This window comes from Bubalus bubalis, chromosome 24, assembly GCF_019923935.1.
Source record: "Bubalus bubalis isolate 160015118507 breed Murrah chromosome 24, NDDB_SH_1, whole genome shotgun sequence".
Taxonomy (NCBI): domain Eukaryota; kingdom Metazoa; phylum Chordata; class Mammalia; order Artiodactyla; family Bovidae; genus Bubalus; species Bubalus bubalis.
Window position 1 is genome coordinate 9,832,583 of NC_059180.1, and position 72,089 is coordinate 9,904,671.

Here is a 72,089-nt window from a genome sequence, read left to right on the forward strand (position 1 = left end):
CCTCAGAAGCGTGCCAGATCCGTTTTCTATCTGTTTTGTAGATGAGGGCACAGAAACACAGAGTGGTTAAGGAGCTCGCTCAAGGTCACACAGCTTGTGGGTGGCCTGGTTGGGGTCGAGGCCAAAGCGCTGGCTCCACGGTCCATACTCGCTTGGGGGCTCCATCCTCTTCTGCTCTCCCTCCCCTCCCCCTTCCCTTCTTCTCGCTTCTCTTGTTTCTCTTTCTACCTCTCCTTTCATTGTGTATGTTTTAATATTGTCAAAGTAGTATCACTATAAAACCACGATGGAGAATTAAGGAAACGAACAAAAGGAAAAAAGTCCACGTTTAGAATCCCACACCTTAATGCACTCTTAAAATTTGTGTCTTTTTTTCATCTCATGCACATTTTTTATGCATTAATGACTCTTTTTTAAAAAGCGGATTTTTAATTGGAGGATAATTGCTTTACAATATTGTGTTAGTTTCTGCTGTACAATGTGAACCGGCTAATATGTGTGTGTATATATGCTTAGTCGCTTCAGTTGTGTCCGACTCTCTGCGACCCTATGGACCGTGGCCCGCCAGGCTCCTCTGTCCATGGGATTCTCCAGGCAAGAATACTGGAGTGGGTTACCATTTCCTTCTCCAGTGTGTATATACACACATATATATACATCCCCTCCCTCTTGGACCTTCCTCCCAACCCCCAGCCCCTCCCACCCCTCCAGGCCACCAGCCGGGCACTGAGCCGAGCTCCCTGTGCTGTACAGCCGCTCCCCACTAACTATTTTACACATGGCAGTGTGTATGACTGAGCCTTCAACATCAAATGTATAGTTCGATATATGATCAATGATTGTAATAGTGTAACTCTAGAAGGCAATGGCAACCCACTCCAGTACTCTTGCCTGGAAAATCCCTTGGATGGAGGAGCCTGGTAGGCTGCAGTCCATGGGGTTGCGAAGAGTCGGACACGACTTCACTTTCCCTTTCATGCATTGGAGAAGGAAATGACAACCCACTCCAGTGTTCTTGCCTGGAGAATCCTGGGGACAGGAGAGCCTCGTGGGCTTCTGTCTATGGGGCTGCACAGAGTCGGACACAACTGAAGCGACTTAGCAGCAACTTAGTGGCAGTGTGTATATATACATATATATATATATATATATATATACATCCCCTCCCTCTTGGACCTTCCTCCCAACCCCCAGCCCCTCCCGCTCCTCCAGGCCACCCACCGAGCCTGAGCTGAGCTCCCTGTGCTGTACAGCCGCTCCCCACTAGCTGTCTCACGCATGGCAGTGTGTATACGCCAGTACTTCTCTCCCAACTCATCCTCCCTCCTTCCCCCAGCCCCATGTCCACCCGTGCACATTTTTAATGATTGCAATTCTAACTTAGATACCGTATTTATGTATCTTGATTTTTTTTCTCACTTCACATTGTGTTGTCATAGTCTTCCGTGTTTTCTCACTCTACTTTAGGTCTGCCCCACCATGTACTAGTTACTAGGAATACCAAAGGGAACAGGAGAGTGAGGCCCCAGTCCTCATGGAGCTTTCTGGCTGGTGGAAAATTGCACGCATTTATAGCACAGAGACCTCATGAGAATTTGCCTTCCCTCGGTTTTTCCATTACTACCCCTGATGCAATCACAAAGCTGCATTCTATACCATGTAATGTTTTGGATCACGTTCTATTCTTACTTGTTTTCCATTATGTCTGCCAGTTCTTGAGTCATCTTTGTTGCCTTTCTTGAACACTCCAGTCTCAATACATCTCTCAAACTTGCTTGCTTTTTTCCTTATATCATCCTATGTCTTTGGAAAAAACTATATTTTACATTACTTCATCACCCGTGTCTTTTGGCTTCCTTTGTCCACTGTTAATCCATGTCTGTTTTATAACTGCCATATAATAATTATTTTATAATGGTCATTATATAATACTAGGAAGGAAAGTCGGAGAAGGCAATGGCACTCCACTCCAGTACTCTTGCCTGGAAAATCCCATGGACGGAGGAGCCTGGTTGGCTGCAGTCCATGGGGTTGCTAAGAGTCGGGCACAACTGAGCGACTTCACTTTGACTTTTCCCTTTCATGCATTGGAGAAGGAAATGGCAACCCACTCCAGTGTTCTTGCCTGGAGAATCCCAGGGACGGGGGAGCCTGGTGGGCTGCTGTCTATGGGGTCCGCACAGAGTCGGACACGACTGAAGTGACTTAGCAGCAGCAGGAAGGAAAGTACAGAACAGTTGTACCATGATATACACAATCCCCTATTGCTGGGCACTTAGGTTGTGCCCCCTTTTCTCCATGACATATAATGTGGTAATGAACGTCTTCCCAAGTGATGCTAATGGTAAAGAACCTGCCTGCCAATGCAGGAGACATAAGAGATATTGGTTCGATCCCTGGGTTGGGAAGATCCCCTGGAGGAGGGCATGGCAACCCACCGCAGTATTCTTGCCTGGAGAATCCCATGGACAGAGGAGCCTGGCAGGCTATGGTCCATAGGGTCGCAGAGAGTCGGGACTGAAGCAACTTGGCATGCATGCAATGAACATCTTCCATCTTGTACTTACCATTCATGAAACCTCACCTACGCCACTGGAAAGATCCTGCCCAGTGAGCTCTTGGTGGCTAAATCCAACAGACCCTGATCCATCTTTTAGTTACTTGATCATCAGCTGCACGGGGTAACGTCTTCTCAGTATGCTTCTCCTACTTGGCTCCTGTGACACATTCTCTCCTGGTTCGACTGGAGCTGCCCTTTCTCTCTCTCATTCCCCACAGATCCCACCAAGCAGGCGCTTGGCATCGGTGCTGCCAGCGTTGGTGTCCTGGTCCTCTGTCTCCTTACTGCGCACATTTGCCTTGGGCGGTTCTGTCCTTTCCTGTGGCTTCACCTCCCGTCTACGTGGTGATTCCTGCCTCTAGATGCTTGGCCTTGACCTGCAGGCTTAGAAAATAATGATCTTGTTTTTTAAAGTGTTTAATTAGAGGATAATTGCTTTACAAAGTTGTATTGGTTTCTGCTGTACAACAATGCAAATCAGCCATAAATATATATATATATATATATGTACCGCCTTCCTCATAAGCCTCCCTCCCCACCATGATCTTGTTATAAGTCATACTTGTTGTAGAACCTAATCTTTTTTTTTTTAATTGAAGTATGGTTGATTTACAGTAATATGTTAATTTCTGGTGTACAGCAAAGTGATTCGGTTATACATATATATGCATATATCTAGATATTTTTTGCAGAGAAGGCGATGGTACCCCACTCCAGTACTCTTGCCTGGAAAATCCCATGGACGGAGGAGCTTGGTAGGCTGCAGCCCATGGGGTCACGAAGAGTCGGACACGACTGAGAGACTTCACTTTCACTTTTCACTTTCATGCATTGGAGAAGGAAATGGCAACCCACTCCAGTGTTCTTGCTTGGAGAATCCCAGGGATGGGGGAGCCTGGTGGGCTGCCGTCTCTGGGGTCGCACAGAGTCAGACACGACTGAAGCGACTTAGCAGCAGCAGCAGCAGCAGTATCCCATTATATATATATATATATCCCATATCTTCTTTATCTATTCATCTATCGAAGGGCACGAAGATGGAAGGTTGCTCCCATCTCTTGGTGACAGTGAACAGTTTCTTAGAACCTCATCTTTAATGAGTTAGAAAAGTCAGACACTTTTCCTCTTCTTTTGTAATATTTATTTTATTTGGTGGCGTTGGGTCTTGGCTGCAGCACGCGGGATCTTCACAGCCGTGCAGAGGCTCTCTAGCTGTGGTTCGTCGGCTTAGTTGCCCCATAACATGTGCCGTCTTAGTTCCTGACCAGGGATCAAACCTGGATCCCCTGTGTTGGAAGGCGGATTCTTAACCACTGGGCCACCAGGGAAGTCCTGCAGACTCTTTTCTAAGCACTTGGCGCAGGTCATTTTACTTGCTCCACAAACTCCCTCAGCAACAGGCCCTGTGATGGTCACTGTCAGCTGAGGAAATTGGAATCCGTTAGCTGTCCGCAGTGGAATGTCCGTAGTCTTCAGATTCTATCAGTTCTGCCCTTGTGATATCTCCTGAGCTCTTCTTCCCTCCACCTCCTCACTTGTCCCTCATGTGTCCTCAGCATCCCTCTCCTTGACAGTTGCAGCATCTTCCTAACGTCCTGCAGCCTCAAGGTCTTGCCTGCTATGAGTCTTCTCAATGCAGAGAGTGATCTTCCTAAAATGAAACACTGTTATGTCTGTCTGGCTTGGACCGAAGTTCGTGATGAAGACACTTTACCTTGCCTTTGGCCTTTTATCCTGAACACAGCCATGTTCCTCCGTCCCCACCAGTAATACGTTGCCTTCTTCCACTTAGTTGTGCCATTGTCTACCAGCCACCCGCTCTGGGGTTACCCCTAAAAAATGGTGGGTGTTCCTGTCCCGAGAAGGTCTGGCTCCTCCCCAAGCCAGCGCTTTCTGCTGATGGCTGAGCCCTGGCTCAGTGTCCGAACATGCCTGGAGCCCTTCTCTCCAGGTCTGCAGCAGACTCTTCTGCAGTGATTTGTACTTGCTTAGGATTAAAATCATCCTACCTCTTCCCTCCCAGGCCCCCCCATTAAGCAGCGAGTCTAATTTTGAGAAAGACATTCCATATATCACGAAGAAGGGACTGGAGAGGGCTGGCGTGTCTACAGCCAGCTGAAACTCATGCAGCCCTTGGACAGGGGTCCACGGTCTGGGCCAAGGCATGCTCTTCACGCTCCTTTGATACCAGTTGGGTAGCATGCTGCATGGTCCTTGCACAGGGCTTGGGAGAGCCTTGTGGGGGAGGTGGCCAGGAACTTGGCTGGCTGGTCATTGTATTTCAGGAAAGACAGGCCCAGATCATAAGCTGGCTGGGCCCTGGGCCTGACGGGAAAGTTCTGGGGAGCAGGCCTTCACAAAAGCATTCTCAGGCGTTATTAAAGCATCATGTTCCTTTGGAAGCAGGAGAGACTAGCCACTGTTCCCTGGTGTTTGCTCAGAGGCCCAAGGACCCTAGAGGTTTTGTTCCATTTGGTTGACAGCGTTGGTGCAGCTGAGCCGGCTCAGGCTGGTTATAAATCACAGGGTATGGGAAGGAAAAAGGTTCAAATTTCCCCCAAGAAAGCGTCAGTAAATGTCTTCCAGAAACTTGAGGCTCCAAAAAAATGTGGCCATGTGTATTCCTTCACAGTCAGCAAGAGGACCCGACAAAACTCTCTCGGGAAACTTTGTCTTGAGCACCAAGCATCTTGGACGTATTGGAATCTTTTAATCCTTGGATCATTTCAGAAATTTGTCTTAAAGAAATAATTAGAAAAGAACACCCAAGATTTATACCCAAGCATGTTTGACACAAGGTTTTTATCATAGCAGAAACAAAACCAAATAGAAAACAAAACCCACACGCATGAAAATGGCTTAAATGTCTAATGGTAGGGATTAATTTAATTTAGGTACACCCACGTTGGGCTCTCTTCAGCCATTTAACAAAGCATATTTTCCAGGAAATATGAGAGACCTAGACGAATGCTTAGGCTACAAATTAATCAGATAAAGCAAATATGTATAAATAGAAGAAACATTGAACAGGAATATCCCCAAATATCAATAATCTCTCTGAGAAATGGGGTTATGGGTGATTTATGTATTATTCTCTGTACTTTTATGGGTACTTGATACGTTGATGTTGTAATTCTTAAAAAAGATACTTATAGAAAAAAACCTTAACAGGGTTCGTCTTTTCTTTCGTTTTTTAAAAGCAATTTTATTTATTTACTTTTGGCTGTGCTGGGTCTTTGCAGCTGCACGGCTTTTCTCTGCTTGCTGGGATCGGGGGCTGCTCTCCAGGTGCGGGGCACAGGCCTCTTGTGGAGGTGGTTTCTCTTGTTTCGGAGCGCGGGCTCCAGGGCACTCCGGCCCCAGTAGTCGCAGTGTGAGGGCTCCGTAGTTGGGCTCCCGGGCTCCAGAGCACAGTCATTGTAGTGCAAGGAATTGGTTGCCCTGCAGCATGTGGGATCTTCCTGGATCAGGGATCGAACCTGTGTCTCCTGCATTGGCAGGAGGATTCTTCACCACTGAGTCACCAGGGAAGCCCTGGGTTTGTCTTTTCTTGGTGTGGGGTTTAGGAGAGCAGCCTCTCCCCATTGGGCAGATGTACATTCTGGTCCTATTGGAAATGGGGAAACCAGAGGATCATGGGAATGGAGAGATTCAAGCATTTGATATGGAAGCAGGCCTTGGGATGTCCCAAGAGCCAGGTGTGAGTTGCCTAAAAAGAACCAGAGGGGACTTTTGTCTGCCCCTCCGTCAGGCCTTCTCCTGCTGCCATTGGCTGTCAGTTGAATGGACCCTCTCCAGCCAACAGTCTGGGATCATCCCTGACTGGCTTCTCTGCCCCACCCAGTTGGTCTTCAAATGGGCTTTGTAACTTTCTCCAAAGAAATGTCTTCCACATCTCCACTGCCCTATTTCAGGATGCCCTCATTTCCCGACCAGGCTACTGGAAAGGCTCCCAGTTTGCCCTCTTTCAATATGCTCCTGTCACTACAGCCAGACTGTTCTTGTTGTTGAGTTGCTGAGTTGTGTCTGACTCTTTGTGACTCTATGGACTATATAGCCCATGGCTTATCTGTCCATGGGATTTTCCTGGCATGAATACTAGGAGTGGGTTGCCATTTCCTTCTCCAGGGGATCTTCCCAGCTCAGAGATTGAACCTGTGTCTCCTGCTTGGCAGAAGGATGCTTTACCGCTGAGTCATCTGGGAAACCCAGAAATGCAAGTCTGCTTCTGCTATGCCTTTGCCAAAAACCCCGCTGTAGTTTTTTCTGGTGTTCAAGGAAAACCCCAAACTCTTCTTTTACAAAATCCTTCTCAATCTAACTCCAGCCTAGTTTCACAGCCTCATCGTTTTGCTCCATGCCTTTTGCTGCTCCCATCACATCAGCCTCCTAACTGACCCTGAAAGTGCCTGGTCCTTTCATGGACCTTCTATCTACCTCATTATCCTTCGTTTCTCCCTGTGGGAAATCCTTTTCATCCCTCTGGAGTCAGCTCGCCATCATCCCCCACCAGGCAGAACACATTTCTTTCTTCTCTGAGTTTTCTTAGAACTGCATGATACGTCTTTTCTCATCTGAAATGTTGCCTCGTTTGGGAGGGTTCAGATCTTCTCCTTCTCCACTAGAGCATGAAGCCCTTGAGACAATGACTGGTCCATTTTTCTCTTCCATAGTCTTGAGCATAGTTCCTGGTGGGTGTTGGTAGGTACTATAGGTGTTTGTTGAATGGATGAATGAAGTTAAGGAAGGCAAGGCTGTGCCTCGTTGTAAGGAAGAATCTTTTAACCAACTCTCGGATTATAGTGTTTAATTCCCAGCACCAACTCAGATCAACTGGAAGTGGCTCCCTTATAAGCTTATTCTGAAGGAGTTTAAGGGTGGTTCTCAGATAAAAAGGATAAGATGTTTCAGTTCTTTCAGGATGTTTCAGCTGTTTATTGCAGTTTAACTGATCACCCCTGGATTTAGAACCTGTGAACAATGATGATTATTCATTTGGCTCATGAATTTGAAATTTGATTGGGACTTGATGGAGATGGGTATGTCTGCTTCATGTGGCATCAGCTGCGTGGATGGACTGCATGGGGCAGCTAAAGATTCACTTCCAAGATGGAGCCCTCACACGGCTGGGAAGCTGGTGCTGGCTTCCAGCTAGAGTTCATTTGCTACTGTTGATCATGGGCCTCAGTTCTCCTCCACTGGGGCATCTCCAGGTGGCCACTTGGGCTTTCTCACAAGGTGATGGCTGGGTTCAAGAGACCTAAGTGGAAGTCACTTCTGTGATATTTTACTGATCAAGCCCGTTATTAAGCCTAGCCTAGATCCAAATGAGGGTGGGTGGACTTAGAGTCCACCTCTCAATGAGAAGAATATCAAAAAGTTTGCCCTGGCATAAAAAAGGATCGAGGTGGGACAAATAATGGCCTGTTTTCTAGTTTTATTCTAACTGACAAAAGTAATTCCACAGTGGTATTGCGTGGATGTTCTTAGACCCACAGAAATGTTAAAGCCCTAGAGTCAAGTTGTTGGATCTCGCAGCTGGATGAACTTCTGGGAAGTCAGTCAGTTCTCCACTAGGGGAGGAATTCAAACATGGATTAGCAATTGCTTTGGAGAGATGTTACAGAAGGCAGTCAAGCTGCCAATGAGGAGTGGGATTGGATTGAGGTGAAGGAAATATATTTAGTTATATTTATCAGTTCAGTGTGATCAGCTGTTGCCATACTGTTAGCCTGGTGTTCCCGGCCCCCTCATCAGGCTCTGGGATTGAGCAGACTTGATGGCGATGATAGCACTGCTGATGATGCTGGTGCTCATGATGGTGATGGTGACGATGGAGATGGTGTGGAGGTGATGGTGGTGCTGATGCTGATGGTCATGGTGGTGATGATGGTGATGGTCATGGTGATGCTGATGATGATGATGGTGATGGTGCTGATGCTGATGGTCATGGTGGTGATGATGGTGATGATGGTGATGGTCATGGTGGTGATGATGGTGATGATGGTGATGGTCATGGTGATGATGATGGTGATGATGGTGATGGTGCTGATGCTGATGGTCATGGTGGTGATGGTGGTGATGATGGTGATGGTCATGGTGATGCTGATGGTGTGGTGGTGATGATGGTGATGGTGATAATAGCTAACACATGTACAACGTTTACTATCTTCAGGCACTGTCTTATGTACTTTATATATATTAAAATATAATTTAATCCCCCTAATAATCCCTACAAATTAGAGATTATTGTTATGCCCATTTTACAGATGAAGAAACTGAGGTAGAGAGAGGTTACATAATGGACTCAAAGCTGACCAGTGGAGCTGACGGTGGAGCTGGCTGGCCATCGAGTGGGTATTCAAGGAAGACTTCCAGACCAGTATGGCATGTGACAGTGTGGTCTTGGCTTTTCCTTCTTTCCCTTGTGAGAGCACTCCTGTCTCCCATGAGTGGTCCTGCTCAGCATGCGTCTGGGCTTCTGAAATCAGAAGTGCTGAGCCTGCAGGTGGCAGAGGACTAGCAGGAATATTACAGAAGCAAATGCAAGTATCTGATGAGGAAGCGACTCTTTAAATTCCTTCCTGGGCAGAAGACAGTAGGATTATAGCTGGTCTGAGCCCTCATTCCGGGGAATGATTCTGAACACCCTGAAACCTCTCTTCCACATAAACTTACACCCTTTGCTGGGCCTGGAGGGTCATTTTAAAGCAACTGAACCTACCACATACTTCTCAGTGCTCCCTGGGGCCATCAGGTCCTTTTTTTTGCTTCTCAGTTTTCCTTGCTTAACAGGTAATTCTCACTTCTTCCTCGACAACTCCTGCTCTTTCAAGGCTGAGTTCAAGGGTTTTCTCCCCTGTGGATACTTCTTGTGTTGCCCTAGCCAGAGCCAGACCTCCATTTCTGCTGCTCCATGGTTCTACCCACATCTCTTAACACTTATGACTTCTAACTATTCTTAGGATGCTCTTGTTTTCTCACAAAACTGGGTGTCCTTGCAGGTGGGGACCACTGCTCATTCTGCCCCAAATTCCCACTTCCTGGCAAAGTGTGGGACCTTCATCCGTGTTTTTATTTTTATATTTTAAAAAATATTTATTTATTTGGCTGCACTGGGTCTTAGTTGCTGCACGTGGGATCTTCTACCTTTGCTATGGCACGTGGGATCTGGTGCCCTGACCAGGGAAAGAACTCAGGCCCCCTGCATTGGTAACACAGAATCTTAGCCGCTGGGCCACCAGGCAGTCCATTCATCCATATTGTTAGATGAATAACCCTCCCAAAGCACAATATGGTTAGAATTTTCCTGCTATCACCTTGCTTGGGGTCTTTGCTTTTCTTCAGAGACTGTGACTATATATATTAAAAAAAAAATCTCAATCCTATACGCTTTCTTTAAGCAATAATTTCCTGCCACTCTTTAAAGAGTCCCAATCTTTAGGACTCTTTGGTTCTCCAACTTAAACGTTCATCAGAATCACCTGGAGGGCTGGTGAAACTATAGGTCCCAGTGTTTCTGAGTCAGGAGGTATGGAGAGGGTTCGAGAATGTTCATTTCCCACAAGTTCCCAGGTGAGGTAGCTGGGGCTGGTCTGGGACCTGCCTGAGAACCTTTGCCTGAGACTTCGTATACAAGGAGGCCAGGCAACCCTCAGGCTTTGAGAGTATGCACCGTTTCTTTTGTTTTTAGCATCCACAAAGTGTATGTGCTGCAGTTTGATTCCATCAATGCATGGCCCAATTTCTGTTTTTAATAATAACCTGAGGAAAGAGAAATGTATCTTGCTGTGGAAAATGGTATCTCCATCAAATAAATGCCTAATACCAAGCATTTGAATTGCACTCTGATCTTTCCATTTATTAAAAACAGCATTAAATTATTTGATGTGTTAGCAGCAGCCCTGGAGAAGAAGAGGACGCTCTGATATTCAGAAAACCAACGAGCATGCAAACAGGGGGCTTTCCAATGTACTTAGAATACGTGGAGAGAGTTCTTTGGGGGAAGGTATTTCATCCAAAATGCAGAGGGTACTTGAAATGTGAATAAATATGATTGCTGTTAAAAAATTCCGTTTCATGAGCTGCACCATAGACACATTGGAGATTTAAATGTGGGGGACCTCTGGCTCTAGGCAGCTGGAGATGGAAGAAGACGGGAAAAGGGAAGTGATTTTTCAATACTCTTGACCAGTGGCCTCTCTGTGTGTAGGTGTTAACTGTAGATTACAGCCTGGCAATTGTTGTTCTTCTCTATTGTACTGCTTCTCTCCCAGGCAAAGATGGCAGGGACAAGAGACAAGATGGTGAGATGTATACAGATGAGTTTGCTTAAAAGCGATGGGCAACTCATGCAGGATTTAGATAATCCCAGGTATGGGACCCCCCCCCCCCCCAGCCACTCAGCACTGAGTCAAAATCCCTGATGTGGGGAAACTCGGCTCTGCCCCCAAACTAGTTTCCCGTTTGTCTGATGAGGGTCTTAGGGCACTGTCTTTCGTGATCTTATTCTTAGAAGCCTATAATGGCAAAACACTGCAAACATACAGAAGAGACGGACCATGAAATAAATTCCACTAAAGAAGAGGATGACCAGTTCCCCCCAAGGGTAGCAGATGATGTGACTTGTTTTTCAGGTCCTCAAACAGTCAGGTCCAGCCTCTCTGGATGAATGATGCTCCTTGGAGATGTGCAACGTCGTCTGAAGACCCTGGAGTCCTGCTAGTCGCTCTTTCTCTCTCACACAGTGCCTAACTCTCGGCGCGGCTCGGCCACCCCGGTGTACCCTGAGTCTGGCCGCTTCTCACTACCCTACAGCTACCACCTTGTTCCCGTCCACGCTCTTCTTTGCTCAGATCATTGCAGTAGCCTCCCAACTACTCCCTCTCTTCCTACTATTGTTCCCCTTCCTTTTACCCTCAGTAAGCAGCCAGAATGGGCTCAGAGGTCACATCCTCAAGCCCTGCAAGGACCCCTCCTTCCATCAGAGCGAAAGCTAAGGGCTGCACAATGGCCTTCAGGTTGCTATAGAATTTGGGCCCCATGACCCTCCCTTCCCCGCTGTTTCTTCCCCATCTGTGCTTCTCTTCACTTGCTTTCTTCCTGCCATATTGGCTCCTTAATGTCCTTAAACATGGCAAGCACACTATTATGGCAAGGCTTTAGTGTTTGCTGTTCCCTCTGCCTGGAATCCCCTTCCTCCAGAAGCCAGTGGTTTCTTTCCCATCTTTAGGTTTTTCCTCTGTATCACCTTCAGGCCTTCCTGGAACGCCTTTTGGCAACGGCATTGCCCCCACCGCTCCTTATCATCTTCCAATACACTGTGCCTTTTATTTACGTATTTTATTTGTCTCTTTGCTGTTGTTTAGTCGCTAAGTCGTGTCCAATTCTTTGCGACGCCATGGACTGTCGCCCGCCAGGCTCCCCTGTCCATGCGATTTCCCAGCAAGAATACTGCAGTGGGTTGCCATTTCCTTCTCTAGAGGATCTTCCCAACCCAGGGATCAAACCCAGGTCTCCTGCATTGCAGGCAGGCTCTTTACGGGATTGTTGTCATCTTCCTCAGCATCTTCTAACACACCATGCATTGTATTTACATATTTTATTTGTCTGTCTTTTTGTATTAAAGCAAACTCCTGGAAGGCAGGAATTTTTGTGGATTTTCTGTTCTTAGCACCTAGGTCAGTGCCCGGCACTATAAAAGGTGCATTGAATGAACAAATGAGTGAATCTAGAAAAATGAATAAATGAATTGAGAAACTCATCACTCTCATATTCTAACACAATAACTTTCACTTGTTGAGAAGACACCAGACACAAACATGTGTGACTTATATAGGTAAACAGCTGTCAGCCTCTTAATTTTTTCCCCAGCAGGAAGCTTGAGTGCAGACTGTTGGCTTCCAATCTGGAGCCCTGGTTACACTACCTTGCACCCTTCCAAGTATGGCTCCCATGCCAGTGAACCAGGTCTCGGGGGAGAAAGTCCAGCCCACATCACTTTTATCTGCAGGGATGTTTCTTCCTGACCCAAAGGGTGGCCTCAGAGTTTAATTTCCTTACCCAAGAATTCTTTTTCCTTGTTTTGCTTTGAGTCACCCAATTTTCCTGGTGACTTGCTCTCCATTTCCAGAATTCTCCTTGCAGAGCTCCGTGCGTGCTCAGTTGCTCAGTCATATGAGACTCTTTGCAACCTCATGAACTGTAGATTGCCGGGCTCCTCTGCCCATGGGATTTTTCAGGCAGGAGTAATGGAGTGGCTTTTCTTTTCCTTCTCCAGGGGATCTTCTTGACCCAGGGATCGAATCTGCGTCTCCTGTCTCCTGCATTGGCAGGCGTACCACTAGCGCCACCTGGGAAGCCCCCAGGGAGCAGGGGTGTCCTTCAGATAGAGCCCAGGAGTGCTGTGAAAGCCATCCTCCAACCATAAAAGGAAAGCCTGCTGCAAGCGGAAGCCAGACTTTGGCCAGAGGATGGCAGTGTGGTTGTTTCCAAGAGAGAGCTGAACAATATGGAAAAAAAAATTTTTTTTTTTTTTTCCAAATGGCAATAACAGCTGTGCTTTCAAACCCTGCGGGGAACATCAGAAAATGTTAGCCCCCAAATGGTGGGGAAACCTGGGCTGGAGGCAGACGTGGGGATCTTGACCATGGAGGCCAGGCCTGGAGGAAGGCAGGGGGCGGGAGAGGGGCAGAACGGAATGAGGAAAGGGAGCTGCAAGAGCCAAGCCCAGAAAGCAGAGTGATTTCAGGTATCTCCAGCCTCTCTAGGATTTTTTCCACCATTACTGCTGCCACCAAAGTATCAGCCCATGGTAGTTTTGCAGAGGGATTTCAGTCATGTTATCTGTGTCTGTCACCTGCCTGTCCATTTATCTGTCCATCCCTTGCTCCCTCCTGCTTCCCCTAGCTCCTTATTTCTGCCTCCTTTCTAACACTTGATCACATTCACCCTTCAATAAGAACCATTGAGGAACGTGCCCCGCCTCCCAGCTGGACAAGGGGGATTTGAGAGCATCCCCTGGTGTCTAGGGCAAGGCAGGTGCTTGGTCAACATTTGCGGGATGCATGGACACACTTGGGGCACTTTTCCTCCCCCGATCTTCACAGCCTTCAAGGCATTTAATCCTGGTGTCACCTCTTCAAGGGAGATATTAGTGTGTTTTTTGAAGATGGCTGCAACAATTAAAAGGGATTCTGGCTACAACCCCAGTGTGTGGAGGGGGAGGGTTCCCGCCACATCACCAAGCAAGATGTGTCTCTTGGGAACTCTGAGCCAACGTGGAAGAAACCCATTTACCCTGGGACCTCCACACAGAACAGCGCAGACCTCAGAGAGACAGAGAGAGAGGCCGGAGGAGAGAGGCACCTCAGCTGATCAAGTTCCAGCTGTTTGAATCTCCCAGTTGAGGCCTCGAGCACATTGGGGCAAAGATGAGGCGTCCTGCGGTGCTCTGTCCTAATTCCTGACCCAGAGAATCCGTGAACATAACAAGTGAGTGTGCCACGCTGCAATGTTTTGGACTGATTTATTACACAACCAGAGCAATGGAACATTCTTCTGCCCTCCTCCCTTTTTTATTTTTAATTTTTTTTCTAGCTTTCAGCAATTTTTTCCATCTAATTTTTCCAACATTTTTCCATTTTTTCCATCCTTAAAAAAAGATTTATTTAAGTAAGTTTATTATCCTGTTTATATTTGACTGTGCAGGGTCTTCATTGCTGTGCAGACTGTCTCTAGTTGCAGAGAGTGGTGTCTACTCTCTACTTGCGGTGCATGAGCTTCTCATTGCGGTGGCCTTTCTCCTTCCGGAGCACTGGCCCTAGGGCACACGGGCTTCAGTAGTTGCAGCACACGGGCTCAGTAGTTTAGCTACTGGGCTCCAAGCACAGGCTCAGTAGTTGTTCTGTGGCATGTGGGAATCTTCCTGGATCAGGGCTTGAACCTATGTCTCCTGTATTAGCAGGCAGATTCTTCACCACTGAGCCACCAGGGAAGGCCTTCTTTCCTCTTTTTAAAGAAGACTGAAGCCTAACAAGCAGATGAGCTGGCCCTTGGACCCTGCGCTCTGGGCCCCCAGAGCATCTTTCCTGATGTTAGCTTTTGTGGCCAGGCAGGAGCTGAAGAAGGGACATGGACTTGGTTCAAGGTCACTCGAGGCTGGGAGAAGCCCTTGGTTTTGTTCACAGGTCAGCAAAGTGGAAATGCAGGGATTTTGATCTGTCTGGGGTCTAGTGGGTGAAAGTGAAGCTTGCAGTTTTGGGGTTTCTGGTCTGAGACTAGTGGCCCCAGGAACATTAGCCGATGGTGGGACTCCTTGAAAGCCGCTACCTATACAGCCCTGCAAACCTGCCAGCAGATGGCTTGTGACATCACAATTCTATTTTTTTTTTTTAGTTTTTTTTAAAATTTTATTTTATTTTTAAACTTTACATAATTGTATTAGTTTTGCTAAATATCAAAATGAATCCGCCACAGGTATACATGTGTTCCCCATCCTGAACCCTCCTCCCTCCCTCCCTCCCCACTCCATCCTTCTGGGTCGTCCCAGTGCACCAGCCCCAAGCATCCAGTATCGTGCATCGAACCTGGACTGGCATCTTGTTTCATACATGATATTTTACATGTTTCAATGCCATTCTCCCAAATCTTCCCACCCTCTCCCTCTCTCACAGAGTCCATAAGACTGTTCTATACATCAGTGTCTCTTTTGCTGTCTCGTACACAGGGTTATTGTTACCATCTTTCTAAATTCTATATATATGCGTTAGTATACTGTATTGGTGTTTTTCTTTCTGACTTACTTCACTCTGTATAATAGGCTCCAGTTTCATCCACCTCATTAGAATGGATTCAAATGTATTCTTTTTAATGGCTGAGTAATACTCCATTGTGTATATGTACCATAGCTTTCTTATCCATTCATCTGCTGATGGACATCTAGGTTGCTTCCATGTCCTGGCTATTATAAACAGTGCTGCGATGAACATTGGGGTACACGTGTCTCTTTCCCTTCTGGTTTCCTCAGTGTGTATGCCCAGCAGTGGGATTGCTGGATCATAAGGCAGTTCTATTTCCAGTTTTTTAAGGAATCTCCACACTGTTCTCCATAGTGGCTGTACTAGTTTGCATTCCCACCAACAGTGTAAGAGGGTTCCCTTTTCTCCACACCCTCTCCAGCATTTATTGCTTGTAGACTTTTGGATCACAGCCATTCTGACTGGTGTGAAATGGTACCTCACAGTGGTTTTGATTTGCATTTCTCTGATAATGAGTGATGTTGAGCATCTTTTCACGTGTTTGTTAGCCATCTGTGACATCACAACTCTAATGCAAGCATTAGTTGATATGGTTGTCACAATGGGCCGTATTTGAGGGTGCAGTCAAGAGGCCATGGAAGCAGGAAAAATCCAGCAAACCTCAACACTGCTATGAAGACATAATTGTTCTCCGTTCATCTTGGCTGTTGACACCCCATCAGGAATCTCCCTTAGACCAATTAATAATCTTGTGGCGAAGCAACCTTGAGATGGTCTTGTCAGTGGAAGTTCTCAACAGTGCTGAATTTGGGGATGAACAGCTCTTCCTGATAGGAGGGCCACAGTCTCTCAGTGAGCCTGGAGGACAAGCTGGTGGGCTCCTTTCTCTGAGGTGAGCAGTGAAGCCTCAGTCTGGGCTTGGGGGTTGTTGATAAGGAGCCTTTCCATGGCAACACAGGAAGCCTGATGCTGAAGGTGAATTTCAGCATCATTGGTAATCAGACAGACTTGGCAAACCCCATAGCCATTGAGAACTTTGTGGCAGTAAGTCCTGAAAGGTCTCTGCCTCTCCTAGTTTTCTGGAGAAGTCCCCTCCCCACTTCCCAAGTCCGATTTGGAACCCCAGTTACGGGGGAGCTGACAGTTGGATACTCTGATGTGGAGGGCAATATTGTAATGTCTGGCAACTGTGAAATGCGCTGTATGTAGCCAGGGACTTGTTTGTAGAGTAACGGTATGTGGCTGTCAAGTATGGAGGCCACGATGCCTGTGGCATGTCAATTGCAATGTTGAGTTGTTAGGAAGCCATTGTGTTGTTGGGGTGTGCAGTCATGGCCATGCTGGGTTCACAGAGGCTGTAAATATTACCCTGTCCTAACGCTGGTGGGTTGTGTGCTGTTCTTCTTGGCAGGGTTCATCAGTCACCCAGTTCTTCTGTTCTGGATGGTTCAACCCAGTGCATCTCAGGCTCTAAGGTGCTTTCCAATTATGCAGGGAACTTGGGAAGATGCAGGTTCTGAACCAGCAGATCTGGGACAGGATGAGAGAGTCTGCGTCTAACATGCTTCCAGCAAGGCCAGTGCTGCTGGTCTGCACTTGGAGAAGCACGATCCGACGGAACTTCCTGCAGTGATGGAGATGCTCTATTTTTGCCCTGTCCGATATGGTATCCACTAGTTACAGGGCTGTCGAGCTCTTGATATGTGTGAGTGGAGGATTTGAATTTCAAGTTTTATTTGGTTTTTAGCAATTTAATTTGAAATAGGTGCATATAGTTAGTGGCTCTCGTGTTGGACGGTACAGCTCTAGAATGTTCTGTAGTGTGTATCAGAGTTCTCTAGAAGGCTTGTCAAAACACAAATTGCTGCCCCCACCCCTGCCCTTGGTCTGGGTTAGGGGCTCAGGATTTGTATCTCTGATGGGTCCCCAGATAATGCTGATACCATGGGCCTGGGGACAGCACTCTGAGAACCATGCCACCTGCTAATCTCCCATCCCTGGGCTCCTCTGGGTGCTTCCTGCAGCAGGAATAAAAACTGTATGCCAAGGCTTCCCTGATGGTCCAGTGGTTAAGAATCCACCTGCCAGTGCAAGAGACTCAGGTTCAATCCCTGGTCTGGGAAGATACCACATGCTGAGGGGCATCTAAGCCCCTGAGTTGCAACTATTGAGCCCAAGCTCTGCTGCTGCTGCTGCTAAATCGCTTCAGTCGTGTCCGACTCTGTGTGACACCACAGACGGCAACCCACCAGGCTCCCCCGTCCCTGGGATTCTCCAGGCAAGAACACTGGAGTGGGTTGCCATTTCCTTCTCCAATGCATGACAGTGAAAAGTAAAAGTGAAGTCACTCAGTCGTGTCCGACTCTTAGCGACCCCATGGACTGCAGCCTACGAGGCTCCTCTGTCCATGGGATTTTCCAGGCAGGAGTACTGGAGTGGGGTGCCATAGCCTTCTCCAGAGTCCAAGCTCTAGAGTCTGGGAACTGCAGCTACTGAGGGTAACCTTATGGGAGGTTTAGGCAGGAGCATTATTTTGAAACAGAGGGATCCCTAGTGAAGGCTGCTGCTGCTGCTGCTAAGTCGCTACAGTCGTGTCCGACTCTGTGTGACCCAAGAGACGGCAGCCCACCAGGCTCCCCCATCCCTGGGATTCTCCAGGCAAGAACACTGGAGTGGGTTGCCATTTCCTTCTCTGATGCATGAAAGTGAAAAGTGAAAGTGAAGTCACTCAGTCGTGTCTGACTCTAGCGACCCCATGGACTGCAGCCTACCAGGCTCCTCTGTCCATGGGATTTTCCAGGCAAAAGTACTGGAGTGGGGTGCCATAAAGGCTCCTACCTGGGAGGGACTTCAGAGATCATCTGATCTGCATTGCCAGTTCACAGATGGGAAAACTGAGGCTTAACCAAGCACTGCTGGCCGGGGAAGGGCCTCGTGACACCCAGCAGAGAACCCAGGTTTCCACCCACCCAGAGTGGGAGCCTCTGATCCGCGTGTCCCTGAGCCTGAGCTGGAGGAGGAAAGTGACCAGAACACAGACTGGAAAGACACGGGGACCCACAGGCTCCGTTCTATATCCAGCACAGCTCGAGAGGCCATGCCTGGGTCCAGGGATGTCACCACTCAGAGGCTACAGCTGTGTATTTTTCCCCTTCTTTCATATCCCTCTGGGAGATTTGGTTGGTATTTAGCAGCTCTGGTTAAAAAAGAGGAAAAAGAAAGACATGGGAGAAGGTTGAAACCATTGGTGGCAATGCTATTATGAGGACCTTACTTATGTATTTCAATAATCTAAGCCATTCTTGCTCCCAGTGCTGAACATGCAAGGGCAGATACACCCCGGTGACATGAAATTGCTGCCGTTTATCAAACTCCCGCAGTGAGCCAGACATGGGATCAAGTCCTTTATATTCCTGATCTCATTAAAACTTCACAAAAAGCCTATGAGGTAGATGTTATTGTTACCATTTTTTAAGATGGAAAAACGAAGCCTTAGCATGGTTAGATAACTAACCTGGGTCATGCAGCTGGTAAATGGCGGGATGGAGATTTGAATACAGGCTGCCTGATGCCAAATTTCTGGCACTGTTTCCACTGTGCCAAGTGGGTGTAACTAAGAGGTGCCATGAGCTCCCCTGCCGGCTTTTGCCTGCCTCAATCTTGCTTAGCATCCAGGAATGAAGACAAGACATGCGAAGAATGAATCAGCCTGGCCCTGAGCCAAGGAGCCAGGTGTATAAGTCAGAATGATTTCAGTTACAAGTAATAGAAACCTGAATTAAAAGAAAAAGGAGAGTTACTGGCTGGTGTCCCAGGGAAGATGTGTTCAAGGGAGATGAATATGGTCTTCAGGTACGGTTGGACCTAAGGTTTTAACCCATTAATCACTGAGAGTCTCTTTTTCATTTCCTCTTGGGTTCTTTCTCTCTTGGGCACATTTTATTCTCAGGCAGGCTGTTCCCATTGTTTGCAAAGACAGCCTCCAGCAACTGTAGATCCACGTTGTCCTTAAAGCTGGGGAATTGAATCCCAGTGAAAAGAAAGTACTGCCTTCTGCTGCTGCTGCTGCTGAGTCACTTCAGTCGTGTCCGACTCTGTGGGACCCCATAGATGGCAGCCCACCAGGCTCCCCCGTCCCTGGGATTCTCCAGGCAAGAACACTGGAGTGGGTCGCCATTTCCTTCTCCAATGCATGAAAGTGAAAAGTGAAAGTGAAGTCGCTCAGTCGTGTCCGACCCTCAGCGACCCCATGGACTGCAGTCTACCAGGCTCCTCCGTCCATGGGATTTTCCAGGCAAGAGTACTGGAGTGGGGTGCCATTGCCTTCTCCTGCCTTCTGCTGCCTAACCCCAACTCCAGCCAAAGTCCCAGGGATGACTCCTATTGGTTCAGCTCTGGCCATGTGACCCTTCACTGACCAATCACTGCAGTGAGGGGGATTCAATACTCTAATTATACCGACCTGAGGACTCATAGCTACATGGAGATGGGATCAGTCTTATCTGTGTCTGTCTTTGAAAGTAGGATATATTCTGTTACCAGAAAAAAGCATTAAAAAAAAAAAAAATCCTGCCACTACTGCCATCTGTTAAAGTGGTCAACACAGTATATTGAAGGCACCTTCTCTGCTGATGGAGTGGCCTGGAATTAGGCTGCTCCATGTGTTATTCCAATTCCGAGTAATTTTTGAACATCAGCTCCCTGTTTAACCTCCCATCTGCATCATACATCCTCTGTGCCAGCACCTGCCTCACCCATGGAATCTGAGCTCACCATGATCATGCATGGGCTGATCACATGGACTGCTGGCTTCTGGTGGGGAGGAGTGTGCGTCTTAACCTCTTAGCTTCCTGGCTTCTTCTCCAGGTGCCTTTAGTGGTTCTTCTTTTCACCCTGCAGCCCTCTCTAGACCCCATTATCCCCTGTGAGACCACCTCCAGCCATACTTTCTTAGGGAGAAGGTTCGAAGGAACTTGGCTTTTTATTCCCAGATACCTGAGTAATATCTTGTTGGTTGGACATATCTCTGGATTGTTCAGAAATAAGAAGTGGCTACTCTGATCTGGACTTTGGCAGTCCATTTCTTTGTTCCTTCATTTATTATTATTATTATTTTTAATATTTACTTATTTGGCTGCATTAGGGCTAGGTTGCAGCAGGCAGGATCTTCCTTCTTTGTTACAACATGTGAACTCTTAGTTGTGGCATGTGGGATCTAGTTCCCTGACCAGGGATCGAACCTGGGCCCCCTGCATTGTGAGTTTGGAGTCTTAGCCACTGGACCACCAGGAAAGTCCCCATTCATTGGTTTATTTTCCCAGGTGGAGATTATCCATGGGCCCTACCTGTCTGCCAGAGGCATGTTCCCACCGGTGATAAGCTAGACTTCATGATGATCTTTTGGATCCTAGCTCTTGGGCTGCTCCATCACTGGCTGCTCCAGGCTCTGTGATGTGGGTCCTGAACCTGGGGCCTGCCTGAATGCCCCCTCACACCCTAACATTCCTCTTCCTCTCCTCGATCTGCATGGCCTCAGTCCTATGCCTGCTGGTACCAAACTGCCCTGTTGTAGGGCAGGGATTATTAGCATGTGTTGGGGGTGCAAAGCAAAGGAGTGAAGACTTAGAGAAGGAAGGACTGCTCAGCAAGCACGACCAACCTTCAAGCTGGCGGTCTTATTAGGAAGAAAGGAAGACGGTGTAGACAAATGGCAGGTGAGTTAGGACAGGCTGCTTAGAGGAAAGCGTTGCTTGTGAATCTTAAAATCACACACATTCTATGCATGGAAGCATCTTCACTGCAAAGAAGAGCTGACAAATGTCAGCTTCCATACCTCTCTCCACATGGGTGGATGGAAGTGTTTGGTTGTCTTCGCCGAGATGTGGTAAAGAGCTGCTTCTGTGCCAGGTGTGGTTATCTTTTTTGAGGGGCATCTGTGTTGGTGCACGGGCTTTCCCTAGTTGTGGCGAGTGGGGGTTCCTCTCTAGTTGCAGTACATGGGATTACTATTGCAGTGATTTCTTTTGCTGCACAGCATGGACTCTAGGGCATGAAAGCTCAGTAGTTGTGACACATGGGCTTATTTCCTCTGCGGCATGTGGAATCCTCCCAGACCAGGGGTCAAACCTGTGTCCCCTGCGTTGGCAGGTGGATTCACAACAATTGATCCACCAGGGAAGTCCATTTCCCTTGTTTTAATCCTCATAATCTTGACCAGAAGATGTGACCTGTCTTTAAGTGGTAGAGGATTTGAACTCTGGTCTGCCTGACTCAGGGGCCAATGGCATCATTTGGATAAACACAGCAGAGGAGGAAATCCTCGAAGGCCCAGAGGCTGGGTGGGCTGGGGATTTAGTATCAGGGCAGATGACAGAGGACCGAGGCTGCTTAGGCAAACACGCAGGGACCAAGTGAGAAGGGAACCTTCTCAGCTGCCACTGTGGGTGACAAGCAACCAGATGCTCGGGCTTGGGGTCAGAGGGTTTTGTATTGACACAGAGGTCCATAGAGAGCCTCAGAAGTTTCATGAAAAGGGATCATGGGGTCAGACATGGTATTTGAAAAAGGTTGTTGGTGTAATTGAGGGCAAGGCAGTGTTTCAAGGAAAGCAGGGGTTAGGGAGACATGTTAAGAGGAATTCTGTGCATTGTCCTGATTCTCTGATGAATCTAGACCTCATCCTCAGCCTCTTTCTTGTCTCCAAGAAAGGCCTGGAGGCTCCAGTAGACAGCCAGTGTTTCCTTCTCCCCCTGACAAAGGGGCCGTGGTATCTGGGTCACATGGCTAGGGGCTTTTTTTTATTTCTCCTGGAAAATAGGAAAAAGGCCTTACAGGCCTGGCTACCGCTTCTGCACAAGTCTTTATGAGTTGCGAGAGCTAAGATCATAAGGCTCCCATATTTTGCTTTTGTGGAAAAGCCATAACTTAAGAAAATGTTTTCTCCATCAGAGAAACTTCAAAGATTTGCGAGAATAATGCACTAAAAATTATTGAAAGGCGGCCTCGCACACATCTTAAAGATCGGCACAAAAGAACATGCCGAAGCCAGGCAGGCCTCGCCACGGTTTAAGAATTCCTTTGTTTTTCTTCATCGCTTGCAATCAAATGCAGGACCAAAGCTGTTAGGCATTTGGCTGTGGCCATCTGCAGGGCAGGCTCGCCAACCGGATTCTTTTTCATCCAGAAGAGAAGGCTTACAGAGGCAGGAACTATTGAAAACTCTCTCTGGCACTTTCAAAAAATAAAAATTTAAAACCTCCTCGCTGCTGTTGAAGGGGAAAGGTGGACTCTTGATCCTCCCCCTGAGCATCTGGGAATTATTTGGGGCAATTGTGCAGAGAGGCAGAGAGTGGATGGCCCCAGAGCCCGGGCCTGAGTTTATTGGTGGGGTTGAGTTTGGCCAGGTTGTTTAAACTTGCTGCAGCTCAGTTTGATCATCTATTAATTGAGATAATAATATTTGCCCAGACGGTTTCTCAGGCCTGTTGAGAAGATCAAATGAGGTTGTGTTTAAATGTGTGTATATGTGTGTGCGTGCACACACACCCACATTCCTGCTTAAGAGAGAGAGAGGATTTCTGCTTTTTCTGTGTTTTTACTCCTTTCCGTGGGAGGAGAGAGGCTTGTGCCATGGGTCAGAGCCTAGAATCCACCGGCCAATGTTTATTGAGCCCGCAAGTTCTCGGAAGTGCTTTCTCCTCTGGCCCTACGTGCCTATTGGTGCCGGCTGGCCTCAGTGGACCTCATCACTCAGCTGACCGTGGGAAAAATTGGCTGTGGGGTCTTCAGGCCACAGCACATCTGTGGACGAGCCTTCCTTTGATGGTCTTGAGGTGGGAGGTTCCATTGTGCTCTGTTTTGCAGGTGCCTGGGCACTTTCTCAGCACAAGTCCAGCAGCTGTTTTGGCTCCCAGTGGCTAGTGATCTCTGGGTGGAGAGAAAGGGGTGAGTTTAAGGTCTGGAAAACCCTACAGGGACAGAACATCTTATTCAGGAATTGTTATTGGACCAACATGGAAGACTGACTTCCAGCCAAATTGTGAATGTGCAAAATTTTGAATGTTGGAAAATTGTGAATGTCATTAGGCAGTGACCTCCTCTTTCTGCACTTGAGTTTTCTCACTTCCTCCACTGATTTGTGCCAAGAACTCGGTGTACTGAAACCCTGCTTTTCAGAAAGACCCCGATGCCAGTCATCCATACTTTAAAGAGAATTGAGGTTCATGTGCCTTCTGTCCCCAGTGGATTTGCATTTGAGAATCAATGCTCATTATGGAAGGAAATCTTCCATCCTCTGTTAGAAAGATTTCATCCAGAGAGGTCAGGGGCAGGGTTCTCTGATTCTCTGATATTTTACCCCCTAGATTTCCCTCTCTGCTTCCTAAACGGAAAACTAGCCCAGTCCACTGTCCCTAAGAACACAGGTGCTTGATCTTGACACTCCTCCCGGGACACACTCAAAGCCCTTCTAAAGCTCTGCCTCTGCTCTTTCTATTAAGGAAGGGGCAACAGCTGACAACTCCAGTCTCTCTCTAGATGAGTCTTTAGAGACTCATTTAAATGACCCACTGGCCTCCAAACATGAATATCATGGCAGCTCAAATGCCCCTGAGTGGTTAAAAAGTAAAAGAAAGAACAAAAAGGTATAATTAGCTTATTCATAATTGTCCCTTCAAGGAAAATGGAGCATTGACCTCTTGGAAAGGACCAGTTTAGCTGAAATAACCCACATTTGCTGAGGACTCTCTGTGCCAGGCCCTGAGCTAAGTGCTTTGCATTTAAGTCACTCTTTGAAGTGGGTACTGTTATCATATTCATTCTTTAGATGACGAAACTACAGGTTGGAGAGATAAGTAACTTGCCCAAGTCCACCCGGCTTATAAAGAGTCAGAGACGGGACGCAGATTCAGGGCTGTCAGATCTCACACTGAAGTGTGTGCTCTTGCCCAGCCTCCAGTGGATATCTCCTCTAGCTTTGCTGATGTGCAGTTGTTTTACCCACAGTTTGCCTGTGTGTGAGAGAAAATCAATTATCTTGACTTAACCAAGCAAGAGTTTATTTTCCCCACACAATCAGAACCTCACAGGAGAGCAATTCTGGGCTGGTTCAGGCCCTTCTGTTTTTTCTGTCTCATCACCCTGAGTGTGTCTCTTCCACCCTCATGGTTACAAAGCTGCTGTGCTTTGCTGCTTTGCATCTGCATTCCAGGCAGAAGGAAGTGGGAAGAGACAAAGGGATTTTTCCTTGTTGAGCTTCATCTTCTTTTTTTAACTTGGAGGAGCTGGTTTTCTTAGGAAATTTCTTTTTATATCTCCTTGTCCAAAGCTGTGTCACTGTGTGATCCCTAGCTGAAAAGGAGACTAAGCTATGTTAGCTTTCTCGCCTCGAAAACAGAGGAAGGCAAGAAACACAGGACTGAGGGTCGTTAAAAGGAGCCAGTCCATGGTTTCTGCTCAGTTTGCCCTTGAATGCTCTGCTCCAAAGGTTATGGGTGGGCATGGCTGGGGCAGAGCCAATGTGCTCCTTAGAGAGAGGATTTCTTTACGTTAACTTACTGTGTCAAGTCAGCCCTTGCTTCCGTTGGTCCTTCCTGGGTAGCAGCGTGCCTGCCTCTGCTTGTAGGCTCAGCTCCGCAGTTGCCCAAGTTGGCACTGGAGCGTGGGTACTGGTCTCCAGGGTGCCAAAGGTTTCACGTCGTTTCTCAAGTTTAGCCTTTCCTGACCTCTGCTCCACGTCAGTCCAATTAGACCCACTGACTGAACTCCAGTTTTCCTGCCCCAAAGCCCAGCTTGTTTGACTGCTGGGCGCTGGAACTTCCTCCCGAAGGCTTGCCAGCTGTTGTGGTGTCATCCCATCAAGGCGGGCTCAACCCCTGCTCCCGAAACATGTGGCTCAGATGTTGAGGCTGGTGCTTCTGCAGAGGCAATTAAGAGGATAGGAGGGGATTTATTACTCGCGTAAGGAGCTTTCTGGAAAGAGGAGGGTGGGCCCCCTGGCTGCTCTCACCATGGCATGAGAACACAGGGAAAGGAGATTGGCTGGGGGTTTTACAGTGGTGTCTTAGTCAGCTTGGGCAGCTCTAACAGAATTCCATAGATGGAGAAGCAAATGGCAACCCACTCCAGTTTTCTTGCCTGGAAAATTCCATGGACAGAGGAGCCTGGTGGATTATAGTCCACGGGGTCACAAAGAGTTGGCCATGACTGAGCACAGCACAGTGAACAGCAGAAATCCGTTCTTGAGGTTTTGGAGGCTGGGAAGTCCCAGGGCACGTTGGCGGCACATTCAGTGTCTGCTGAGAACCTGCTTCCTGCTTCATCCAAAAGAGGATGGTCCTCTTTTCTCTATGTCCTCGCGTGGCAGAAGGGACAAGGGAGCTCTCTGGGGTCCCTTTTATAAGGGCACTGATTTCATTCCTGAGGGCTTCACCCTCATGACCTAATCACCCCCCAAAGACCCCACCCCCCAATACCATCATGTTGGGAGTTAGGGCTTTAACACGTGAATTTGGGGAAGGGGAACACAACATTTCAGTCCATAGTAAGTGGTTGGGCCAATCTGAGTGTTCCATGGGGTTTGATCTTCCAACCTATGCCTTGGCTTTCTTTCTTTCTTTTTCTAAAATTATTTGTTTATTCGACTGTGCCAGGTCTTAGTTGCATCACGAGGGATCTTTGATCTTCTTCGAGGCACGAGGGTTCTTTTAGTTGGGGCACGTGGGATCTAGTTCCCGACCAGGGATTGAACTTGGGCCCCCTGCATTGGTAGGGTGGAATCTTAGCCACTGGACCACCAGGGAAATCCCTGCCTTGACTTTCTTATCATCTTGCCCAGATGTGGGGCAGGTGGGGAAGGAGAAGTGGTGAGATTTGGAAGCAGACAGCAGTCAAACATCCAAAATAGAGTCGGGTTCGCAGATTCTTTATTACATTAACTCCTTTGGGCTTCCCTCATGGACGGGGTCCCTGAGCTGTGACCTGATGCCTGGGCCAGATGAAATACTTTCTCCTGACTTTGGGCCTCACTTGCTGCCTGATCTTCCCCAGCAGGGTCCCATTCCCTTGAATCCCATGTACTCCTGAACCACCCTTTAGTTTACCATAGCCCTGGACTTCATCTACTGGACGCTGTGTAACCCTCCCAGAGCTGACTGGTCTGCAGCTGATTGGTTTGACTCCTCTTTTTCTGCCAGCTGGGTCGCTAAGACCCCAGCATCATGCAGAACCATGTGGCCACAGTGTTGAGGATGAGTCCCCGTGTGTGCTAAGTAGCTTTAGTTGCCACCCCATGAACTGTAGCCCGCCAGGCTCCTCTGTCCATAGCATTCTCCAGGCAAGAATACTGCAGTGGGTTACCATTTCCTCCTCCAGGGGATCTTCTGGACTCAGGGATCAAACCCACGTCTCTTACGTCTCCTGAATTGGCAGGTAGGTTCTTTTCCACGAGTGCCACCTGGGAAACCCGTGAGTGCCTGTGTACTGTACTAAAATCATGCTGTGAAGTCTGCTGAATTTGTGACTTTTAGCTCTGTCCTCTCCTCTAGATCCACAACTATTTGCATCCAGTGGGGAACGAAAATTCTTCATCCTCCCTCTCTCCTTTAAAAAAATATTTATTTATTTGGCTGTGCTGGGTCTTAGCTGGGGTACGCAGGATCTTCAATGTTCACCGTGGCACATGGGATCTTTAGTTGTGGTACATGGGATCTGGTTTCCTGACCAGGAATTGAACCCTGACCCCCTGCACTGGGAACGTGGAGTCTTAGCCACCGGACCGCCAGGAGAGTCCCTCATTTTCAGTTAAACTCTGTAGTGGATGCAAGACTTGGTCCTCAGCATTCCTAGGATGAGGCATCTTCATCTGTGGGATGCTGAGGTCTTCTACCCGCCTGAGCGGTTTGGCACTGCCTTTGGAGGTTGATATGTTTTTGGATAAACACACAATCACACACACACACGGCCCTTTTCTCTTCCTGTTATTGCCACACTGGCCTTCAGGTCCTACTTGGTTGCAAAGCAGGGTGAGCTGGAACTCTTGATAAAGGACTTCTGTGCAGTGATGACAAGAATTGATTTCCAATTTCCTGCAGAATGACTCTATCATCGCTAGTGACTCAGGCAATTTAGCTCATATTCCAGGCCTGCCTGGGGGTTGTAGATCACGCCGACAGCTTCCCAGTCACGCAGGAGGGGGATTTTGATAAGATGAGAGAGGAGATATGTTCAGAGAGTTTTGTGTCGGGGGTGGCCAGAAGGGAATGGCTGCCCCAGGAATCAGGGCCCTGCAGTGTCCTGTTGAGAGCAGCCACGTCTCGACCATGACGGCTTATGTTTCTGGGGGGAGGGTAGCTACCAAGGACACCCCTCTTCCCCTTCTCCACACACTTTTGGGCCCTGCTCAGCATGAGAACATCCAAAACCCCAGCCAAAATATAGAGGGGATCAATTTTCAGTAGTTTCCTCCATACCAAATACTTTTTTTTAAGGTGATTTATTTTTGGCTGCAATGGGTCTTCGTCGCTGCGAGGGCTTTCTCTCATTGCAGCAAGCAGGGACTATTCTTCATTGCCGTCTGTGGCCTTATTACTGTGGCTTCTTTTGTGGAGCACAGGCTCCAGGTGCCTGGTCTTCAGTACCTGAGGCGTGTGGGCTCAGTTCATACTGTATACTCTTAGATAGCATCTGTCTTTTAAAAGATTGAACACACAGCCTGGGCTTTTTCTTTCGCAATGGACTCTATTATAGCAGGTAGGATTCTTTGCGTTTACTCATGAATTCATTTTCATCTGCCAGACTTGCATTGATTGTGCGCTGGGTGCCTGACGAACTTGCTCGCCAGGAGTGTATGTCGAAAGGACAGACGGGGTTCTGCCTCCCAGAGTCACCCGAGCAAAGCAGAACACGGCCGCGTCAGGACCAGGAGGCCTCTGGTGGGTTGTGACTCTAAAGCCCGATTCATTTAATCCTCAGGACAACCCTGTCAGGTGGGCCCAAGACTATTTCTGGTTTGCAGATGCAGAAACGAAGGCACAGCAGATATGAAACTTGCTCAAGGTCATATGAGGAGAAGGGCAGAGCAGAGACTTGAACTTGGGCCCTTGGGAAGCAGTCTGTGCTTCTTGCATTGCCCTATATCCCTCATAAGTCTTCCCTCATGGCTCAGATGGTAAAGAATCTGCCTGCAGTGCAGGAGACCCGGGTTTGACCCCTGGGTTGGGAAGATTCTCTGGAGAAGGGAGTGGCTACTCACTCCAGTATTCTTGCCTGGGAAATCCCACGGACAGAGGAGCCTGGTGGGCTACAGTCCATGGGGTCGTAAAGAGTGGGACATGACTGAGCAACTGACCCTTTGAGTATATCCTTCATGGATGGTGGATGAATATAGATGACTTGCCATCCAGTGGACTGAATGGAGCTGCTGGAAATTGATTATCAATTGCCCTGCCTTCATTAGGACTTTGTCAAATTCTGACAGCATGAGCAATCACTGGAGGCCCAGGAATAGAGCCCATCCAGGCATATGTGTAGGTGTGAGTGTACACAGACACACATGCAGACAGGCACATACATGTGCACGTACTCTCACTCACACACACACACACACACACACAACCAGGACATAGCTCAAAAAACTATAGAAGCAACGGTTCATGACACAGCTCTGCAGAACAGACACACTGATTTCTCCTGAGTCGTTCAGCCAAAAAATTAGTTTTCAGAAATTGTTGTCAAGCTACTTCCCAAGCCCAGGCTAAGCTTGAGTCCTGTAATAGGAAGCTGATGATCAAACGCATTCTGAGAACTGCCTGGGAGCTGAGCTCTTCAAGAGACATTATAATATGCCAAGGGCTTCCCAGGTGGCTCAGTGGTAAAGAATCCACCTGTCAGTACAGGACTTGAAGGTTCAATCCCTGGGTTGGGAAGATGCCTTGGAGAAGGAAATGGCAACCCACTCTATTCTTGCCTGGAGAATCCCATGGACAGAAGAGCCCGGTGGGCTACAGTCCCTGAGGTCACAAAGATGGGGACGTGACTGTGGAAGTAAACAGTAACAGCAGTAATATGCCAATGTCCACACACTTTACTCTGGGAGGACTGTTATCCCCATCTTACAGCCAGAGAGACTGAGACTCTATTCCTCCAGATCACCGAGCTAGCAAGGGACAAAGACAGAGTTCCAACACACACCTCCTGGGTCCTAGTCTACTTCTTTCCAGAATAATACAGACACCACTTCCTACTCACACTCTGTTGATGAGTATTTTATTTTGACAAATCGACTCCCTAGAATTTTTTTAAGGCTTTTTTTAACTGCACCAGGTCTTACTTGTGGCATGTGGGATCTTTTTTCAGTTGCAGCACACAAAATCTTTAGGTGTGGCATGTGGGATCTAGTTCCCTGACCAGGGATCAAACCTGGGTCCCTGGACCACCAGAGAAGTCCCGGCTGTCTAGAACTGATCTATTTCCCGTAAATGTCAAGAGCAGCTCTGATAGCCTGATTTCCTGTTCTGAGAACCTGACCTGTTTTTTGGACCATCCTCTAGTGAAGGCTCTGGCTTTGACCCTCATTTCTCATGCTGGTCAAGAGCTCCACGTGGGCTCTTTGCTCTCCACCCTCCAGCTTCTTTGTGGAGTCTGTTTGCTCTGATCCACTTCTTTCCCCATCCCTCCCAGAAGCCGCATCTAAGGCTGCCAGTCATGTTCCCTCTCATGAATAGCTTCCGGGGATGGAAAGAGACGATAGAATCACTCCCTGCACACCTGTCAGGTAGATGCCGCATTAGGCAGCATGTCTGAGGTTGTTTTTAGTTCTGATCAAAGTGATTGAAACAGATGTACCTCGTGGGTCTTATTAACGGCGGGGAAAATGACTCATCAGCCATCTGACTCCTCTCGCGAATTCTTTGTATGCAGGCGATGCTGCCAGTTCCTCCTTAAATAAACAAGTGCTTAGTTTTCTGATCAATAGTTAAGATTAGGCTGGCTGGAGAAGAATCTATTTAATCCCTGACACATAAAGGCAATGGCCTATTGTGATGCTCTCCTGATACAGAGTTTAGAAGTAATTGCTCCCTTGGACAGAGAGAAACATTATCTGTTTCTCATTCATTCACTTATTTATTCAATTATTCAATAAATATTGACTGGGCACCTATCTCATCACATAGCAGGTACAGTTTTAGGTGCTAGGAATGTCCTAGTGATGAATCTGACTCAATCCCTGCTTCCAGGAAGCCCCAAGCCTGGGGCCGGGGGAGAAATAAATGTATAAACGATGATACTAGAAGTATGATAGATGCTGGATTACTCATTTGAGGGATATTTATGGACACATGTAGGGAAGAGAGCTTCCGAAATGGCTCTAATGATAGCTGGGCCGTGCTTAGTCGTTCAGTCATGTCCAACTCCTTGTGACCCCATGGACTGTAGCTCGCCAGGTTCCTCTGTCCATGGGGATTCTCCAGGCAAGAGTACTGGAGTGGGTTGCTACTTTCTGACATCTGGGCTCATGTATAATTCCCTCCCGTGGGGTGTGAGATGGACCTGGAGACTTACTTCTACTAAAGAGGCTCTGGCAAAATGATGGGATGTCACGTCTAAGATGAGGTTGCCGTGATGGGTTGAGTCATGTCCTCCCCCCAAATATACGTTGGCATCATTTAAAACAATTCTATTTATTTATTTTTGGCCGCACTGGGTGTTTGTTGCTGCTCACGGGCTTTCTCTAGTTGCGGGTGAGCAGGGGCTACTCTTTCCATTGCAGTTCGTGGGTTCCTCACTGCAGTGACTTCTCTTGTTGAGGAGCACAGGGTCTAGGCTTGTGGGCTCAGTAGTTGTGACACACGGGCTTAGGTGATTCCATGGCATGTGGAGTCTTCCCACACCAGGGATAGAACCCATGTCCCCTGGACTGGTAGGCGGATTCTTTACCACTGAGCCACCAGGGAAGTCTGATACATTGACGTCTTAACCCCTGAAACCGCTGAATGTGACTGTCTTTGGAAATAGGGTTTTTGCACATGCAGTCAAGTGAAGATGAGGTCATTCAAGTGGGCTCTAGTTTGGTGTGACTGGTGTCCTTGTAAACAGGGGAAGTACAGACACAGAGACACGCATACCCAGGGAGATTGCCGAAGGGAAAGCAGAACTAGGGTTGATGCCTCCCTGAGCTGAGGGATACCAAAGATCTCCAGCACACCACTGGAAGCTTGGGGAGAGGCATGGAGCAGAGCCTCCCTACTTGCTCTCAGAAGAAACCAGCCCTGCTGACACCTTGAACTTGGTCTTCCAGCTTCCAGAACTGTGACACAGTCTGCTTCTGTTGTCTCTCCCAAGTCTGCGGTATTTGTTACAGAAACCCTACCAGACTAATCTAGTTACAGAAAGACACGATTTCTGCCTTTTCCACCCTCACTGGGTCCTCTCACTTGCTCTGAGGAAGCCAGCTGCCACAGCGTGAGCTGTGCCATGGTGGGGCCCACATGACAAGGGCCTGCAGGGGGCCTCTGGGCCAACAGCCAGAGAGAGACTGAGGCCCTCTGCCCAACAGCCTTTGAAGAACGGAATTCTGCCAATAACCACGGGAGTGAGCTTGGAAGCAAATTCCTCCCCAGCTGGCAGCTTGGCCACAGTCTTCTAAGAGAGCCTGAGCCAGAGGAACCAGCCTGGATTCTTAAGCCACAGAAACTGAGATGATAAATATTGTTTTAAGCCAAAACCCCGTGGGGCATTTTTGTTATGCAGCCATAGCTAGCTGATACCATCTGTAAAGTAGATGGGACACTGTCCTAAGCACCAGGATAATGCAGCTGACATGGTCCTGGCCTTGAGAAGAGGCAATTTGATTAAGGAAGCTTAGGCTCTGGCCTCTGGCTGTCCTGGGTTCAAATCCCAGCTATGTCCTTCACATGTGGTGCTGTGGCTGTAATTCACCTTACTTTGGTTTCTTCCTCTATAATAAAAGGAACATTCCTCTATAATAAAAGTAAATTAGAAAGAGAAAAACAAATATCATATATTAACGCATATGTATGGAATCTAGAAAAATGGTACTAATGAACCTATTTGCAGGGCAGGAATAGAGACACAGAGGTAGAAGAAGGTGGGGTGAATTGAGAGAGTAGCATTGAAATGCATACTTTACCATGTGTAAAATGGATAGCTAGTGGGAAGTTGCTGAATAACACAGGGAGCTCAGCCTGGTGCTCTGTGATAACCTAGAGGGGTGGGATGTGAGGGTGGGAGGGAGGCTCAAGAGTGAAAGACATATATGTATGTTTATGGCTGATTCATATTGTTGTATGGCAGAAATCACCACAACATTATAAAGCAATTATCCTCCAATGAAAAAGGGGGGAGCAGTAATGGGGATCCTGTGTGGGTTAAGTTAATTTTTGTAACGACTTTAGAGATTATTTCACATTCAGTGACTATGTACTGGATGTCTATGGCAGGGCAGTTAGGGGATGCTGGGGTGACAGAGATGCTTTGTCTATAGTGGGTCCCTGCCCTCGTGTGGTTTACCTTATAGTGAAGGATCTGGAAGCTAGACACATAAACAAAGGTATTTGTTGCAACCTCAGCGAGTGCTATTTCCTGTGTAGAAAGAAGAAGCAATTTCATTTTACAGGGTTATTTTGGGACAAGAGGTTTGGGGAAGGCTTCTCTGAGATGCTGTTTTCCAGAGACGGGAGCTAACTAATCAAGTGGAGGTCATGGGGTAGATGTGCCAAGTGCAGGCCAGCTGAATGATGGTGGGTGTGGTGGATCTGGGCTGCATCGCCAGGATGGGATCAGATGACGTGCTGAGGCTGGGCTGGAGGGCAGGTGAGGAACAAAATAGAAGTGGTAGGTTTGAGGCTTGAGCAAGTGGGTAGATGGGCTTGCAATTGACTGAAGTGGGAAGCTTGGGGGCTTAGCAGGTTTGGAGAGGGACTCAGGAGTTTTGAGTTGGGGTTTGGGAGTGGGTAGGAAGAATGTTCTGGAGAGGGGAAAGGAGGGACAAAGGCACAAGGATATGACAAAATGTGGGTTTAGGAAGCTGGCAGTTCTCTGGTCATTCAGAGCTCAGTGCTGTAGATTCCCTGGTGGCTCAGACGGTAAAGATGGAGGGGATGGTAACCCACTCCAGTATTCTTGCCTGGAGAATCCACATGGACAGAGGAGCCTGGTGGGCTACAGTCCATGGGGTTGCAAAGAGTCAGACACGACTGAATGACTAAGCATAGCAGTGTAGATTCTAAGGGCTGCCAGGGGGATGTGGTGAGGAGGTGATGATGAGGCTGTGATTGCTGGTCTTTACCCCACTGTCCATAGGACGATGGGATGTATGTGTGTGTGTGTGTGAGTCATGGGGGGGTGGTTTATGATTTGGAAAAGATTACTGGGATGCTTGTTAAAACCCAGACTCCTGTATTTGGAGGATAAAGTGAAAGTGTTAGTCCCTCAGTCATGTCAACTCTTTGAGACCCTATGGACTGTAGCCCGCCAGGCTCCTCAGTTCATGGAATTCTCTAAGCAAGAATACTGGAGTGGGTTGTCATTTCCTTATCTAGGGGAACTTTCCGACCCAGGGATAGAATCCAGGTTTGATCAGGCAGAGGAGCTAAGGGTCAAAGGATTTTGGGAGACTCGGTGTCTTTTCTCCAGATGATTGGGTACCTTCTACCTATCTACCCAAATCTGGGAGGGCAACCAACCAGAACCAATCAATCCAAATGATGCACATGCCTTAGAAGTCTGCACATTGACTCATCATCTTATTTATTTATTTAAGTCAGTTTTATAATTAGAGATCAGTAAAAATTCATGTACTGCATCGTGAAGTATTAAATAGCTACCAAAGTTTTAAAAAGCATCACTGGTCATTCAAAGAGGGTAGCTCTCTACATTTCATCATAATGAGTGTGATCTGTGCTCTGGGGCAACCAGAATTTGGGTCTGGAACGTCTCTTTCAGAATAGCTTTTTTTTTTTTCCTGAAATCAATCGAAGCCTGAAGAAGGTGGCAGGCTGCAAAGCTTCTTCTTAATTTAATCATTTGTTTTTCATTCATTCCCTGATCTAATGATTCTACTGAGAACTAGAGGGAGGGCAATGAAACAGACTCTTGTGACTGCCCTCCTGTGGGTCTCCCAGGATTGTAGACTGCACAAGTGTGTCGCATTTGCCCTTCTCCATGTATCTCACCATCTCCACGCCCTCCCCTCTCTTCCTGCAGGAACCTACACCAATGCACACAGTGAGATGCCGCCCATCACTGTGCGTTCATGCCCCCTCCCTGTACAGACCCGCTGTGTCCCACCTGATGTCCTGCCTTGGCTGTTTCCAGGTCTCTGCCAGAGAGCTGCACAGATGGGCAGTGGGTACTGTGGGTGAGCCCTGCTCTGGGTCAGGCCCACCTGCTATCTGTGCTGTGCTTGGCAAGGGACTCATACATTCTGAACCTCATTGACAAAATGGGTGTATTAACACCCACCTCGCAGGGTTATTGTGAGTGTTTAAATGGAATAATGTGTGTCAAGCAGAGTCGTGATTGTGGCTTACCTACGCATTGTCCCAATCTCTTCTGCTTCCTTAGTAACAGAACCCTATATTTTAATTTTTTGTAACCTTTAAGAAATATTTATCTATTTGTTTGGTTGTGTCCCACCTTAGCTGTGGCATGAGGGATCTTTAGTTGCAGAATATGGGATCTAGTTCCCTGATCAGGTATTGAAACCAGGACCCTGCATTGGGAGCACGGAGTCTTATTAACCACTGGACTGCCAGGAAAGCCCTCAGAACCCTTTATTATTAAAGGTAGTTCTTGCTTGGCTGAAAACTTTTTTTTTTTTTTTCAATCTCTTTTGCAATGGGGCAGCCAATGAGATTGAAGCAGAAGTCACTGGGTGGGAACTTCAGAAAATCTTCTTGAAGGGTCCTTTCACCTTCTCCCCCACTCTACATTCTCTTTCTTTCTGTCTGAAATATGGATGTGATGGCTGGAGCTCCTGCAGCCATTTCTTACTATGGGATGACCTTGAGGATAAAAGCCACCTCATTAAGGATACTGGGATAGAAACACTGGAGAAAGGCATTGATTTTTTTGAGCCTCAGTTTCTTATCTATAAAACAGGAGCAATAAATATGGCATGTATTACTAGATACTAGGAGTGAAGTGCCTAGTACAGCAGCTGACATGGAGTAGGTCCTCAACTAAATGTAGTCTGTGCTTTTTTTTTCTCCTTTCTCATCAGGGTTTATGGGAACTGCAGACAGTTTTCCTACTTGGATATATTAACTGCAGAAGGGGTGACCTTCACATGGCCACAGCCTGTCATACCAAACTGATGAGTAGAGCCAAAATTGGCTCAGAGATTCCCTTCTCTATCTAGAGTGGCCAGAAATCCTTAGAGGCAGCTGTCTGAATATGCTTTCTCTGTAGGCTGGTTGCTAATCTCTTTTCCTTGAAAACTCTGCCTTAGTATCTTGCCTTCCTGCGGGGAGGTGTCATTTGCAGGAGAAGTCAGTTTGACAATAGATGTGCTAAGAATGGCATCTCTAAATCCTGTGAGTACAGCTTGGGTCCTTGTCACTCAGGCCCCCAGGAGTTTCTTCTCATTCCTTAAGCCAAATGGATGGCACCGGGGAGAGAGAGAAATCTTTGATGTAGAAGGCACTTGGACTAATGACATAATTACTCTGCAGAACCATTTGCAAAGTAATTATGGGCTATTGTTAGGATGCTCCAGCTTTTTTTTTTTGTTAAGTAATGAGACTCTGCTTAGAGTAAGTGATGATGGGGGGAGAAAAAACAATAATATGTATGTACATTTGAAGAGGCAAGAAACAGTCTTCATGCCCATCCCCCTCCAAAGCAATCTGCCCCCTTTGCCTAATGCAAAACGAGAAACTCACCCAGAACCCACCACGGATCCCAAGTCTGCATCGCTGTGTTCTCTGCCCTGTTTGCAATGTTTCTGATATTAAAATGCAATTTCGAGAAGTACTGGCTGTAGAATAATTTGCTGAGAAATGCATTTCTTCTAAGGATGGAAGGACCTTGAGGCCATATAGTTAATGTAATAAAGCCCAGGGGTCTTCTGAGTGGGAAAGTTCTCAAGTAGCTCTCCTCAGCACTTCGTGCTGGAGCCAGGCTTCATTCTGGTCCTGGCCCACCTCCTAGGATGTCCGCCAGGTCCTGTCCCTCGGCGTGGTGCCTGCAGCCTCTGCTCCAGAGGGGCTGCACAAAGCTAATTGAGATACATATTATAATATTAACTTTTAAAATATCGTATTAGCTTTCCATTAGGATAAATGAAGTACGTGAAAAGATTGTAACAGAGCATTAGTCTCTGCCTGCACTTAGCACATTGGTTCTGTCCAGATGCGATCCTCAGAGCCCACCCCAGAGATGAATGGGAGGGGCAGGTTGAGGCTGAGAGCATTCTTTCTAGATAGAAATCCAGTCTGTGGGTGCAGGCAGTGAAGGAGAGGGCAGCGTGGAAGGGCTAAGTCTTGGTGGGGAAGGAACTGGATCAGTTCCCATCCTCTCTGATGTCGGTTCCCTGGATCCCAGAGGAAAACGAAGGAATTTTTCAGGCAGCCTGACTCTTAACTGGTAACATCTATTGTAAACAGTCACAGTGTTGTTGGCTGTGGTTCTAGAAAGGACAAATGCTCTGTGGATATTCTATCTTAATCCTCATTCCAGTGACAGAGGAACAGGGGTCAGAGAAGGAAGGGATTGTCGCAAGGTCTCCCAGCTTCTCAAAACAGCACTTCTGTCTGAGGAGAGATGTCAACTCTAGGCCTGCATGACTGAAATCTGCTGCCTTAGTGTCTGGCCCTGATGTCTTGTTGGGCCAGGGAGGTGCAAATTTGCAGGGGCAGCCTGTGAATTCCTAGCCAGGGTATCTTAGCCTGTTTGGGCTTCCCTGGTGGCTCAGACAGTAAAGAATCTGCCTGCAGTGCAGGAGACTTGGATTTGATCCCTGGGTCAAGAAGATCCCCTGGAGAAAGGGGATCTCCAGTTTTCTTGCCTAGAGAATTCCACGGACAGGAACCTGACGGGCTACAGTCCATGGGGTGGCAAAGAGTCGGACACGACTGAGCGACTGACATACCTGGGCTGCTTTAACAAAATATCATGGACTGCTGAACTTAGGTGAACTTTGGGAGATGGTGAGGGACAGGGAGGCCTGGTGTGCTGCAGTCTATGGGGTCACAAAGAGTTGGACATGACTTAGTGACTGAACAACAATAACAAGTTGTCATAAAAAATACAAACATCTACGGCTCACAGTTCTGGAGGCTGAAAGTCTGAGGTCAGGTTGGAGTGTGGTCAGGTGAGGGCCCTCTTCCAGGCTTCAGCCCTTTCCTTGTGTCCCCACATGGTAGATGGGGTACGAGAGCTCTCTGGAGCCCCTTTTATAAGGGCACTAATCCCATTCATGAGGGCTCCACCCTCCTGAGTTAACACATCCCAGAGACCCCACCTCCTAATACTTTCACACTGGCCATTGCTTTTCCACAATACCTTCCACACTGGCATTTTGTGGGGACAGACAGACATTCAGCCTATAGCATAGGGCTCTGTGGACAACCATCCTTTTTTTTTTTCTTTCAACTTTTAACTTTGTATTGGAGTACAGGCAATTAGGCTCTTCCCAGGTGGTGCAGAGGTAAAGAATCTGCCTGCCAATGCAGGAGTCGAGGGTTTCATCTCTGGGTGAGGAAGATCCCCTGGAGGAGGAAATGGCAACCCACTCCAGTATTCTTGCCTGGAAAATTCCATGGACAGAGGAGCCTGGCAGGCTACAGTCCAGGGGGTTGCAAGGAGTCAGACATGACTGAGCATATACACCCAGAGCCGATGAACAATGTGATATTTTCAGGTGGACAGTGAAGGGACTCAGCCATACATACATACATACATGTATCCATTCTCCTCCAGACTCCCCTCCCATCCAGGCTGTCACATAACATTGAGCGGCGTTCTCTGTGCTATACAGTAGGTCCTTGTTGTGGACAGCCATCCTTTGGCTCTGTCCGGGGCTGTGTAACCAGGTGGCCTACCTACCAGAGATATGCAGTGTCATCAGACCAAGTTGGTCATTTTCTTCATGAACACAGAAGGTGCATGTGGACAAAGCTGGAAGCCAATTCAGACCCAGCCACTGTCATGACCTTGGGTCACTGGTGATTTGGCTAAAGGAGGTAGCTATGCCAGCATCTGATTCTTAGATAGCTAAGACCTTGAGACACTTAACCTCTCTAAGACTCAATTTCTCTTCTGCAAAATGGATTTAGTAACCCTATCTCATATGGTTTTGGGGAAATCAATGAAATAATCCATATAACATACTTGGCTCAGTGTTCACATATATTATGCTTAGAAACATTTGTGCTGATGCTTATTTGCTCAGTCATGTCCGACTCTTTGCAACCCTATGGACTGTAGCCCAGCAGGTTCCTCTGCCCATGGGATTTTCCAGACAAGAATACTGAAATGGGTTGCCATGACCTCCTCCAGGGGATCTTCCCCACCCAGGGATTGAACCCATAACACCTGTATCTACCTGCATTGTAGATGGATTCTTTACCCACTGAGCCACCTTCCTTATCTATAAGACGAGAATAATAAATGTACCTAGTTCAGAGAATTAAGAAAATTACGAGTCCTAATACTGGACTGGCCCATAGTGTATTTATTATTTATCTCCGTGTTCAGCTGTGAGTTTACCCATCGGTGGAGGAGGCGCCTGCCTTTTGGTGTCCAGAGCTGTGCAAGGCCTGCTGACAGTGAGTGGTTTGAGGCTGCAGGCATACGGGCACAGGGGTAGCCTAAATGGGCTGGGCTCTCAAGCTGAGTCATTAACTACCCACACTACCTCTCAGGCCAGGCATTAGGGGGTCCTTGAGAAGAGAGGGGCAGCTTGGGAGCGTGACTGTGGGGTGCATGTGGCTCCAACACCCGCCCCTTCAGGACAGAGGCGTGGCTTAGTTCATCTTTGCCTCTCCTGTTCAGCTCAAACCCTGGAACGTGATAACACCCTTGGGAGTTGCTCTGAGTTGCTGTAACACAAGAAACAAAGGTGAGCATCCAAGACACTGTGTCACTGTCTCATGGACTATGGTGCACAGGGTCCAGAGGACAGGTGGTCTGGACCTGCTTTGAAGAGGCTGGGAAACAAGAGTAGGGTCTGGGGTGGGGGGAGCCGAGGCATCGTGTCAGGGGCCTGAGTGCAGTATGTGGGGGGAGCAGAGCGAGCGTGTGGGGCGGGGAGCAGTTTCTTTGGAGCAGAATATATGGGTTAGAAGTTAGAAGTTGATGGGGGGTCCTGAGAAAGGAGTTGGAGTTTGAGCTCAATGTAGGGGACTACAGCGAGAAGCAGAAAGTTTCAGAGGTGGATCCGACCGCCTGGGAGTATTTTAAGAGGGTGACCTGGTGGCTGTGTCGGATGAATGGAGGGTGTGGGATGGGGAGCTGGGACTGCAGACAGCCACGCTCACGGGAGCACAGGGTGGGGTGGGGCTGAGCCTTCAGTCCTCCTGGGAGAAGCTGCCTTGTGTCCCCAAGAGGTGCAGTCACTTAACCATGACCTGCCAATTAAGTCACCTATTGTGTCGAGTAATGAGTCATTCTCTGAGGCTTTTGTGCAAGCAAATGGAATATTTATCCAGGTCCCAGGGAACTTGGGGACACCTTGGAAAGCAGGCAATGGCTTTGAAGTCAGGTCAATGAAAGCCTTAAGCTTCTGCATCTCCGGACCTGTTCACAAGTCAGAGCCTGTCGATTTTGAGGGCAGAATATTTTCAGCGTAAAGCTTTGAATTGGAGGCCAACCTGGAGCACACAGAACTTTTTATTTTTCAGTCTCATTAGCAAGGGCATTGTGCGTGGTGCAATGGCAGAATAGAGGGGGAAAGTGACTGGCAGGCAGGGGAGCTGGAATGAGAAAATACATGACTGTGGGGAAGCTGGAATCCACAGGTAATGACCCCTGTGTTAGACTTTCCTGGACAAGGAGCTCCATCTTGGAGCCTGCTTCTTGGGAAACCCACCTGCGACAAGTGGTGATAAAAGTGCTGAAGCCTGGAGTCAGTTATTCTCTTTCCAGGCCCCAGTTTCTCCATCCTCAGAATGAAAATGGCATATCAGATCAGAGGTTCTCAAAGCGTGGTTCATGGAACTGTGAGGGTGCCCGAGATACTCTCAGGGCGGCTTATTTTCACAGGACAAAACTGTTTTCACAAAATACCATTTTTCCTTGGAAGAACAACGGACAGAGAAGCCAGAGCACACATTTTCTCAAAAATAAACAGTCTGTCACTTCAAGGAAAATAATTCATGTAATTTGTTGCCAGTGATAGCAGTCAAGCACTGAAGTAGATACACGGTCATTAGATATTAGTACATCGATCCATTAGTAATGTCTGCTGTGGCCCTAAGGGGACACAGTGGCACGTGTGTCATCCATAAAAGCCCCTCTAGCTCTGCTGCTCTCTGACTTGAGACAGCTTGAGAATGTTCTGAATGACTTCAGCCCTTTCTGGAAGAACTAGGTAACAGCACAAGAAGAAGCAACACAGGCCTAACTCGGATCCTGGCCCTGTAGGCAAAGCTAGCCCTGGGAAAAAAGATGAGAGAGTTCCATTTTTTTTTGCTATTTTTCCAATTTCTCTTTTCAGAAATATCTCTTCCACCCACAATATCAGGGTCCTAGCTTGTTTTTTTTTTTTGCCCTTACTTAAATTTCATTTTATAAAGTGAAAGTGAAAGTCGCTTAGTTGCGTCTGACTCTTTGTGACCCCCATGGACGATATAGTCCATGGAATTCTCCAGACCAGAATACTGGAGTGGGTAGCTGTTCCCTTCACCAGGGGATCTTCCCCACCCAGGGATCAAACCCAGGTTTCCCACACTGCAGGTGGATTCTTTACCAGCTGAGCCACCAGGGAATTTTATAAAGGGATGCAACAAATTCATTTGCACTGAAGAGAGAAGGAAATAGCAATCCACTCCAACATTCTTGCTTGGGAAACCCCATGGACAGAGGAGGCTGGCAGGCTACAGTCCATGGAGTCACAAATAATCAGACACAACTGAGCGACTAAACAACCACAAATATAACTGGTTAGGCATCACTAGCCTTCTGGGGAGATTCAACTTTTATTGCTAGACAAAGGCTTCAGCCAGTAGATTTCAAACTTTTAAAACTTGTGGTCTTTCCATACATCAACATGAATCCACCACGGGTGTACAATATTTAAAGTAATTAGCCTCCAATTAAAATAAATAGATTTAAATTAAAAAAAAAGAATGAACAACAAAAAAACTTGTGGTCTTTCTTTTTTAAATGTGAAGTCTCATGTCTTTCATTTTGATATGGTTTGTTGGGAGACTTAGTATTGTCTATAGATTCCTATCTGTCAAGGAGATTTTGTTAAGCTTTATTTTCCTTTTTTTAAAAAATGTATTTATTTGGCTGTGCTGGGTCTTAGTTATTTTAGTTGCAGCATGTGGTTTCTTATTCTCTGACCAGGGATTGATCCTGGGGTCCCCTGCATTGGGAGTGTGGAGTCTTAGCCACTGAACCACCAGGGAAGTCTTAAACTTTATTTTCTGGAGTTTGTGCTGTGAAAACATTTTTGCATTTTCCAAATATGAATTATAACATTAGCTTATGCTCTTTCAACCCTCCCCCCACCCTGCCTTGACCCCTGTAATCTCAAAGTAGTCTAAAAAAGTGCAAGTTTCTCTCCCCACTCCACCCTCAAGTTGTGCAGGATAGATCTTCCAAGATGGTGTCAATAAAATCTCCCCTACCATATACTCTTTGAACACTGTGACGATGTAACATAGCTCCTCTCACTGAGAGGCGAGGTCTGCGTCCCCTCGACTGAAATCTGGGGCATCCGTGACTGGAAGAAGTGGCATCATGTGACTTTTGCTGCTAGGTCATAAAAAGCCACACAATTTCCATGGGGTCCTGTTTATTCTTGGAGCCCACCACCATGCAGTTAGGAAGCCCAGGCCACAAGGAGAAACCAAGTATTGGCTCCAGCCAACAGCTCCAGCTGAGGACCCAGCTGACAGTGAGCATCAGCCAGACTAGTCATCATGAACGTGCCTTCAGAGCCCTAGTGGTTGAGGCTGTGCCCCAGACATCGTGGATCGGAGATGAGTTGTCCCCAAACTGCAGGAACAAAAGAAAAGAAGGGATTGTTGTCATGTCTCCGCATTTTAAGGTGTGTTTGTACGTAGCAACAGTAACTGGAACCAAAGTCAAAAGAGGGTATTGGCAGGTATAGGGAGAGATGTGTGTTGGCATAAAGTGTCACCAAAAGTTTGACTGTTTCATCCTGACCACTGTGGTCTAGTTGGGAAGAGTTGGAAAGAGACAACCCCTGAAATAGAACTTTGGTTGATTTCCCCATTTCCCTTTTCTCATTGTCTGTTATTAGTCATATCCATGTAAAATCCTTTTCTATTTTTTTAAGGACTTGGGTTAAGTCAAGCTACTTATTTCCGGTTTAGCATCCTCATCCGTCAAAGGAGGAGTTGAACTAAATCTCTCAGCTCTTTTCCAGCTCTGACATGCCAGTTTCCTCTCTTCATTTTATTTTCCCCACGTTTCTCCTTTTTTCCCCCCAAATTTAACAATGAAAATTGTAAGCTCAACAAAATCTCCACGTCTCTGCTAGTATCTAATCCACTTGGGGCAGATAAACTGCAGGAATAGCTTTTTCTGGCTCTGTGAATTTGACAAGTGTGTTTGCATACCACCTGGCGTTTTGCCTGCATTTTCTCACTTGTGGTTGCCAGGAGTCCTACTGAGAGTACAGCATTCCAAGGACAGCAGCCATGTGTCCTCTTAATTCTTTCATTTTTTTTTCAAACCTCCATACTGAAATATTTATGAGTCTTTATTTTTCTTAGAAAGTTCAATCTAGACGTAGTATAATTTTTCTTTTCGGGGAATCTCTGATTGGAATAGATTCAGGCCGATGGGTTAGCACGTAATTTAAGAGCTGTATTCAAGGTTTGCACACTGGGAGACTGGCCAATGACACACGAACCAAGGAAAACTCAGGTGGGTACTGATTAGCCAAAATTAGGAGAAGGAAGGATCCTGCTGTGTCTCTCTACCTGCACTGTCGCCTGATCATTTCACCCCTAGTCATGATGGGTCAGAATCACAAAATTAGAGTGTTGTTGTTCAGTTGCTCATTGTGTCCGACTCTTTGTGATCCCACGGACTGCAGCACACCAGGCTTCCCTGTCCTTCACTATCTTCTGGAGTTCACTCAAACTCATGTCCACTGAGTCGATGATACCATCCAACTATCTCATCCTCTGTCGCCCCCTTCTCCTTCTGCCCTCAATCTTTTCCAGCATCAGTGTCTTTTCCATTGAGACATTAGAATAGTCCTTCCAATTTCCAGACTTTAGGAAGAAGAGCCCTGTGGATCCTGGTCAGTGAGAGTGACCTGGAATATAAAATCACTTTTCTGTCAAGCTGATGAGCACTTGGAGAAAGACCTCAAAGGTTGGGGATTAGCAAAATACTCAGCAGCCCTAAAGCCAAGTTGACTAGAAAACCGCAGGGTATTTAAGATGAATTTTGTTTATGTACATTTCATACAAGCTGTCCCTGCTTTCTATTTGTTCATTTATTTGATTATTTTTGAGATAAGTTGACCTACAATATTGTACCAGTTTCAGGTGTTCTACATAATAATCTGACATTTGCATACATTGGAGATGTCCCTGTTTTCTTTTTGATAGCTAAATATTTGTATGTTTATTAATAAACACTGGCGAGGCATATATATTTTTCATGTGGTCATGCTTACCTGGACATTCAAATGATCTTTGTCTTTAAAAGTGACCCATCATAACTTATCTACAAAATAGAAATAGAGTTACAGAAGTAGAAAATAAACTTGTGGTTGCGGGGGGGTTAAGCGGCAGAGAGATAAACTGGGAGATTGGTATTGACATGTACATACTGCTGCTGCTGCTGCTGCTGCTGCTAAGTTGCTTCAGTTGTGTCCGACTCTGTGCGACCCCATAGATGGCAGCCCACCAGGCTCCCCCGTCCCTGGGATTCTCCAGGCAAGAACACTGGAGTGGGTTTCCATTTCCTTCTCCAATGCATGAAAGTGAAAAGTGAAAGTGAAGTCACTCAGTCGTATCCGTCTCTTAGAGACCTCATGGACTGCAGCCTACCAGGCTCCTCCATCCATGGGATTTTCCAGGCAAGAGTACTGGAGTGGGGTGCCATCGCCTTCTCTGCATATACATACTGCTGCTGCTGCTGCTAAGTCGCTTCAGTCGTGTCTGACTCTGTGCGACCCCATAGACAGCAGCCCACTAGGCTCCCCCGTCCCTGGGATTCTCCAGGCAAGAACACTGGAGTGGGTTGCCATTTCCTTCTCCAATGCATGAAAGTGAAAAGTCAAAGTGAAGTCGCTCAGTCGAGTCCAACTCTTCGCGACCCCATGGACTGCAGCCCACCAGGCTCCTCCGTCCATGGGATTTTCCAGGCAAGAGTACTGGAGTAGGGTGCCATTGCCTTCTCTGATATACATACTACTATATATAAAATAGATAACCAATAAGGACCAACTACATAGCACAGGGAACTCTACTTAACACTCTGTAATGGCCTATATGGGCTTCTCAGGTGGCGGTAGTGGTGCCAGAACCTGTGTGCCAATACAAGAGACCTAAGAGAAGTGGGTTCGATCCCTGGGTCCGGACGATCCCCTGGAGGAGGGCGCGGCAAGCCACTCCAGTATTCTTGCCTGGAGAATCCCATGGACAGAGGAGCCTGGTGGGCCATGGTCCATAGGGCTGCAAAGAGTCAGACATGACCGAAGTGACTTAGCACACATGTGCAAATGGCCTATATGGGAAAAGAACTTTAAAAAGAGAGGACATATGTATATATATGTGTAGATTAACTTTGCTGTACACCTGAAACTGACACAGAATTCTAAGTCAACTATATCCCAATAAAAATTTTTAAAAGTGACCCATCATATATATTTTATATACGCATCTATATTTTTGATATCTAAGTACCAAAATAAATACATAATTATAAACATTGATATAATTTAGACATATATATTCTGGTCTGCAATATAATGTGGAAAGAAAATGTGTATTGGAAGTTTGTTGAGCCACATATTCTTGGGGACTGTCAGCATAATGCTAATTAAATTGGATTTGAACTTTTTCATTGGCTTATTGAACCCATTTCGCTTATTATCATAGCCTATTATGTTTGGTTTTATTTATCATATTATTTTGCATTCATTCCTTCACATTCCATTATTTTGTCTTAGGCATTCTTTTTTCTTTGCTTTTATTTTCTCTTGTGATAGTTGATGGGATGTGGTCAATATTTAGTTTTAATAAGTGGTTGACTTTATACTTTTCAAAAACAACTTTGCTTGTACATTTCCTATAATTATTAAATGCAAGAATAATATAAGAATCTTGGACTCTTTTTGAAATGAGTCAGCGATGTGTTATAGCTCTTCCTGCTCAACTCCTTAGATATGTCAATATCACCCGGGGTACACTGTAGAACGCAGCTGTTATTCATATTAACTTTTTTCCCCCATATATGATTTGTCTTTCAAGCATCCCTATAGACTTGGACATTCATTTAGGTACCATATTTGTGTCAATTATTTAAATAATCTCTGGTTAATGGTGGAATGCTTCATTTTATAACTTCAGATGAGTCCTTATTTTTGATTCCTTTGGTAGGTTTAGGGATTATAACTTTGGTTAAGGTTTTCAGGAGAAATGAATTAACAGAATTTTCAGTGGCATTACCTCTCTCAGACTGTCTTTCCCTTGTTGTGATACATAAACAGCATCTGGGCTAGGCAAAGGACTCTTGGCTCACAGAATTCCCCCTTAACACTCTATAGACATTGTTTTACTTTTTTTATATTTGTGTTGGTTGGAACTGGGATCAGCCTTATTTTGGTTCTTTGTAAGTGACCTGTCATTATATATATATTTTTTGCTTAAATTAGTGGCATTTTCCCTTCAGTCTTGATACTGAAAAATGCCACTAAAACATGCTTGCTTTGTCTCTTTTCATATCTTTCCTTAAAGCAGTGCATCCTTTTGATTTACATGCTCAGATGTTTTTTTTTTTCTTCCAAGCACAGGAAAATTGCCTCCTACTAAATCATTGATTTTTGCTTTTCTTCCACTTATTCTGCTTTTTTCTTTAGGAATACAGCTAATCCAGAAATGAGATAGTCGATTTCTAGCCTACATGTGCATTATCTTCTTCCTTATTATATTCAACTCTCTGTACTTCTTCTCACCCCCCCTTAATCTTATTGCATTTACCTAGTCAATCATCTCCACTATCAATCTATTTTTCCCCCATTGTTGATGTTTGCTTTTTAGTGCCTCCAATGTGTATTTTAATTTTATTACTGTTTTTAGCTTCCTGGCACTCTTCCTCTCTGCCAGCCTTTTTTTTTTTGAGCCTACATTTCTGATTTTTCATTTTATAATTCAAAACATGCTTTATGAAGTTTCTTAATTTTCAAAAAATTTACATAAAATAGGTACATTCTAAACATTTCTTCTATTTCCTATAATCAATTGATTTCTCAGGTAAACTTTTCCTCTGTACACCTAGGGTAAAGTTTTCATGTGTGTATTATACAATCTGTTTATAAATCCAATTTTCCCCCTCTGTGTGTATATCCTTGTATTTCATATATATATATGAAATAGATATTTATATCTTTATCTATGTATCTATCTATATCTATTCCGTGGTGGCTCAGATGGTAAAAAATCTGCCTGCAGTGTGGGAGACCCAAGTTTGATCCCTGGGTTAGGAAGATCCACTAGAGCAGGGAATGGCTACTCACTCCAGTATTCTTGCCTAGAGAATTCCATGGACAGAGGAGCCTGGCTGTATAAGGTCCATGGGATAGCAAAGAGTCAGAGATGACTGAGCAACTGACGCACACACACACACACATGCACACACATGTATATACACACATAATCATATGTATATGTGTGTATATACATGTACACACAAATATATGCATATACATATGTGTATATATATCCTTGAGCAACGAATTTTTTTCCAGGTTATTGTTTGTAAACTGATAGGGTGTATATATTCTATCTCATTCCCTTCACAGTCTCTCTGCCTTCTTTCTGCTAGAATTTCCTTTTTGGATTTCAGTCCAGAGGCAAATTAATGTGCTCAGACCACAGACACATTTCTGGTTAATGGAAAGCATTTATCTAGTGTAGCTCTTCACAACTCACAGAATTTTTTCTTGTTCCCACTCTCTGGTCCTTTAAGTGAGAGAAAGTGATTGTATTTCCAGATAAGTGAAATAGTCAATAGTTCTTCTCCTGCTACAAGTAACCTCTGAAAAAAACTACAGTTCACAAAGTCTGTTGTTCCCAATTCACATTCGTGAAATAAACTTTCACAGACACATCTCACTTTTGCCAGTGTTGTGTTTTGGGGAGTTTTCTCTGCAAGACAGCATTTCTCAAAGGGTGTTTCATGAAAATGGCTAGAAACTTTAAGGGAAGATGATAGAGGAGAAAATTCAATTAACTTAAAAAAGGGCTCAGTGGTCAAATGTGTTTGGAAATATTGGGTTCAGTTCAGTTCAGTTGCTCAGTCATGTCCGACTCTGTGACCCCATGGACTGCAGCACTCCAGGCTTCCCTGTCCATCACCAACTCCCAGAGTTTACTCAAACTCATGTCCATTGAGTCAGTGATGCCATCCAACCATCTCATCCTCTATTGTCCCCTTCTGTTCCTGCCTTCAATCTTTCCCAGCATCAGGGTCTTTTCAAATGAGTCAACTCTTCACATCAGGTGGCCAAAGTATTGGAGTTTCAGCTTCAACATCAGTCCTTCCAATGAATATTCAGGACTGATTTCCTTTAGGATGGACTGGTTGGATCTCCTTGCAGTCCAAGGGACCCTCAAGAGTCTTATCCAACACCACAGTTCAAAAGGCAGTGCTAAATGGGCTTCTTTACTGCAGTAAATTGTTCTGAACCCCTTTGGTCCAAGTGGAGAAACCACACTTGTGAAAGCAAAAGTCATCACATAGACTCAGGGTATCTCACAGCACTCAGGATGGCCAATGTGCTTCCAAATCTATTTACCTTGGACTCAAAAGCTTCCAGACCTTGTCCCCATCTCTGCTCCTTCCTGGGTATCTGTTTCATTCTTTTCCCTCTTCCTGTCACAGCCTAGCCTTCTTCCCCTCTCTAATCATCATGATGGAAAACATAGTCATGAGAGGTTTACGTTTTGTATCTTACTAGAAAAAAACTGACATCTCAGTTTCCTTCCAGAATTCTGAAGCAGTAAAACTGGCCTAACTTTAATCAATTATCCCTCCTGGGGCCAATCAAATGTAGCTAGTAGTTAGGGTCTGGGAAAGACACTATGATTGGCTAAGCTTAGGTCAGGTGCTTACTTTTGGCCCAATCAGCTGCAGCCTAGAGTGCAGCTGATCACACTGAACAAAATGGCTGCTTTCTAAATAGCTCAATGAAGGGGAAAATGGATAAGGAAGGACACTTTTCAGAAGAGCCGAGGGGACTGGAGAGACAAAGCAGAGTGGCCATTATCCAGAGAAAACGGTGACATAAGTTTCCAAAAGGGGACATATTACATGTAGCTTTTACCCAGATATTTTCAAGGAAGAGAATCTTGGTGATGGGCCTTGTGAAGAATGCCTTTTGGGGGTGATGTTGTAAAGGACGGGGAATAAGAGGTGGGGAAGGCAGCGGGGGTGGGCACAGGGAAGTGGAGGCTAGCTAAGGTAGCAGATCTTACACTAGACAGGGTCTCCCTGCCTTGGTTTCTGGCTGGCGACTTGGGCTCTGGGTTTCTGAAGGAGGGGTTCACAATGGTGTTGGTGGTTGTAGGTGGGGACTTCTGCCACCTCCTACCTGCCATTCCATAATCTTGCTTGGTAGCAACAGTTCTACCCTGCAAGGACCTATTTGTGTTTCTAAAATTCCAGTTTCTCTAGCAGATCCCTTCCATTTGGAGAAAAGATTCCAGAACCTTCCTTCCAGAATCCATACATCTGGTTGCAACTTTTGGCTGTGAATTATGTCTTCCTCATTGGCCCACTGTATAGGAGAAACAGTTTTTAATCATCAGATTTGCATGCAGATATATGACTGCCATTTGCTAATGATGAGATTTATTGCAATAACATTTATACATTCCAGTGTCCTTTCCAATAAGGCAAAGTAGATAGTGCAACTATCTAGCTCAGTGTGTTTTGTGTGAGTTAAGAAAGGGATTTCTGCTGAACTGTACTTGGCTGGCGGAGAAGGCAATGGCAACCCACTCCAGTACTCTTGCCTGGAAAATCCCATGGATGGAGGGGCCTGGTAGTCCATGGGGTTGCTAGGAGTCGGACACGACTGAGCGACTTCACTTTCACTTTTCACTTTCATGCATTGGAGAAGGAAATGGCAACCCACTCCAGTGTTCTTGCCTGGAGAATCCCAGGGACGGAGAGCCTGGTGGGCTGCCGTCTATGGGGTCGCACAGAGTCGGATATGACTGAAGCGACTTAGCAGCAGCAGCAGCAGTACTTGGCTGGTGTCTGTGGTCAGATCATGGAAAATCAGGCTTTCTTCTAGTTTCAGCAAAGCCCTTAATGGTGAACTTGATCATCTGAAAGAGCTAAGGACAGCTTGCTGAGAGGAGATAACGAGGAAGCCCAAAGACTAGGGAGTTTCAAGGTTCTTTCCAGTTAAATACATTTTCCAGGTTGAAATGTCCCAGGGAGAGACAAAGAACTGAGATCTTCTAGTTAAAGAAGTCCTTCCAGTGAACTTGGCTAATCTGCTGGCAATGTGGCTCTGGGCAGGGCTCCCAAGAATCCCCCTGGATTTGGCCAAGCATGGTTTGAAAGCCATCACTGGTTATGAAAGATCTTAGGGCAGGACCTGGCTCAGATTGTGCTCAGAAGATACTCAGTCAAAAGGAGCTCCTCATTTCTTGCTCTGACACTAAATTCTGTACTTAGAACTGTCACGGCATTTTGTGGTTTTTCTCTGAAACTCTTATTACCCTTTACTTGTGTCACATAATAATTCGGGTATATGACTTAACTCCTTACATTTGCTTACTAATCTGTAATGTACTTGAAGGAAGGATTCATTAAATCCCCAAATATCCAGTAAGCATCCACATTTCCATGATTAAGTCTGTGTGTATTTGTGTTTGTGTGTGTGTGTTTCATTTTGTTTGAATCAGGATGTAATCAAAGCCCACCCATTCCATTTGGTATTGTGGTCTATAGTTTCTCCCACCGTCTTTTTGTTTTTCTTGCAATTTGAATCATCCACCCTTTATAATTTCTCACCTTGTGGTTTTTGCAGTTTGCATGGTTTAGCACAACACATTTTAACAGAATTTAATAAGGATTTTCAACAGAGATGCACATTCATTTCCCTAGAGTGTACCATCCAGACTCCCAGGCCTGTGGCATCAAGTCTGTTCACTGGTTTTCTCTGGAGCGGGCTTCATACATCTCTGCTTGAGGGTCCTTTACTCTAGCTATGCCAGCCCACTTGTCTGGTATAGCACCACCTCCTTCACAAAATCACAGACAGTCATGGTGCAAGGACCTAGAGTCAATCTCATCTCCATGATTCCCATCCAACTGGAGTGTCCTTCCTTTCACCGTCTCTCATGCATATTTACCATCTTCTTAAAGGTCAGACTTGGATCCCCCTGGAAACTCAGTATGATAGAGTGGGAAGAAAGCGTAGACTCTGAAGCTAGAAATATTAGAGTCAGACTCTTGGGTTGGCTGCTCCTCAAGATCCTCTGACTTTGTACAAGTTATTGAACCTCTTTGACCTGTAGTGCTTTCATATGTATGATGGGAATGTTGCAAGGATTGAATGAAGAAAAACAAAGCAAAACAAAGCATGCTTCCCATTGTGTAGGCCGAAAGCATTTGAGTTACTGTTTGCTTCTCTGTCACACATCCTGTACTAGAAAAAGATCATAAAGAGAAGCTCCTTTTGCATGGTTTGGACAAATCCTCTTTGAGCTTTTTTAAATATAGGAAATCCTTAAATACAAGGGATGTATGTATGTACGTATGGTTACCACATTCTAAGTCATGTCCGACTCTTTGCGACCCTTTGGACTGTAGCTGGCTGGGCTCCTCTGTCCATGGGATTTTTTAGGCAAGAATACTGGAGTGGGTTGCCATTTCCTCCTCCAGGGGATCTTCCTGACCCAGGGACTGAACCTGTGTCTCTGGTGACTCCTGAATTGCAGGTGGATTCTTTACCCGTGAGCCATCGGAAAAGTACCTAACATCTATTGATCAGGTCCTCTCCGTCAGGTAATGTACAAGGACCTTATATCTAACAATTCACTTGACCTTGAAACAACCCCAGGAGGTATTATTATCATCATTCCCATTTTTACATATGAGGAAACTAAGGTCCTGAAAGATTAAGTAACTTGCCCAAGGTTACACAGTTGGTAAGTGATAGCATCTGGATTTGAAGCCAGGTAGTCAGGTTCCAGGGGCTTCTTAACTCTGGCTATGTAACCAAATTCTCTGAGAGCTATTACAGTTTTGAAAGCCAGACCCTGTCCCAAATCAATAGAATCAGAGTGTCTGGGGGTTGGATCCAGAGAAGGCAATTGCACCCCACTCCAGGACTCTTGCCTGGAAAATTCCACAGTTGGAGGAGCCTGGTGGGCTGCAGTCCATGGGGTCGCTAAGAGTCAGACATGACTGAGCGACTTCACTTTGACTTTTCCCTTTCATGCATTGGAGAAGGAAATGGCAACCCACTCCAGTGTTCTTGCCTGGAGAATCCCAGGGACGAGGGAGCCTGGTGGGCTGCCATCTATGGGGTCACACAGAGTTGGACATGACTGAAGTGACTTAGCAGCAGTAGCAGCAGCAGGGGGTTGGATCCAGGTGTGACTCTTAGAGGATTCTAGTGGGCAAATAGGATTGGAAACAACTAAGCTATATGTTGTATGTCTGTTGACATACTGTAACTGCAAGTGAGACCCACGTCTTTGATTATGATTAATTATATCTGTGCACTACTCTTGAGTGCCCTTGGGTGTTACCTCCCCTCTGTGGAGCTGGGTTGGGTGTCTAAGTCCCCTCACACCTAACATCCCAGGCATCTGTAAGTCAGGGAAACTCACAATCTCATCAAGTGACCTGGGAGCCAGAGGTGAGGATGTGGGGGTGGCAACCAGTCTGGCCACTTTGTTGGTGGCAGCAGGAAGACTCTTCAAAAGCCTCAGTAGGGCTTGTCACAGCCCAGGCGAGATTCATACCTGTGTCAGTCACATTTACCTGCTGCTCGGGCCAGTGGAGGTGAAAGATGTGTAGGCTTTGAAGCATCGGAGGAATGCATCATCAGCTGTCAGCTGCTGAACACAGTCACGATCAGATTCACAGTGACCCTTAGGTTGTTGTCAGTCACTGTGGTCCCTCGCCCGTCTGGGAGATTGACAGCCCTGTCTCGTCAGCTTGTCACATCGAATGTCAGCTTCTCCAGATTTGCTTCTGCGTGGACAAGAGAAGCTGTCACCGAAACCTTGTCGACTCAATGAGCCGGCGGCGCCTCACCAGTCATGCGGTGTGAATAAAGAGGACAGGGCAATTAGGTGCTCTTCAGCATTCATAGGAGAAGGTTGACAAATTAAAGCTTGTCAATTTTCTAAAAGCCAGTCGACGATTGCATGGTTTGGGATGCGGACACACAAAGGTGGAATCTGAAGCATTCGTTGTGGATCTTGTTTTCTGGGCTCTCCTTCTTTCAGTTCAGCAGATGTATCTTAGCCTAGCGGGACCACTGGGAGAAGCACCAGGGTTCCTGCAGCCTCACACAGCTTCCACCAGTTGTCAGCTGCACCAGGTGGAAAGAGAGAAGATGTTGAATTTGGATGCCAGGGTTTGTCTTAATGAGGCCTCCTCCAGCTTATTTCATTGCATGAAAATGAAATGGAATGAAAAGAAATATATCAGAGACCGTTACACTGAGTGGAATTAAGTTTTGTTTGTGAAACTTTTTTTTCAGATAAGTAAATGTGTAAATATTTGGGTGTCCTGGGTCAGGAGATAAAGTATATTTTTACTGGGAGTAATGGCCAAGAAAATTTGAAAACCACCGTCTTAAGGAATCCAGGGGTAAAGGAAAGAGTCCTATTTTTGTTCAGATGGGCAGATAGAAATCCACACAGTCATGTGCCAGGCACTGTTCTAAGCACTTTAGAGGTGTTAAGTCATTTAATTTTCACAGCAAACCGATGACGTAGATATCATATTACTAAACCCATAGGACATCCGAGTTTCAAGGTACTGGAAATATATCTTGAGGAAATAGAGGCATGGTAGATTAAGAACTGTGGGAGGGGGACTTCCCTGGTGATTCAGTTTTCAAGAATCCACCTTACAATGCAGGAGATGCTGGTTCGATCCCTGGTCGGGGAACTAAGATCCCACATGCTGCAGAGCAACTAAGCCCACATGCTCCAAGCCCGTGTGCTGCAACTAGAGAGTCCATGTGACACAACAAAGATACCACATGATGCAAAGAAGATCCCATGTGCCAACTAAGACCTGTCACAGCCAAAAAAAAAAAAAAAAAAAAAATGCGGGAGGTAGAATCATAGCTTCCCAAAGATGTCCATGTCCTGATATCCCAAACCTGGAGAAGTTACCTTCCAGGACAAAACAGCTCCAGATGTGGTTACATTAGGGCTCTTAAAATAGGGGAGATAATTTTGGATTATATAGGTGAGTGCAGTGTAATTCTGAGGTTCTTTAGAAGATGGAAGATGGAGGCAGAAGGTCAGAGTCAGAGAGGGTTCTGAAGCTCCTGCAGTACTGCCTTTGAAAAATGGGGAAGGGGCCATGAGCCAAGGAATGTAGCAATCTCCCTTTGGTCTCTGCTTCTCTCCATTTTGACCTTTTGCACTCCACCTCTCTTCCAAGCCCATAACCTTCTTTGAGTCCTGGCTTAAAGCCCACTTCTTCCCACAGGGCTTCTTTGATTAATTTCACTTCAGTAGTAGTATGAAGTGGGCGTGTCAGTTTGGATTTCCATTAGCCTGTGAGCATGTCTGCTTGACTATACTCTGAACAACACAGTGTATTCTTATTTTTAAAATCTTTGTGATACCTTTCAAAATGAAGTGGATGTACTCTGCTGAAATAAATCAACATTCTTGTCTTCATTAACTTAAGCAAGTCCATGCGTCTCTGAACATACACACAACCCCTCTGGTGAAGATTTCGTGTGTATATGAGCTAAGAAACACTGAGCAATGATCAGCTTTCTTTTTCCTCTTCTTCCTTGTCATGGTGAGATCAGGTAAATTTCAACAGGTATTCTATCTAATACACAGGAACCAAAAGTTGCAAGACTAGAATGAAAAGGAACAATTTATTAAGATATGAAGACACAAGTTTTTGTGAATTGAAAATACATATAAATTGTTTATTTTTGTTATGTATTCTGGGTAACTAAGACTTTGTAAAAAATTAATTATCATAGGTTCCATCAATATGTGTTTTGTGAAAATTAATTATTATGTGGCTTCATAGTTATATGATTCAACCCTTGGGATATGTCATAAATTCCTGAGAATAGAGTCATGGCTGTTTATCTTGTGATTTGGGTATCTATTTGGCAACCCTGTGTTTCATTCAATTATGATAATTGCACCAAACCAAACCCTGATCTAGCAGCAAGGTTTCGGCTTTCCCTGTCCTGTTCTCTAAAATGATACAAGACCAGGAGTCAGAGGGATTGGGATCCTCTCCCAAAGACTTTAGCAAAATAACAAGACCTCTCTGGACCTCCATTTCTTCATCTGCAGAAATCAAGGTATTGCATTCTATGGCCTGTAAGGTCCATTCCATTCTAAAATTCCATGTTCCCGTGATTCTGGTCCCAGTGCTGATCCAGTCATGCATGTAAACGGCTGAATGTTTAAATAATTGCTCACAGGTTGAACATTTCATCACTGTCAAGAGCCTGGAATTGCATGGAGGGGCAACACTTTCTTCTCTAGTTGCATGCTGAACGTCATTATACTTGAGATGACTTAATCAAGGAGATGGGTGTCCTCCTTTGACAGAGCGCGTCCTTGTGCTGTGCATGCTTGTATGTAAGGGAAGCTTACCTATCTTACCCAAATAAATCCGGACACTACTTCCCCATGACCTGGTGTTAGTCATGTGGTCTACCTGGTCTGAACCAATCAGATTTATGCTCTGTCTCACTTGAGGCACAGCTGTGTCTCACTTTCAGATTATAAAGAAGCAACCACAGGGGTTATTTGTGACGAACTGTGATCTATAACCAATCCCACATACCAACTATACACACACACACTCAAACATATATGTATATTTCATCTTTTTTTTTTAAAGAGCCGTGGGAAATGTAGACTTTGCTGTTAGACACAGTTTAGTTCCAGTTTTGGTTTCTACATATTCATTTGAGTGACTTTGGACAAGTCCTTTAAACTTGCTCTGCCTTGGTGACTTAATGTGTACAATGGAGGTGATGAAAGATGATGCTTGTTAAGCTCTTGTAGGGACACCAGGAGAGAATGTGAGAGGCTTGGTGTTCACATCGAGTGGGTGCTCGGTACAAACTAGCTCTTACTGTGTCTTGATAAACTATGAAACGCTGTACATCTCTCCCCTTCCTGAGCAGCCTCTGTGCGTTTTCATTTACTTTCTCCAGCTATAAAATTTCAGACTGAAGGCTGGTGGGTGATTCTTCTCCCTGGACATCATTCAGCTCTCCTGATGTGCCGGCTGGTCAGGAATTTGGGAGGTCCAGGCTCCAGCAAGGGATGTGTGGCCCATGGTGACTTCTACGTTTGTTTTTCTGACCTTAGTGCTAGAATAAAATGATCTGTGTTTGCAGGTCAATTCCAGAAATATCTCTTGGAGGCTCTGATGGACTGACCAGGGTTCCAGGGACTCTGCTTCTCTCTCTCCAGCTTAAATAGTCATGACTCTTCATTCACAAGCTGGAAAGGAACATAAAGACAGGCTTCTACCTCAATATACAGACAAGTGTTTCTCACACATCAGAATGGCCTGGAGGGCTTGTTTAAACACTGATTGCCAGGCCCCAGCCCCAGAGTTTCTGATTCAGTTGTTCTGGGTGGGACTCAAGAATCTGCATTTTTTACATGTTCCCAGGTATTACTGACATTCAGAAAACTAAGATCATGGCATCTGGTCCCATCACTTCATGGCAGATAGTTGGGGGAAAAATGGAAACAGGGGCAGATTTTATTTTCTTGGGCTCCAAAATTACTGCAGACAGTGACTTCAGCCAGGAAATTAAAAAAACACTTGCTCCTTGGAAGAAAAGCTATGACAAACCTGCTGCTGCTGCTGCTAAGTCACTTCGGTCTTGTCCGACTGTGCAACCCCATAGATGGCAGCCCACCACGCTCCTCCATCCCTGGGATTCTCCAGGCAAGAATACTGGAGTGGGTTGCCATTTCCTTCTCCATGACAAGCCTATACAGTGTATTAAAAAGCAGAGATATCACTTTGTCGACAAAGTCTGCATAGCTACGGTTTTTCCAGTTGTCATTTATGGATGTGAGATAGACCGTAAAGAAGGCTGAGCGCCCAAGACTTGATGCTTTCGAACTGTGCTGTTGGAGAAGACTCTTGAGAGTCCCTTGGACTTCAAGGGGATCCAACCAGTCAATCCTAAAGGAGATCAGTCCTGAACACTCATTCAAAGGACTGATGCTGAAGCTGAAGCTCCAATTCTTTGGCCACCTGATGCAAAGAGCTGACTCATTGGAAAAGACCGTGATACTGGGAAAGATTGAAGGCAGGAGGAGAAGGGGACGACAGAGGATAAGATGGTTGGACGGCATCACTGACTCATTGGACATGAGTTTGAGCAAACTCCAGGAGATACTGAAGGACAGGAAAGCCTGGAGTGCTGCAGTCCATGGGGTCACAAAGAATCAGACACGACCTAGTGACTGAACAACAACAAGGTGATGCTGATGCTGCTGTTCTGGGGAGCACTCTTTAGGGAACTCTGATCAAGACTCGACAGTTTCACAGACAGATCCTTACTTTTGCAAGTGTATCCTCTCTGTGGACCAAGACCTTGCTCATATGAATTAGTGGCCTCCAAGTGAGAGGACTCTATACCCTGCAATCTATGCCTGCTGATGAGCTGCATGACAGAGGAAACAAGTCTAGACACTGGTGGCCTCTGTCCCTGTGTCTTTGTTACAACGGGGGAGGTGACACCATCGATGGAAAGATGCCAACAGACAGAAGACATGCTGTTTCTTCAATGGCAAAGATGATGAGAACTTATAGAGATGCTTACCTAAAACTGGACACAACAGAGTGAGCTCCCAGATGGGGTCTTGAGCTTCCCAGCCCTGCAGTCCCTCCTCCCTGCCTCCCCTGCCCCCACCCACGAAGACGTGCTGCTGCCGCTGCCATCTGCGTGGCCTGAAGATTTTATGAGACACAAGAAGCCTGCCTTTGCCAGACAGACTCAGGTTTCTGCTCCATTTTGGCACAGCTTCCCCATGCGCACATTTTGGTGACTTTGGCCAAATGCCTGCCTGCTCAGCTGGTGCAAAAAAAAGATACGAAGCAATGCCAGCACATCACTGTGAGATGGGTGAATTGAAGGTCGGCTTCTCAAACAGGACATGCCTCCGTGGGTCCTCTCCCCTGGTCTGAAGTGGCTCCGGGCCCCTCCTGCCTCAGTGTTCATGTGGGTGGATGCTTTCCCCTGAAAAATCTGCTCTTAGATGATCAGACCTTCCATGGGGAAGAGCTAGAAGAAGGTGGGGGAGGGGGCCGGATGTGGCCCCTCAGTTAATGCATCCTTCTGCATAGATTATAAGTTAGGGCAGGAATTTTATTTTCTGTATGGGCAGAGATAGATATAGGATAAACAGAAGAGGAAAGCGAGCGAGAGAGAGAGAAAGATCCCCATTGTTCTGAGTATCCTTCCCGAAACCAACTGCCTCAAGAAGCTGCCGACTCTGCACCCCTGGGAGGAATGCCTCTTTCCAGTGGCAGCAGCCGTCTGGTCCCAGGAGGACTGACCCACCTCTGTCCTGCGGGCTTTCTTCTTTTGGAGGCCAGTTTGCGTTGTCATTAGTCAGGCCCTGTAGGCACTGTTCCTTTCACATAGTTCCTTTAACTCTTTCTTTAATTCCGCCACCCAGAGGCTGTGGCCTCTGCCTCCATCACCTGGACCAATGCAAGAGCATCAGACATTGTGTTCCCATCTCAACTCAAAAGGTTATTTAAGCCTCGTGCCTAGATTTTGGGAAGATGCTTACCAGCTTGGAAGGTAGTGAAGGGCAGTGTCAGAGTTGACCTTGGGTTATGCAGTGAACTCTTAGATGCAATGGTATTAGGACAATTTTTTAAGGAAAAAAACTGCTGCATTGAATTTCATTGAAATTGAAGACTTTTGGTCTTTCAAAAATACCATTAAAAGAATGAAGAGATACGTCACAGACTGGAGAAAATATATCTCATAGTGAACCTGTGTCCAGAATAGACATTTGATCAAAGAAGAGGTGTGGATGGCAAATAAGCACATGAAAAGATGCTTGACATCCTTTGTTGTTAAGGAAATTCAAATTAAAACCTTGGTGAGATGCCCTGCATACCTATTCAAGTGGCTAAAGTAATAAAAGTTTGACCACACCAAACACTGATGAGAAACTGATTGTCATGCCCGGCTGGTGGGGATGGACATGATGCAGACCCTTCGGAAAATAGTTTGGTAGTTTCTTCAAAAGTTAGACATACACCCACTATTAAAAAATAATTAGCGACTGAGGGGGGAAAATAAACCCCACACACATTCATTGGGAAGGGGAAGTTCCTGAAGAGAGGAGAGATTTAGCAGATAAATGGATAGCAGATAAATGGAAGTTTATTTTCTCCTGATTCTGGAGGCTGGAAATATGAGATGGAGGTGTCCTTGGGGTTGGCTTCTTCTGAGGTCTCTCTCCTTGGCTTGTAGATAGACGCCTTCTCCTTGAATCCTCACATGGTCTGGCCTCTACGTGGGTCTGTGTCCTAATCTCCTCTTCTTATAAAGACACCAGTCATATTGGATTACGATCCACTCCAGTGACCTCATTTTAACTTAATTACTTTAAAATTTCTTTAAAGATTCTACTGCCAAATACAGTCTCATCTGAGGTACTATGGTCTTTCCTGGTAGCTCAGCTGGTAAAGAATCTGCCTGCAATGCAGGAGGCCCTGGTTCGAATCCTGGTTTGGGAAAATCTCCTGGAGAAGGGGTAGGCTACCCACTCCAGTATTCTTGGACTTCCCTGCTGGCTCAGCTGGTAAAGAACCTGCCTGCAATGCAGGAGACCTGGGTTCGATCCCTGGGTTGGGAAGACCCCCTGGAGAAGGGAACAGCTGCCCACTCTAGTGTTCTGGCCTGGAGAATTCCATGGACTGTGTGGGATTGCAAAGAGTTTCTTCTGAGGTCTCTCTCCTTGGCTTGTAGATGGCCATCTTCTCCTTGTGTCCGCACGTGGCCTGGCCTGTATGTGTGTTTCTGTCCTAATCTCCTCTTCTTATAAAGACACCAGTCATATTGGATTAGGATCCATTCCAGGGACCTTATTTTAACTTAATTACCACTTTAAAGATTCCATTGCCAAATGCAGTCTCCTCTAAGGTACTAGGGGTTGAACTTCAACATATGAATTTTGGGGGGGGCACGATTCAGCCCATAACTTGGTGTAGATGATAAAGCAACAGCATCTTGCATGGCAAGAAAACGAACCTTAAAACCAAGCAGATAGGGAGCCCGCTTCTTTGCACCTTCTTAGTTGTGGGGTATCTGCTGGTCATTTGTGTTACTCACGGACCCTCCAGGTCCCTCATCTGAGAGTGGCAGGCACTGTCGAGCGCTTGCTAGGCAGCTGCCTTATGGGAAAATAGGACAGGAGAGCCCTGTAATTAACGAGGAGTGCCAACCCTGGGAACATCCACCACCAGACTTCTGCTTAGCGAGACGTGCACCCGTGATGACTGGTTCCATTTGCTGGTGAATTCTGCGCCTTGCTTCCCGGAGCATCCTGTGTAATGTAGTAACACATGCATCTGCAGTGTTGCCGTGAGGATAAAGGACAGAAAGGAAAAATGCTTGGCACATAAAAGATGCCTGGTCAAAGGCAGTGTTTCCTATCATCACTGAGATAGTCAGCCTTTGGACCTTTCGGGAAAGCATCCCTGGTTTTCGAGAGCCCTGCTAATCCCTAAAACAGAACATTTCAATGCTGCTTCCAAATGTCCTTGTGACAGGCAGGATGGTTATTTTTCTTCCCTAACTAGTAGCAGGTGTTTGGCTATGTCCATTAAAAGCCATTCCGTGCTCCCCTGACAAACGAGTTTTTTATTTAGTGGTCGAGGATCAATAATGTGGTATCTCGCGTGTACTATTAAAATGGAAAATGTCTGCTGGGCTGACAATCGTGTTATCGATATGTACTGAGCAATAAATTATGTGAAACAAAATGGAGCAACCAGCCTTACAAAAACCTTATCTGGGGCCCGACTGGCTTTGTTACAGTTGCGGCTGTGGCTTCCAAGGGCTGCATTTGGAAAAGCGCTCGATGCTGCCCGGGGAGCTTTCCATCTGAAGTGCTGCTGGCTGTCTCGTCTCTTTTACACGAGTCAAGACCTGCTTGGAATAAGCTCTTTTCCTCCCCTTCTCAATTCAGCCCCAAATGAGTATTTTCTCATCCATCTGCAGCATCTGTCCCAACCATGGACCCTTTGGCGAGGCTCTCCCCTTATCTCGTGTCCTGTGCCCAGTAAGATGGCGTTTGGTCTCCCAGCCCTGTTCATATTAGGCATCCTGGGCTCTATTCTTTGTTCTTGCCTTCACTTCTCACCCCCACTTCAATCTGGTGCTCATCTAACTCCTAACCTACAGGTTTTGTCTGCTATTTCTGCCTCCTGATGATTGATACCATTTTCCCAGGTTCTCACTTGGACCAGTTTGTGTTCATTTCTGGTCTGTCGATGGCTGAGCTCTTTGAGCTATCAGCCTGTGCCCATCCATGTCAGTCTTCCCCACAGTGGGAGTCGAGACATCTCAGCCATCAGACATCTCAACCAACTCCCTTTTCAGGATTTCTTTTTAATCACTATTATTCATCATTATGGGCTTCCCAGGTGGCACACTGGGTAAAGGATCTGCCTGCAATGCAAGAGATGCAGGCAGACGTGGGTTCGATCCCTGGGTCAGAAAGATCCCCTGGAAGAGGGCATGGCAACCCACTCCAGTATTCTTGCCTGAGAAATTCCATGGACAGAGGAGCCTGGAGGGCTACAGACCATGGATTTGCAAAGAGTCGGACATGACTGAGCAACCGAACATGTGTGCAGGCATTTATCATTTTTATCCATAGATCCTAGCCCTTGGATGCCATCAGTGCTGGGTGTTGAGTATCACGTGTGCTGAGACCTCAGTTTCTCAGAAGGAAATGAAGAGGAAGAAGCCTGGGGATCAGGCAGGTTAGAGACTGGGAAACTGACTTGCATGTGGAGCTTCAGAGGAAGTGGGCAGAAGTCTGATGCACAATGCCTATAAGACTTGGTTGATACAACGTGGGGGAGAAGTTGACAGCTGAAGTAGAATGTTACAGCCCCAGCTTCCTTAATGGGGACTCAGGATGAAAACCCTCTCAGTAGGAGGGACTGGACATAACACAGGAATCCCAGGCACCCCTTTAAGCTCAGATGTGCTTCTCCAGCCAACCACTTCCAGTCCACCTTGGCACTCAGAATGAAGTCTATTGCTGTATTTGGCCTGGAGGAATGAGTCTCCATCAGGAAAGTCAGTATATTGAGAACTGTGGCCAGGTTAAAGAGAATATCTGAGAGAGGAGAACTACTTGAAAGTGTATGTTAAATATTACAATATAATTTTATGATTGGAAACAAAATGCTTGTGACATACTTAATAGAGACTGTAGATAGTAAAGTCCTTCCAAAACACCTTGGATGGGGATACAGGAAGAGCAAGATTCTTAAGAAGAGACAGCCACTCTCTCCAGGAGTTGCAAGAGTGTCTTACTTAGAGGGAAGATCACAGGTGTGAATTCTGTGATTACTCAGAAAGGGCTGGACTTATCCTGTGAGTGCTAGTGGACCCCCTCCATAGCCAATATTTTACGATTCCTTTGAATCTAAACCTCTGAATTGGCAAAGGGGAAATGGAGGCCCAGAATAAAGCTCACATTCCCAGCTTCCCTTTGTAGGTGGGTTGACCATGTGACTAGGCTCTGGCCAGTGGGGTGTAAGCAGAGGTGCTGCATGGCAAAGTCCAGGAACTTGCTTTAGGAGAAGCTGGTGTCAGCTCTTGCCTCCTTCTTTCCTTCATCCCCACTTCCATCTTGCTGCTTGGCACAATGCCAGGCAACCTTGGACTTTCAGGTTAAGAACCAAGTCCTAAGGATGGCTGAGTGTTGAACTAGATGGAACCAGGGCCTTGGGGACTTTGTGTAGCCTAGCTGAGCCTATAAATAGTTTTACACCTTGGACAGATATACATGAGTAATCACAACTACTATCAGTTTAAAGCCACTGTCATTTTGGGGTTTTATGTGACTCAGAGGTGAGCCTAATTCTATCTAATAAAGGATTAAAATCGATTTGAGAGGCTTTAGCCTAACAATGTGCCATTGGACTTTTCACCTGGTCTTACATTGTTGCTGATTCTTCTCAATGATAGCTCTGAGGAAAGAAGGAGTTTATATCAGATTTTCGGGTGATGTAAAGTTGGGATTCTTGCTAATTTGGTAGGCAGTCTCTGAAGATGACTATCACCAATTCTTTCTCTCCCTGTAAGTAAGTGGTGATTCTGACATCAAGAGCTGGAGTCTAGGAACTTCTCTGGGGGTCCAGTGGTTAGGACTCCACACTTGCACTGCAGGGGGCACAGGTTCAATCCCTGGTTGGGGAACTAAGATTCCACATGTCATGTGGTCAAAAAAAAGAAGAGCTGGAGCCTAATTTTCCTCCTCTTGAATCTGGGCTGACCTCAGTGACTCATTTGATCAATAGAATGTTTGAAGTGATGTTCTGCGGTTTTGAACACTAGGTCATCGGGTGCCTTGTGGCTTCTACCTGGGTCTTTTGGAACACTCATCCTTGGGATGTTCTTTTCTCTCAGAACTCAGCTGCCAGGCTGTGCTAAGGCCCAGGTAAATGACCAGACCACATGTAAGTACCTTGATTAATAGCTCCAACTAAACTGCTAAGCAACAGCCATGCCAGTGAATGAACCACCTTAGACATTGGACTTTGGTGAGCTTTCAGATGATGGCACTCTCAGCTGCCACCCACACGAGACACCTGATTGATCCTGGTAGGTGTCCCTGTAGAACTGTGAGAAACAATAATAAGTTGCTATCTGAAGTCACTAGGTTTTTTGATGTTTTAATGGCATGGCAATAGATGACCATAGCAGCCAATACGATCACAGAAGATAAGTTTAGATTACAAATCATCTCTGTTAAGTAGATTAAAAAAAAAAAAGAACAAGAGGAAATTTAAGAAGTAAAGGTTATGTCTTGAATACTGGTTCACTTGCTGCAGTGGCCAACAGTAAAATCCCGATTGATTGGAGTAGCTGACGTCACGTATGACGTCAGTGGGATGTGGATGCTGGTGGACTTAGTTTTGAAATGCTTGGATGCTGGATGTGATGGACTTAGTTCTGAAATGCTTGCCCCCATCTCTATTTGCACCAGGGTCCTTCTTCTTAGCTTTAAAATTAGGCTGCCTTGACTAAACACCTTTTTCAGGTCTCCTCTCCTGTTTTGCTGGACCCCCATTTTGTGGTATAACTCAACCTGGAGAGACAGGATATGTACTCTATTTTTTCCCAGCCAAAAATTAAAGACTAACTAATGTCTGTTGAACTGCTTGTCTCAGAAAGCTAACCCCCAGATATGCACTTCTTGGGTAATACACCCCTATAGACAGAAACTTTTGCACCAGGTCATTGATGTGCAGAGAATCTTAGTCAAATAGATATGGAGGCTCTGCTAACCCAATCCACATTCTGGAGGGTACAGCAACCAGAAGAATCTGCAAGATTCTGAAAGAAATCCAATGCCAATAGGAATAATTCCAGTAAGGTGTCACCAGTATTCCCTGAGATTAATTGCCCATCATAGCAGCCTTATTTATTTCTCTCCCTGTGTCTGCCCCTTCCTACCTCTACCCCCACCTTCAATAACAAGGGATTCTGCTTCAAAATTGGGCTTAATGTCTTCTATTCATTCCCTAAGCGTTGAAAGCGATAATTGGGAAGTAATTGCATTACTGCACAGTTTGTAGTTAACCTTCTATTTTGGCTCTTAACATGCATATCTTTGCTCCAGGAGTACATTAAGGGTAATTATAGGCAATTCCCTTCCAGAACCAGAAAAGGGGTTTGCGATGAGCATAAGAACCCATCATGAAGGGAGAGTTAATATACCTAAGCTTGAAGCATATCCAAGAAGGAAGATGAATTAAGGTCAGCTTGACAAAAACTTTGGCCAGGCAGACCTGGGAAAATGAGTGTCAGATAAAAGTCCTTTCTTAGGCATTACTTGGAGAAAGAAATGGCAGCCCACTCCAGTATTCTTGCCTGGAGAATCCTATGGAAAATCCTATGGACAGAGGAGCCTGGTGGGCTGTAGTCCATGGGGTCACAAAGAGTCAGACATAACTGAATGACTAAATAGCAGGCATTTCTGCCTCCTAGCATAGCTCAGAAAAATTGTCCTACACTTGTTTATTTAGCCAAAAGCTTGAGTTCCTTCTTTCTGCTGGGTTTTGAGTAGTGGAGGGGGGCTACTCAAGTATTGAGAAGCTCCAATACTTTGGCCACCTGATGCAAAGAGCTGACTCACTGGAAAAGACTCTGATGCTGGGAAAGATTGAAGGCAAAAGGAGAAGAGGGTGGCAAAGGATGAGATGGTTAGATAGCATCACTGACTCAATGAACATGACTTTGAGCAAACTCCAGGAGATAGTGAATGACAGGAGCCTGGTGTGCTGCAGTCCATGGGATTGCAAAGAGTTGGACACAACTTAGTGACTGACAACAACAATAAATGTTTAGAAGGCTTTCTGAGGCTTGGCATGGACTGAAATTTGTCAAGGCACTGCCAAGATAGGGACTTCCCTCATGGTCTAGTGGCTAAGACTCTGTGTTCCCAAAGCAGGGGGCCCAGGTTTGATCCCTGGTTAAGGGACTAGATCCCACATGCCAAAATGAAGATTGAAGATCCTACATGCTGCAATTAAGACCTATCACAGCCAAATAAGTAAATAAAAGACACTGTCAAGATAGGTCTTTGGGTTCAGATGTGATGTGCTTTAACCTTCAGTAGCATTTAAAGAAATAAAATTCTCCTCTCCAGGGTGTTTAGGACAAGTCAGTAATCTTCTGTAATTCTGCACAAACCCCTAGAAAAATGAACATTGATGTGCAATATGATTTCCTTCCACTGCCAATGCAAAATAACTGAGGAAATCTTGAGTATGCATGCTAAATCCAAATATTGGAGCTGCAGCGGGCTTCCAATTACCAGTCCCAGCTCAGCCTTAATTTGCTTAGGATCTCAGGTCAGATTGCTTGACTGCTCTGTGCCTCAGTTTCTTCACTTGTATCATAAATGAGCTGTACCTGGTCACTTCTGTCACTAGCGTTTTTTGATCTGATGAGTTCATCCTGCTTAATATTAGGGCAACACATCTTAAAAGAATGCTATTCAGATTTTGTTGAGACACTTGTCTTACTGTTCTGTCTACCTGTGACTATTCAAAAAAGAATCTGGCAACTGTTAATTTTCTGACTGTCCAGACATGAATGAAGAATGGATATTTCTTTACAGACCAACAAGATTCACTTGTGTTGCTTTCTATTCCCATTATGGCTCAAGCTGAGAGGGCTTTCCTTATCTTATCCTTGACGACCCCCGCCCCCCACAAAGGAAAGCTTGGCGAGCAGGGCAGATTTTTGAGTGTTGAGTTTCATTGACTGTACAGTTTTCTTTGTAGAAACAGCCCTGGTAGTTGCTCAAGGATTTCAGACAATATTGATGAGGATTAATGATCCTGTAAATAGGTGTTTAAAATAAATAAAAGGCTAAAAACAAGGATTAGGGAGAAACTACAGTGGGTTAATAAATTAGGTGTTCAACTGTAAGTCCCTGCTAGATTATTTTGGCAATTAGCGGGAAACATTTTGTCACAAACAAAATAAATCTGCAATCAGAAAATAATTTGCAATCAGCTTTGCAAGTAAAATAGCGTACTTTCCCATCAGTCGAAGGTGTTGCGAGAATTAAATGATCGAGTCAAGAGTGGTTCTTTCAGAAGGTAAATGGTTAGAAGCGATTATGCTGGCAATTAGTCAACTCTGAAGCATCATCTGGGGAGGCATTTCACAGGAAAACGTTTGCTTTGAAGAAATTGTCCAACTGCACGAGGACTGGAAATACCTCGATGTGGGGGAGGTTCATGGTCCCTTCCTGGAAATCAGCGATTGTGCTCCTATAAAATGCTCCACACAGTCACAGAAGCATCTGTCACCCTCATTATGGACACAGCCCTCAGCCACACCACACAAATGGCTCTCAGTGGACCAGAAACGAGCTCCTTAAATATTTCCAAGTATCAAAGTCTTTGTGCACGTTGAGGTTCCTTTGGAGACCATGATGAGGGGTGAAAGTGGCTTCTACAGATGGTCAGTCATTCAAGCAATTGGAGGTCCACCTAGGAGAGACCATTAATAGGCAAGTTATCAATATGTTGCCTAATTTTTATGGTTGAGTGTAAAGCCTCAATTTAGTCTTAATGAACAAATTTCAAGCAGTGACTTTCCCTCTTTCCTCTGGCAGTAAAATGGAAAAATACAAATTGAGGACAAATAGACTCTCAGTGTACTCACAGGGACTGCAAATCTTTCCACAAAGGAAAAAGACTGTCCAGATTTGCAGAATTTACTAAAGGCAGGAAGATTCTACTGTGAGTTCTCAGCTGGTTGCTATTCATGCATTATCCAGCATTTTCCAGCCTAATTTTTCTCTTAAATATTTATAAAACCTGCCCAGGCTGCAAAGATCCAAGAAATAAAATAGAATTATCTTAATAAAGAAAAGGTTGGGATGTGTCATTCTGATTTAGAAAGCCCATTTCATGGTGTGTGTTGGAACAAGAAATAATTAATTTGAAAAGTCCTTGATCTCTCACTGCGGTTGCATTAATGATATTATAGTATTAAATATAATAGTATTTCACCTTCATTATCCTTGTGTTCTTTCCAAGCCCTTGTCCTCATGGTAAGAACTGTGTCCGTGACTGGAGATGATTAAAGTATAAAAGATTAAAACTGAAAGGGGTAATTTTGTAAAGCTGACTATTTACTCTGGATCTTAGCCACTTCTGAACTCAGATATCTCTTTGTCTCTCTCTCTCCGCCTTTTCGTTTTGAAAGAGTTGGGCTAATTCATTTTCATTATTCAACAGCTTGCTTGCTTTCTTCTGAGTTTTCATGTTCTACCCAGAGTCAAATAAAGCGGTGTTGTGACATGAGGGTTTACTGCTCCCCCAGATTCATATGTTGAAATCCTCAGTGTGATGGTATTTGGAGGCGGGGCCTTTGAGGGTGATTAGATCATGAGGGTGGAGCTCTCATGAATGGGACTCTCATGAATGGGACCCCTTTCTCATGAAAGGGGTCCCAGAGATCTCAGTCTACCGTGTGAGGGCAAAAGAAGTTGGCAGTCTGTAGCCCAGAAGAGAGATCTCACCAGAACATGGCTGTGCTGGCATCCTGATCTTGGACTTCCAGCCGCTAGAAATATGAGAAATAGCTTTCTGTTATTGATAAGCCACCCAGTCTATGGTACTTTGTCATGGCAGCCTGACCTAAGCCAGTGGATTGGTCAGTTGCTGGTGGGCTGTATTTCTTTACCTGCCCAATTTGTTGCAATACAAGAGGATGGGACAGACCAGTGCCAACTGGAGAAGCCCAGACCACTGTGGACTTGACCTATGATCATGGAAGGCGGCAGGTGTTGACTTCCCTGAATAACTTTGTGTGTCCCGTGAATCTGCAGATAAACTCTGCCTCCTTTGCTGTGGGACCATTCTTCCAGAAATTACTAAGACCCTCTAATTGCTCTCTGGCTCTCTCTTATGATAGGAGACACCCCTATTAGCACTTAGGAACACCGCTCCAGACATCTGGCCACTTTCTGGGCCCTTCCTTTCCACCCCTCACACTCTCTTCTTGGACTGGACCTCCTCACTGTTCCCTGGGGTTGCCATGAGTTTGGTTCCAGACCACCATAATAAATCGAATATCCCAATAAAGCAAATTTGTACTATATTGTAGTCCATTAAGTGTGCAATAGCATTATGTCTAAAAAACCAATGTAATACCTTAATTAGAAAATGCTTTACTGCTAAAAAATGCTAACCACCATCTAAGCCTCCAATGATCTGTAATCTTGCTGCAGATGATAGCATCAGAGATCACTGATCACAGATCACTGTAATAAAGATAATAATCAAAAGAATTTGAAACATTTCAAATTGACACAATGACATGAAAATGACACAAAAAGACATGAAGTGAGCAAGCGCCACTGGAAAAATGCTGTGGATAGACTAGCTTGATGTTCGGTTGCCACCAACCTTCAATTTGTCAAAAAACAAAACAAACCATGTCTGCAGAATGCAATAAAAAGAGATCCATCCACCTGTCCCTTTGTCAGAGACCACCCTGGGACATTTGCTCATATTGTTTTACTTTGTCTTTATAATCATCTTGTCAAATAGATCTTATCTCCTTTTTAGAGGGGAACAACCACAAATCAGAGAAGCAAAGAAATTTTTCCATGGCTGCTTATTGATCACTGGCAGAACCAGGATTCAAACTGAAGTCTGTCTCACTCTGAAACCCGGGCGTTTTGCCTCTGAATATTGCCTGACTTGGCTGTGTCAGGTGTTAGCTGCGCATGCGGGATCTTCATTGCGTCACGCCGTATTCTTCTTTGCAGTGCAGAACTCTAGTTGCGGCACGTGGACTCAGTAGCTTTTGGTGCGTGGGCTTAGTTGCTCTGCAGCACGTGGAATCTTAGTTCCCCAACCAAGGATTGAACCTGAGTCCCCTGCATTGCAAGGCGGATTCTTAACCACTGTACCACCAGGGAAGTCCCTGGCTTTTTCCTCTGAAACGAGGCTTAGCAGCGGTGTTCAGCAAAAGGGCCAGAAAGTGACTCTTCTCGGCTTGACAGGCCATACAGTCTCAAGAGTAACTACTCAGCTTGGCCAGTGCAGCACAGAAGCCTCCTTAGACAACATGTAAACAACAGGCCCGGATGTATTCTAATAAAATGTTATTGATGAAAACAGGCAGCGGGCTGGTGTCACAGGCTGTAGTTTTGATGACCTCTGCTCTATAATATTCTCCTTTTATGGGGTTTGGCCTGTTCCATGCAGGGGATGCTAGACAGAAAGACAGGTGCGTAGGAAGGCCTGAATGTGTGGGAGGGCATGATGTATTCAAGAGATGAAAAATAATTTGATGAGATGGGAGCAGATGGTGCTAATCTGAGGTGTGGGAATTGAGGAAGTGGGAAATGCTGAAAATGGAGTTGAGGTCCAGGTCATATTTACGTGACTTGTTGAGCAAATCTCTACTGTGTCTCGGGCCCTTTACTGGGTTCCGGGAGTCCCAAGTAGAGGGGACAAAGACCAGACCTTGTCTTTGAAACAGATGACAGTTTGGAAGGGAGAGAGAGATATGAAGAAAAATGATGTAACAGGAGGAATGGGCAGAGTGGGAACACTGAGATCCCCCGTCCTAAATGGGACCTTCAGTGGACGTCCCATGTGGAGCGTGTATCATCAGTGGTCCTGCCAAAGATCACAGTGGTCCCACCTCTGGGATCTAATGCCTGGTGATCTGAGGTGGAGCTGATGTAACAATAATGGAAATACAGTGACAATAAATGTAACGTGCGTGAATCATCCTGAAGCCATTCCCTGGCCTCCCTAGTCCCCCGCCAGTCAATGGAAAAATTTTCTTCCATGAAACCGCTCCCTGGTGCCAAAAAGGTTGGGGACTGCTAAGTATAGCACCAGGGATTGTTGGTGGAGCAGAAACTCAGAATCAATGAAATAGAAACATCCCAGTATCTTGCTTAAGAATTTCCTAAATGTGGACACGGGCTTTTGGAGACTGAAGCTGGTATGCCTATTGGAAAGAGTTAATGCATTCCATTTGGAAGGGGGTAAAAAAACAACAACCATGTGTTGACAAAGAATTTGTTCTCTTCTTTGGGTGGCAGCCACAGGATTCCTCGCCAATTAGTAGCATCTGGTCCTCATAGAAGATTCGTCCCTGGATGAGCTGGCAGGTACCTCTGGATGCGACACTCTGAAGTTTCTGATGGGCCATCTGTGATGTCGTTCCTTCCCAGATACCTCAGTCCTCTCCCGTCCCCTCCCTCCCACCAGGCTGCCTTTCATTTGAAATATTTTTAAACACGTAGCACTGAGAGCAGGACTAGCTCTAGCTTATTTTAGAGGCTAGCGTGAGATGCCAAGTTGGTATTTTCCAAATTTACTCAAAGGAAACAGTATGGAGCACTTACCCTAGGTAAGGTCCTACATTCAACATTTTACTGAAAAAAAATTTTTTTTTTCTATAAGAATCATCTAAGTCTCAAAACAACCGTGGGTGCCTTGTTATAAGGACCGTTACTATTCCACTTCATAAATGGGTGTGTGTGTGTGTGCATGCTCAGTTGTGTCTGACTCTTTGTGACCCCATGGGCCGTAGCCTGCCAGGCTCCTCTGTCCATGGGATTCTCCAGGCAAGAAATACCAGAGTGGGTTGCCATCTCCTTCTCCCAGGGGATCTTCCTGACCGAGGGATGGAACCCGTGTTTCTTGTGTCTCCTGCATTGGTGGGCAGATTCTTCACCACTTTTGCCACCTGGGAAGCTATCATTAAGGTTACTTCCCTTGATGGATGTCACACTGTCTCTGAGTGCTGAACCCAGGATTCTGACCTAGAATTGTCTGACTCTGACATCTTGCAGGATCTAACATTCACGTCAGGTAGAAGTAAATGTTTGAGTCATAATGTTTCAGAGAGTGGAAAATTTACTTTTCTCCTTCTAGGTAAAATTAGGTCCCCATTATTCTAGGGAATCCCTTCCTGATAAGCATTTTCATAATATCCATAGCAATAATATTTACATTTGTCAATTGCTTCCATTTTTAAGATGCTCTTGCCGATATGATAGCACATTAAGGGGCTGTGTTTTGCTCAAGGGTCTCCGAATCTAGTCTTTCACAGACTTACACTCTAGTTTCTGTCTTTAAGCAGGGCAGAGCTGTCTCCTGGACTCTGGTACACTCGTTCTCAAATAGGCTGGCCCTCCACTTCTCTTCCATTTAAACCCAATTAACCAGCCTGTTTTCCAAATGGACTCTGCCGGGAGCGGGAGGAAGGGCAAGAGGCTCAGCTTGCAATTCAGAAGCATCATCTTCACTCACTGGCAAAGAAAAGCCTGGGGTCTTAATGGAAAATAAAGAATTCTACAGATGAATCCTTCAGTTTCCTGTCAAAGGCC